The sequence below is a fragment of the Syngnathoides biaculeatus genome, chromosome 2 (genome assembly GCF_019802595.1).
Source record: "Syngnathoides biaculeatus isolate LvHL_M chromosome 2, ASM1980259v1, whole genome shotgun sequence".
Taxonomy (NCBI): Eukaryota; Metazoa; Chordata; class Actinopteri; order Syngnathiformes; family Syngnathidae; genus Syngnathoides; species Syngnathoides biaculeatus.
This window is the reverse complement of record NC_084641.1, coordinates 42,903,350-42,964,297: the sequence shown is the minus strand read 5'-3', so window position 1 is coordinate 42,964,297 and position 60,948 is coordinate 42,903,350. Positions and strand designations below refer to the sequence as shown.

The window sequence follows — 60,948 nt, the reverse complement described above, 5'->3', positions numbered from 1 at the left end:
ATTACGTTCCGTTTGAGGTCATTCTCAAGCTTCTACCACAAGTGGCGGAGAATTCTTACCTCTGCATCCTTAAACAGTTGTCACTCAATTTCCTGTTCAAATGAGGTAGCCAACCTCCACTCACACTTTTACACATGCACACGTTTCATAGCGCTCACGTACAGCACACACCTTGCCCTTTTCTCAGTTTTATAGACTAGTCTACTCGATAGTGACTAGTATTCTCGAGGTTTGGTTCTGCCGCAGTCACCCAGACGCGCATTCACTCATTCCTCATGAGTGTGGTACTTTCCTACTCACCAGAGATGTCTTCACTTTCTTCAGCTTCTCATCAACCCTCAGCCTCCAGACGCAAAGTCGAGGCCCAGTCCCGGAAAGGGTCTCAAGTGCAGTGGCCACGGTCTTTGCCTGGACGTCGACTCGGCCCCTGGAAACCTCAGGTATCTTGAGATCCGGCACGAAGGACCAAGTAAATGTCAGGTTCACCAATCAGACATTCATTAAACAGGATAAAAAAGGAAACAAAGACACCAGTTCAAGTCTCGCAAGGAGAGAGGAAAGGAACTGTCTCGTACAATTCCCCACTGCACTCTCTGATTATACTCTCCTCAGCACCTCTATTTATTTAGTTTTGAGACACGCCTTATTTACATGGATGTTACAAAAAGGAGATGACAAGCAAAACAGTTTGAAACAAGGCGTACGTTTGTTCATGTGCGTGAGATTGCTGAATACATGTGTGGTCATTTCTTTAACACGCAGCAGTTCTGATGATTAGATGTTTTTGTTCTTGCTATCTCCTGCTAGGAGGCTGCCACGGTATCGAGAGCAGAGCAAAGCATTTCTTTATTGGAAGCAAATGTATGATAATTATGATCACAATTATTCCTACATGAAATTATAGGAGACCTGAGGTAAAGGTTCAGGTGATGTACGGGATTTGCAGAGGGCATGAGAAAACACATGATGAGGCCATGCGATAAGGATGCAGGTGCGAATAGACTGCAAACACAGAAATAGAGAAAAGATACTGCACAAGGTCATGATAAATAAAAATCGATTGTACTCATATAGTAAAGAAAGAATCATTGATTAAGTTACAGATCACATTAGGTTAGGTGTTGATCATTAAAAACTTGTCCCAGGACAGAGAGTCGATTCCTGAAAGGTTGAATGTGACATGACAGTGGGGGTTCTATCTTCCCCTTATCTACTTTCAGAGCAATGCTCGCTGATTTGTCATTAAACGGAGAACCTTCCCATAGGATACCATTTTGTTTAGTGGACTGTGAAAGACCAAGCAGAATATCACTGAGGTCCTGCTGCTCGCGGCCGTGGTTGCTGCAACAGTAGAGCGCCGCAGGATCCAGCGGGTGGGCCTCTGTGTTGAAAATGTAGCCCCCTGAGCTCAGAATGCAGTGGCCGTCCTCCCCGCCTTCAACCCATGTTTCTGTCCCACTGTTGTGTAAGAAGTGGGTTGGGTCAAAGAGTAAGTACAGATACTTGATGGTCTCAGCAAGGAAGAAAGACTCCATTCTGTTTTCAAGCTGGTGGTCTCGCAGGTCTTTCACCTGAAAGCACAACGCTAACAGCTTGCACCAACGCCTATGCGCCAATACTGCAAGTGAGGCACTCACACTGGCATAGCCGCATGGCGTCTTGGCGATCCGCTCAAAGAACTCAACAGCATCCAGGCCAAGCTGCAGGTATGTATGATCGTCCGTCGCCCTGAACAGGTACATGGCGCTTTCTATCAACTCTGCACCACACGAGACAAGCATAAACAAAGATGAGGTCTTTAGAGATAAGGATATATGAGGAGGAGACAAGAAACAATAGTGAGTAAATACCGCACTGTTCAAAATAATAGTCCAATGTGACTAACCGCATTCATCCATTTTTTTACTGTATTTTTTACCAGTAGGTGCAGTAGCTTCTCAGAAAACCAACAAGACCCAGCATTCATGATATACATACTTTTAAGGCAGTACAATGGATAGATCCACGCAGAGTGCCTAAGCCACGGCTACTTACTGATCAAAATGGCGGACGCGGTGCATCCAAAGCATGTTATGTGTCATCAGCGCAAATTCCCGATAGGATTTCTGTTTCCTTTCTGCCGATGGTATCAGAAATATTGACAGAGTGAACAGAAAGGTCTGAGTTACTTTCAACAGGGATATATTCATGATGTCAAGGTTTCCCAAACAGGAATACCAGTTAAGGTTTCTGCATAGTGTTGGCCGTCCATGCGAAAGAATCAACCACCTCATAAACCAATGTTGGAGATCAAATGCGATTTCTGATGCCTATTGTTCACGCAAAGCAGGGTAAGTTTGCATTTTTATACTCTATAAATATGTTGATTCGAAATGTCTATGTTCATAGTGGATAATTAATTTACATAAATTATGGCAGTGTGTGTGTCCTCTATCGGTCTGAACATACGGACTGTACACGTAAATGTAAGACCAAAATATTTTTATTCACGTGATGTGTTTAATCATGGAAAAAACGCTTGAACCCTCCCAGTAATCTCTCTGGAAAGCATTCGTCTCCATTACACGTTCCCGAGCCACATTGAAGCACCATATTTCTGAATCGGTTATAAGCGGGACTATACACTCGCAATTCATGTTAAAGTAAACACGCACTCTGTTTGTGGGTAAGAGATTGCGGCTGTGTACAGCATGGGCGGAGAAAATGATGCTCACTGATTATTCAAAAGGGAGCAGTCAATTATTCTCACGGATCCATCCATTGGGCAATTTGTTGAAAGACGTGTTAGCATTCAATCATGAGGTGATCAATTTTGTAAAAACCATGTGTTAATCAGGTGACCCTGATTTCGGGATGCACCCAGCATCTATTGAACATGCATTTCTCCTTCGAAGCCTGAAGAAAATGTGTCATTCAACACATTGTTCAGAAGAACAGCGTACAGTGGTACCACTACATATGAAATTATTCTGTTCCGGAAGTAGTTTCATAACGTGAATTATTTGTAAGTAGACGTGCATTTTATAGCATAATCCATTCAAGGCCCCCCTCCTCGCCAAAAATAAGCAAAGTACATCATCTAAAGAATTAATAAAATGTGTTCATTTACCTTTGGCGTTGAGCAAATATATGAAGAGAATAAATAAATATATATAATCATGAAAATATTGATCAAATGTACCTGAATGTTGTGACAGCCGATAGAAAAATACGTACGAACGTACGCACACAACCTAACGTCACTCAGGTTTCTTGGGGCTCATGGTGAAGAAAGATGAATAAACTTGCCAAAAAAAATGAAAAAGTTGGACTTATCCCATGTCTGTTACAGGGATGAGAATGGAGAGAAGGTCACTTTTACAAAAACAATAAAACGGACATGTGACAGTAGTCCGGAGCACCTTTTTGAAGATTTTGAAGCAGAAATAAAAACTAAAATGTCCAAGCACCTCTGAAACACCCATCACCAACACACGTCACTCCAGTCCTTGCACAGATTACTGAATGAAGAAACTATTATCATCGACGAGGTAGAAAACTGGCAGTGCAAATATGCAAAGGAGGTCCAGCAAGTCCAGTTTGGAGCATCCCACAGACAGACAACACTGCACAATGCTGTTGTGTACAGCAATCATGGCACAATAACATTCTGTCATATTGCATGAAACATGATCCGCCTATCATTTAGCCACAGCTTGAACCAGTTCTTGAGTTTATTAAGGAGAACTATTAGAGGGTCAAGAAACTTTTGACCAGTGATCGTCTGACCGTGAATAATACAAAGGAAAGAACTACTACATTTTCAAATCAGCCCCATAGTGTTCACTGCAAGAATTGTTAAAAAAATACATCACCTGAAGGGTGGTAGGTATGTGGATAGTTCGGTCATCATTTCAGTATGTGAATAACTACATTATCAGGGATGAGAGTGACCAATTTGGAAAAAGACACAAAATGTCTGTCGATGGGGGGCTGTTGGGGGTTGAGTTTCCTCCTGGATATTTTTTGCTCTTATTGGAACACAGAGTGCACAGCACTTTGCCGGGAATGTCCACTTTCTGTATGTGTTCGGTTAGACATGTTGATACCATTTTCGGTCCTATCTGCATGGTTACACTTTTTTCAAGCCACGCCCGTCTGAAACAGTTTTTGATTCCAGCATCCTTATCAATTGCCCTCGCTCGATCGTCATCTTTTTTTTTTTCTAACACTTTCACCATCGTAAAACTTTGAACACACCGTCGTTCAGTTCGCGCTAAGTCCCACGCGCCATTACTTGGCTAACTAACAAGTTACACTGCGATTTCTGAGAACCGAGAACACATGTACATGGCAATGGTGAAACTCGATTAACCACTAACACGATTGGATCATTATACTGTATAACTCTGTTGTCCAATCGAGTAATCTGCCGCAAACAAGTTTTAATGTTTATGTTGCAAAATGGAAATATTTACACTACCGAGCAAGTTAGAATGGCATATGATAGTCGTGCTTGTGCTAGCACTAAGCTGAACTTGCAGCTCGGAGCCCACCACCGAGAGGCAGGGGCACGTTACCCTACCCCCGAAATTTTCTCAACGGATTTGCGCTTATCTCGAGAATGGTCATTTTGGTCTGAAAAAGTCGTAAATCTGCCGATTGGCGGAAAATTCTCATCCCTGCTGTTAGCTCGTGACAAGGCTAGCGTGATTCGGTCCCTGAGTGTGCAAAGGAATCAAAAAGCATCATGGGAAAAGAGTGACGTCCCTCGTAGCCAATGGGATGTCAGGAAAATGCTAAGGCGAAAGCCAATGGGAGAGCAGCTCTATCGCCCCACACAAACCAAGATACAGATGTGCATCATGTGTAAAGATTAAGGTCTCTCCTAGCCAATGTGATGCCAGGAAGATGCTATGGCGACAGCCAATGTGAGAGCAGCTCTATCGCATTACACAAACCAAGATACAGGATTGTTGACGTTCGGCGGAATTTGGGGAATCCAATGCATATTTTTCCCTTTCGTATGCTGAATTTTCCTTCATAACTAGAGAATATTTTTCTGAGGAGGCGTTTCGTAACCTGAATTTTTCGTCACTAGAGATGTTCATAAGTAGAGGTAGCACTATACTTTGATTAAGTTTGAATAGCGAGGAAACCTTAGAAAGATGTGCAAAAAAAAAAAAAAAAAATCAAAGGCTAAAGATTAAAATCATCTATTTCCTTAAAATTGAGACCAAATCCAGAGACACGTGGCAGAAAATGGAAGACAAACATCAGAATGGATAACAGAATAACTAGAATGGCAAAGGCTCAGCCAATAACCGGCTCCAAGATGATCAAAGACAGTCTGGTGTTACCTTTAAGTACTGTGACTGTCTGAAACTAATCCACAAGAATAATCCCGCAAAGTCCCTCTGTTAAAAAAAAAAGGCATGTGCAGAAGAGGCTACAATTTGCCAAATAACACATCAACTGGCCTACAGAGATACAGAGGAACATTTTTTTTGACCGATGAGAGTAAAATTGTTCTTTTTGAGTGCAGGGGCCGGAGACAGTTTGTGAGACGACCACCAAACTCTGAATTCAAGTCAAAGTACACAGTGAAAAGAGTGTAGCATGGGTGATCCAAGCATCATCGTATGGGCATGTTTCTCTTCTCTAGATGGTTTTGAGCCTATTTATCACATGCCAGGGATCATGAATTGGTTTGCATATGTCAAAATACTTGAAGAGATCATGTTGCCTTACGCTGAAGAGGACATGCCCTTGACGTGGGTGTTTCAACAAGAGAGTGTCCCAAAAACACACCAGGAAATATGCAAAATCTTGGTTACAGACCGACCAAGTTAACGTTAAGGAGTGGCCACCCCTAACCTCAGACCATAATCTCAAGAATTTGTGGGGTGACACAAAAAAATGCTGTTTCTGAAGCAAAGCCAAGAAATGTAAATGGATTGTGGAATGCTGTTAAGGAATCTTGGTCATACAACAAAATAGTAGTGATTCAAATGATTGTTAAATCCTAGAAACAAAAAAGTTTATACAAAATAGTTTTGAGTTTGTAAAATCAATGGCACACTGATATTTTCTTGAACGCATCACAACAAATTTATTTCTTTGACTTGTATAACAGAATGAGTAAAAAATATACAGAAAACGTGGATTAATCTGGTTAGTCACATTGGATTGCTATTAATTTGAACACTACTGTATGAGATCACAGTAACAATGATCAGGACACATGAGACCATGGTACATGAAATGATATAGATGATGAGAAGACAAGAACAGAAACCCAGAGATGAGGACTTTGGAAAAATGAGATGAGACAAGATGAGGATAAGGATACAAGTAAGCACAGAGTTGGATAATTCTGTCCCCTGTCTCCATTGTAGTCTGACTGGACTTACTCTCACAGGGTGCCTTCTAAATCACACATTTGTCCCACATACTTACATGAGTCCCTGGAGGTGAGGGTCAAAGGCAGCGCCTGGTGGCCGGGCCTGCACCCATGGGGCTCAGCTGTGTATAGCCCGAAAGGGTAACGTGGGTCCCCCTTCCCGTGGGCTCACCACCTGTGAGAGGGGCCATAGGGGTCGAGTGCAATGTGAGCTGGGCGTTGGCCAAAGGTGGGGACATTGGTGATCCGATCCCCGGCTACAGAAACTAACTCTAGGGACATGGAAGGTCACCTCTTGGGCAGGGAAGGAGCCCGAGTTGGGGCGTGAGGTTGAGAAGTTACGACTAGATATAGTCGGAGTCGCCTCGACACACCACTTGTGCTCTGGCACCACTCCTCTTGAGAGGGGTTGGACTCTGTTCCACTCTGGAGTTGCCCACGGGGAGAGACGCAGAGCAGGTGTGGGTATACTTATTGCCCCCCCGGCTCGGGGCCTGTACGTTGGGGTTTACCCCAGTGGATGAGAGGGTAGACTCGCTCTGCCTGCAGGTAGGGGGACGGGTCCTGACAGTTGTTCGTGCTTATGCACCAAACAGCAGAGCAGCGTACCCACCCTTTTTGGAGTCCTTAGAGGGAGTGCTGGAGAGCGCCCCCTCTGGCGACTCCATCATTTTGCTGGGGGACTTCAATGTCCACGTGGCCAATGACAGTGAGACCTAGAAGGGTGCGATTGGGAAGAACAACCCCCCCAATCAGAACACGAGTAGTGTTCTGGTACTGGACTTCTATGCTCATCACTGATTACATAAGGGTGTTCACATATGCACTTGTCACCAGGACACCCTACGGCGCAGTTCGATCGACTTTGTGGTTGTGTCATCGGACTTGCGATCGCATGTCTTGGACACTCGGGTGAAGAGAGGGGCGGAGTTGTCAACTGATCACCACCTGGTGGTGAGTTGGCTCTGATGGTGGGGCAAGATGCCAGTACGACGTGGCAGGCCCAAATGTATTGTTAGGGTCTGCTGGGAACGGCTGGCAAATTCCCCTGTCAGAAGGAATTTCAACTCCCACTTCCGAAAGAACTTTGCTCACGTCACAGAGGAGGCGGGGGACATTGAATCCGAGTGGATGATGTTCCGCGCCTCCATTGCTGAGGCAGCCGACTGGAGATGTGGCCGTAAGGTGGTCGGCGCCTGTCGTGGCGGAAACCCACGAACACGTTGGTGGACACCAACAGTGAGGGATGCTGTCAAGCTGAAGAAGGAGTCCTATCGGGCATTTCTGGCCTGTGGGACTCCCGAGGGAGCTGATAGGTATCGGCTGGCCAGGCAGAATGCAGCTTCGGTGATCACTGAGGCAAAAACCCGGGCCTGGGAGGTGTTCAGTGAGGCCATGGAGAACGACTTCAGGATGGCTTAAAGGGAATTCTGGTCCACCGTCCGGCGTCTTAGGAGGAGGAAGTGCACCTTCAACACTGTGAATAGTGGGGATGGGACGCTGCGGACCTCAACTTGGGATGTTGTGAATCGGTGGGGAGAATACTTTGAAGACCTCCTCAATTCCACCAACACGCCTTCCCACGAGGAAGCTGAGTCTGGGTGCTCTGAGGCAGGCTCTTCTATCTCTGGGGTTGAGGTCACCGAGGTGGTTAAAAAGCTCCTTGGTGGCAGGGCCCCGGGAGTGGATGAGATTCGCCCAGAGTTCCTACAGGCTCTGGATGTTGTGGGACTGTCCTGGTTGACACGCCTCTGAAACATCGCGTGGACATCGGGGAGGGGACAGTGTCTCTGGATTGGCAGACTGGGGTGGTGGCCCCCCTTTTTAAGAAGGGTGACCGGAGAGTGTGTTCCAACTATAGAAGGATCACACTCCTCAGCCTCCCTGGTGAGGTCTACTCGGGGGTACTGGAGAGGAGGGTCCGTAGGGAAGTCAAGTCTCTGATTCAGGAGGAGTAATGTGGTTTTCATCCTGGCTGTGGAACAGTGGGACCAGCTCTACACCCTCGGCAGGATTCCTCGAGGGTGTATGGGAATTTGCCCAACCAGTCTCCACGTGTTTCGTGGACTTGGAGAAGGCATTTGACCATGTCCCTCTGAGAATCCTGTTGGGGGGTTCTTCGGGAGTATGGGGTACCGAATCCCCAGATACGAGCTGTTCTGTCCCTGTACGACCACTGTCAGAGTTTGGTCTGCATTGCCGGCAATAAGTCGGACTCGTTTCCGGTGAGAGTTGGACTCCGCCAAGACTGCCCTTTGTCACAGATTTTGTTCATAACTTTTATGAAGAGAATTTCTAGGCGCAGCCAAGCCGTCACGGTATCCGGTTTGCTGGCCTCAGCATCGCATCTATGCTATTTGTGGATGATGTGGTTCTGTTGGCTGCATCAAGCAGTGATCTCCAGCTCTTACTGGAGCGATTCGCAGCCAAGTGTGAAGCGGCTGAGATGAGAATCAGCACCTCCAAATCCAAGACTATGGTCCTCAGTCGGAAAAGGGTGGCGTGCCCACTCCAGGTTGGGGATGAGATCCTGCCCCAAGTGGAGGAGTTCAAGTATCTTGGGGTCTTGTTCACTACTGAGGGAAGAATGGAGCGGGAGATTGACAGACGGTGCAGGATCTGCAGTGATGCGGACTTTGTATCGGTCCGTTGTGGTGAAGAGGGAGCTAAGTCGAAAGGCGAAGCTCTCAATTCAATCTATGTTCCTGCCCTCACCTATGGGCATGAGCTGTGGGTTGTGACGAAAAGAACAAGATCCCGAATACAAGCGGCCGAAATGAGCTTCCTCCGCAGGGTGTCTGGGCTCTCTTCGAGATAGGGTGAGAAGCTTGGTCATCCGGGAGGGGGGCAGTGTCCTCCTCCACATTGAGAGGACCCAGATGAGGTGGCTGGGGCATCTGATTCGGATGCCTCCTGGACGCCTCCCTGGTGAGTTGGTCCGGGCATGTCCCACTGGAAAGAGACCCCGAGGATGACCCAGGACACGCTGGAGAGACTATGTCTCTCGGCTGCCTTGAGAACACATCGGGATCCCTCCAGAAGAGCTGGAAGAACTGGCTGGGGAAAGAGACATCTGGGTATTCCTGCTGAAGCTACTTCCCCCGCAACCCGACCCGGAAAAGTGGTAGCCAATGGATGGATGGACTTACATGAGTCACTTTGTCAACTTTATTACTTCTCATTGAGAGAGTGTGACATCAACTAGGTGCTAATCACGTGTTTTTGAGTCAGACTGCTTGTTAGTTACCTGAATTTATGAGATGGATGAGTAAAATGAGGGGAGAAAGATGAAGGCTTGGGCAACACTTGGAATAACTATCGCCTGCACTATCCAAATGGAAGGACAGGAGGGAATTATTTCACTGTACAAAGAAAGATTGTGAAAACCAAAGGTTTGAATACAGACATAAAGAGACCCTTTATTTTGTGCTGTATTGACATGAAATGAGTCTACAGCTTTGACAACTACGCAAAACAGGCACCAAATTCCTGACACAAATCTAGCATGGCTTTTGTCTCAAATCAAGCACATTAACACAAAACTAAGGACCGTAATAGATTTCACCTCAGGAAAAAGCATGTAAAAATTCAAATGACTAATAAATTGAGGTAATAAAATAGGTATTACATTTGAATAGTGCAAATGAAAATATATGAATGAATTTAAGAATTGCTACCAGTCTTCATTTTTGCATGGGACAAGTGTCTAAATTAGACACTTGGATCTGCTTCTCAGACACAACCAGATCTGGTCTGGGTGGAAAAAGGTGAAATGCTCTCTCAGGGTTGCCTCCAGTGTTGCTCTAAGTCATCTTTCCGGCTTTGTTCTAGAGTATCCTGACTCACAGAAATACAGTATGTAGCTGTGAATGGGAGCAGTTGCTTCAATGCCCTTGGTGCCAGACATGGGTAATCCTTTCAGACAGCATCCCAGAAGGAGCCCAGGTCCACTTTGCTCCAATGCAATTTTAAATGTTTTCAAAGGGAACCCTGAGGAGCTGGGGTACCACAGGGATGATGGCAAAGTAACATTTTCCAAAGAATCAACAGAAAATGGGTACCCATTTTACGTGTACTTCTTTGGTATCTTCATGAAAATATTGACCAAACGTCTCTGCAAGTTGTGACAGAAATTCAGAGACTAACATTCACTAGTGGGTAGTTTCCAAAATGTCTGACAAGTCGAAACATGTCCAACCTCTCTTCTTGGGGCCTCTTACTGTAGTTCACAGAGCAAATTTTCTCCTGAAAGCTTCAAGTTTGTGGGAATCCCTTGGAAACATTTTGCTGTTTCAGCAGTGAGAAAATGTCAGGTAGCCACGTTGAGCTGGGAACTTTCTGTTGATAAAATGATGTGCAAGACAATTTTTTTTTTTTTTTTTTTGCTCAGTACATAATGAGAAGATTTATCTTTTGCATATATACATACATACAAAAATTAGTCCTACTAGTTCTACCTTCAACTTTTACAAGTTTGGTCCTGTTGTGGCATCTGGTTCTCCTGGTCAGGCTGTACCTCATGTGATGTTGTTCTTTCTGGCTCCAAGTGTATACGGGCGGACAGAGATAACTTTTTTTTTATACTTACTCTGTCTCTCTCACTTTAATATAATGAAAGGACTTTTAGTCCGATCTTTAGTAAGGGGTGACAACGTGTACGAGTTGTACTTTTTTGTCGTAAAACTCCACAACAAGATTGCATCCTGGCTTCAGGTGTCAGAAAAGGATTTTGCCAAAACTGTGTCAGAATTGGGATTACAGGTTTGATTGCCGATCCAGAGGCGCTCTGGACCAGTGACTGATCATCGAGTGCACTAGTCCTGCTCTTACACAAGAATCCAGATGGGGGACTGCCCAGCTACCTCCCTGGATTGGCCATCGCCTCAGGATTCCAAAGGAAGCACAACAAAGAACTACGGGAAAGAATTTTATCATTTATTTCTCGATTTATGGTGGGAGCAATCTTGTCTTTGTATTAAAGGAATACACTCTCCAAAATTCACATGTCCAATAAACCCTCCAATGTGAAGTAATATTACATATATTTTGTACATTAATTGAAAAAATAATTTAAAATAAAGGACATATTTGAAATCCAAGCAAAATCTGGATATGTGCCAGCTTTCACAGCCAAACCCTTAAGAAACATCCTTGACCACTCCTGACGTCGCTGGTGCTTAGCATTACAGACCACTCGATCTAGGTAAGCCAAGATGCTGACATGTTGTGCACCAAACTGCAACAAAACTGAGAAAACGCATCCAAATGTGTCCTTCTTAAACCTCCCGTGGAATAAACCTCAAAGGACCAAGCTGTGGCTGTCACAGTTGAGGAACAACAGGGAAATTTGCGCACATCTGCAGCGATCACTTCGAAGGACGGTTTCTGCAACATGAGCCTAAATTTTACATCGGACTACATCTTTACACCAAACAGAAGAAAACACTAACAGCGGATGCCTATCCTACTATTTATGAACATAAAAAACAGTGTGTCACGAGAGAACTATTGTTAAACAGACAGAAGAAAAAGAAAACAGGTAAGTTGTTTAGTGCACCACTTTTGTGGGAGACAATAGTAGCAAACATCACCATTACTGCTTTGCTAAAGCCTCTTGTGCCGGTATTGTATAAGCAACAAGATACATTGTGAGGCGGTATGGTGGCGCAAACTGAAGAAAACACTAACAGTGGAAACCTATCCTAATCAGTCAGCCACGAGAGAACTATTATTAACAGACAAAATAAACGCCAAAGAGGTACGTTTTGTGCGCGTTATGTGTGGGACAACAGAAGCTAACACCACCATTATTGGTTATTAGCCGTTTAGCTATAGCCTTTCGTCCCGATACTGTATAAGCAACAAGATACATTATGAGGGCACGGTGGCGCATACAGCCCCGAGAGAACTATCGATCGATAAACGGACAAAAGAAACACCGTAGAAAATAGGTACATTGTTTTTGTGCGCGCGTTATGTGGGAGACAATAGAAGCTAACACCACCATTATTGGTTATTACCCATTTAGCTATAGGCTTTCGTGCGGGTACTGTATAAGCAACAAGATACATTATGAGGCGGCACGGTGGCATAATCAATCAGTCAGCAGCGAGAGAACTATCGATCGATAAACAGACAAAAGAAATGCCAAAGAAAATAGGTACATTACTTTTGTGCACGTGTTATGTGGGGGACAATAGAAGCTAACACAGCCATTACTGGTTATTAGCCGACTAGCCAAAGGCCCACGTGCCGGTATAAGCAACAAGATACTTTATGATGGGTGTTGTCAAAACAACACTGTTGTTTCTGTCTGCCTTCCAAATAAATTCTTACACTTGGATGATTACTCTTTATAATACAAATGATCTCCCAAATAATTAGAATCCCAAAAGAATGGATTAAATTTACTTGTCAAGACAGTAAGACAATGGTCAGTTTGGGGTGATAATTTTTTAATATTGTAAGTAATTTTATTATTTGTATTATTTTATTATCAGTAATTTAATTGTATGATAGACCCCCAATGTTAAGAGTTAATTAACTCAATGTCCTGGCCCAATGCATCTTGCTACTTTTCATGATTTTCTTCAAGTCTTTTGCCTATTGTCTCGTGATACAAATTTTTTTGAATGTTTATTTTAAATCGGAAATATTGCTTCTGTTTTTTTTTTTTTTACACGTTACTGACCGAATATTGATGAATTGATGTTATTTTGTTATTTTCTTAGTTTATTGATTAATCCATGAAACAGACCTGCGCATGCATTCTCAACATGCCCAAGTGATGAAGAGACAACCTTTGAGTCACCATCCATATCACAATATTCTGGTGAAGGATGCATCCATTGATAAATTTAAGAATTATACATAACATATTCTTGTCCAAGAATTTTGTCTCGACACAATGTTACCAATTACAGTTCATATATATCAGTTGCAATAAATTTTTCAGAATACATCAGCGCTGTCGCTGTATGTGTAAACAGTGCAGTCGCCCAACAACCTGTTCAGTGGCAAAACAAACAGATCGTGTAGTCACTTTTGTCAAGTCATCACAGTGTCGTGTGGCAATTTACCATAAGTGTAAGCAAGTTATCATGTTTTTATACATGTTTAAAATTCCTTCAGGCTTTGTCAGAGATTGTTTTTATTATTCTTCAATCAATTTGGGAAAATTTATGATCAGTGAAGTGAACTTTTCACTTGGTTCTGGAAAAATTGTAGCGTAAATATCAAGACAAATATATGTTATCAATCACACGCGGCGGGAGGAGGGGTACACCATGAACTGGTTGCCACCCAATTGAAAGGCACATCGAGACAAAATGCCGCACTCACAATCATGCCTTAGGGCAATTTATATGTGTTTACAGCGAAGAAAATAAGTATTTGAACACTCTGCTATATTGCAAATTCTCCCAGTTAGAAATTATGGAGCGGTCTGAAATTTTCATCGTAGGTGCATGTCTACTTTGTGTCTAAAAGGAAAAATCCAGAAATCCCAATGCATGATTTTTTTTAATGATTTGTGTGATACAGCTGCAAATAAGTATTTGAACACCTGAGAAAACCAATGTTAATATTTGGTACAGTAGCCTTTGTTTGCAATTACAAAGGTCAAACACTTCCTGTAGTTGTTCACAAGGTTTACACACACTGCAAGAGGGATTTTGACCCAATCCTCCAGACAGATCTACTCTAGATCAGACAGGTTTCCGGGCTGTCGCTGAGAAAGAGTTTCAGATCCCCCCAAAGAATTTCTATTGGGTTTAGGTCTGGAGACCGAACCTTGATATGCTTCTTACGGAGCCACTCCTTGGTTTTCCTGGCTGTGTGCTTCGGGGCATTGTCATGTTGAAAGACCCAGCCACGACCCATCTTCAATGCTCTGACTCAGGGAAAGACGTTGCTCCCCAAAATCTCACAGGTTTCCGGGCTGTCGCTGAGAAAGAGTTTCAGATCCCCCCAAAGAATTTCTATTGGGTTTAGGTCTGGAGACCGAACCTTGATATGCTTCTTACGGAGCCACTCCTTGGTTTTCCTGGCTGTGTGCTTCGGGGCATTGTCATGTTGAAAGACCCAGCCACGACCCATCTTCAATGCTCTGACTCAGGGAAAGACGTTGCTCCCCAAAATCTCACAATACATGGCAGCGATCCTCCTCTCCTTATGAAGGAATAATTGTGACTAAAATGATCATACATCTGCTTCCAGTAAAGAAATGCTTTGCTCTGCTCTAGATAACGTGACAGCTGACTAGCAGGAGATAGCAAGAAAAAAAACATCAGAACTGTTAGAACTGCTCCCTGTTAAAGAAATGACCACACATGTACTCCGCAATCTTCCACACACATGCACACACACATGAACAAACAAGTACATTATGTTTCAAACTATGTTTTGCTTGTCATCTCCATTAAACTTGATAAACCTGACACCTTAATACAGTGCAGTCATCCTGTCCCATGTGCAGAAAAACACCCCCCCAAAGCATGATGCTACCACCCCCATGCTTCAGAGTAGGGATGGTGTTCTTGGGATGGAACTCATTCGTCTTCCTCCTAACACGGTTAGTGGAATTATGACCAAAACGTTCCATTTTGGTCTCATTTGACCACAAAAGCTTCACCCATGACTCCTCTGCATCATCCAAATGGTCAATGGCAAACTTAAGACAGGTGTTGATGTTCTGGTTTAAGCAGGAGAATCTTCCGTGCCTTGCATGATTTCAAACCATGACAACAGTCACCTTGGAAACAGTGGTTCCAGCTCTTTTCAGGTCATTGACTAAGTCCTGTCGTGTAGTCCTGGGTTGATTCCTCACCTTTCTAAGGATCATTGAGACCCCACGAGGTGATATCTTCCATGGGGCTCCACTCCGATTGAGATTGACCGCCATGTTTAGCTCCTATTTTCTAATGATTGCTCCAAAAGTAGACCTTTTTTCACCACGCTGCTTGGCAATTTCTCCGTAGCCCTTTCCAGTCGGGTGGATTTGTAAAATTTTGTCTCTTGTGTCTTTGGACAGCTCTTTGGTCTTGGCCATGCTACAAGTTTGAGTCTTACTGATTGTATGGGGTGGACAAGTGTCTTTATGCAGCTAACGACCGCACAGAGGTGCATCTGATTCAGGATAATATGTGGAGTGGAGGTGGACTTTTAACAGTGGACTAAAAGGTCTTTGAGGGTCAGAATTCTAGCTGATAGGTGTTCAAATGCTTATTTGCAGCTGTATCACAAATCATTAAAAAAAAAAAAAAAATCATACATTGTGATTTCTGGATTTTTCTTTTCTCTCTCACGGTGGACATGCACGTCGGATGAAAATTTTAGACCCCTCTATGATTTCTAAGTAGGAGAAGAACTAGCAATATAGCAGGGTGTTCAAATAGTTATTTTCTTCACTGTATCTCCTTATCCACTTTTCTGAGGTCAGGCCACAGGAGCAGTAACTTGAACTGGGAAGGCCAGAACAACAGAGTAGGAACATAAATCAATCAGTAAATACAGGGATTTATCTTTTGCCTGAGCCATTCTTCACCTCGTGATGAAAGTGGACTTTTGTGAAAATTCATTTGAAAAATGTACACGTGTGGTCAGTCATGCTTGCAGATAAAGTTGCAGGGGGGATTAGGGATGGCCTTGAAATAATTTACAGGATTAATATAACATAACTGTAAATTAAAAAGAAAATGAGCAAATATATAACAAATAGAAAACTAAAATTTCAATCTCAGAAATGATAATTTCCAGTTTCAACTGATATTAGTAGAACATGATAAAAAACGGTATTTCAAATTTTTCATCAATTAAAATTGTGACAAACTAAAGAAAAGTTAAATGCACTGGTTTGTCAAGGAATAAACACGGTCTATCCACGCAATGTTTTGAAAAAAAGATGAAAGTTTAGTTCAACATAATCAGCGTTCGTGGCAACAAGCTCGCGATACATTGTAAACAAACATTCCTGTCGGCAATTGTGACGTATCGTTGTGGGGATCGGGGGCGCACCACGACACTGCTGTAAATAGGAGGCCGGCTTGCTAGAACGCGCCTTTATGTGCATGCGCTCGAGGTATTGGCGACACCTGAATCTGGCGACGAGGTGGATGATAGTCTAATCTTTGTTTGTTTTGTTTTTTTACGCAGTCACACTGCCTCGCGATCGACGCAATGAGCACCCCTGGTGTAACTGAATTTCCTTTGACATGGCTCATGATGTTGATGACTTTCGACGTAAATGCACTCGCATTACGTGAAGCAGTTCTGAACATGCGCTTTCGTACATACTCAATACGGTTAACTTACATTTCCTGTTTCCGAATGAACACCGGTTCGAGCAGGCTCGTTTGGTTAACAACGTTTATGAAATAAATACGTAAATTAATGTCAAGACCACACAAAATAAGCGACATCTTGGGAGAATGCAAGGGGAGGGGCGTTACTCTTACTAGTGTTAGTGCCTCAACATGGCTACGCTTGTGAAAGCAAAACAACAAACTCAACCGCATGTTCGTCCAATGTTGTCAACTAATATCCGGATTAATTTTAGGCTATTTTTCCTCAATTTTTCGGAGCTATTTTCATGAAAATTTAAAAATCCGGAATCCCGGGAAAATCCGGAGGACTTTCATCACTGTTCACCACAATGGGCGCGCACAGGCAGAACCCGAGGGCAATGCGCTTCCATATATTCGTCACCCGTGACGTATTAATCACAATTACATTACTGTGTGTGGATGTTAATAGTTGCCAGCTTATGAATGAGGTCAACAGCCACCCGGAGTGAGACCATGAGACCCCCACACTCCCTCGGAAAGACACGCTGCATCTATATGATTCATGTAAATGGACTATTTGGAGTTCAAAACTGAATTTTGCCAAAAGGCGACTGGTTTGCATGAATTATTATTTTAGGTTTTTAAGTGGCACTGTTTTAGCTGCAATTATTGTTAAATCATTGATTTGGTTGGGCTATTCCTTAATTGCTATACCCAAACCTGATTTTCTTCGACCATACACTTGTGGCACTGGCTGGCTTACTACCCGTTCTAATGTGACCTTATCTTGCTATTTGTTGCATACCTTTTTCAAAGGCTGTAGTACTACTTTACCATTCCACAGGTAGAACCCACCTTCTGTAAAATTGTAGTTGTAAGTAATCCATTTTAAAGTGGTTCTGTCTTGGTACATGTTTTTGTGTTTGTACCATCTGCTTTTCTCAGTTCATCCCCTTTCACACTAATAATCACAATATAAAGAACCTAAGAGGGAGTAATGTATATCAAACTCCCATTCCACAGAAAACCTGTTCCAGTATAAAAAGGTATACCAATCCTCCATTTTTTTTTTTTTTTAATGACCAAGCAGTTGGACATGACTGGTTAAAATAAAACAAAAAAGGACAAGGCACGAAAGATTAGGACATCTGATATGAATCACAAATGAAAGAAAGAAAGAAAGCAAGAATGTTTTAATAAGCAGACCAGGTCTGAGTGGGTATCCCTCCCTCTTATCCACAGGGTAGCCCTGAGAGATGCTGTAGAACTCAGGCAGCCCTCCAAATTGCCTCCACACTGAGTAATAATTCTGGAAGGTTCTGACTGCACCATCTAGGTTACCAAGCAGAGTCTGCAAAAAAGACAATGTGCTTAAAGCATTGCCCGCTTCTCAAGGAGCAGCAGCATGGAGGGCGGCAAGGCTACCTGCAGGCCAGGCCAGAAGGCCTCAAGAGACTGGAAGATGGGCATGGACACGGTACCTTTGTGCATCTGTACCCACAAGTACCAGTCATCAAACCGCGTGTAGTTTTCAAGGGCCTGGTCGTAGGCTGTCGAACCAGTGACTTCTCATTACACATTGCACCAAACTCTGGAAGTGCTGATCAGCTGTGACTTACCGTCAAACATGTCCAGCAGCTCCTCATCTTGCAGCAAGATGGCACCCTTGACCAGATATTCAAAGTAAGAGTCCACGCCCGCACCAATGCCCGCATCCTGCGCCACCCACTTTTTGGAGACCACATCAATGTGGTTGCCCACCTGGAAGTCCACAGAACAATTAATACATCTTTCAAATAAATGAGAGCTCAGTCAGCGAACATATGCGGATTAACTCTGTGTAATTTGCTTTCCCTTAGATGTTTTAGTCTGACACTTCTCAAAGAAGGAACAGCCCCGACAAGGGCTGTTAAGAGAATATGTTATGAATATGTGACATCACATTCAATACCATACAATACATACAATACCACATTCATACCGGATCGGTCGTGGCCCGGGTTAACAACGCCCGCCCCCGGCACTGCTAACCTGCAGGGCGTCGGTGGAAATTCAGCTACTGTGGGTCGAAGACAAAGAAGAGGAGGAAACCGGATCCAGCGTCAGAAGAAAAAGAGGAATGCACAGAGCCTACAACTGAGTGTAGGGACTTTGAATGTTGGGACTATGACAGGAAAAGCACAGGAGTTGGTTGACATGATGATTAGGAGAAAGGTTGATATTCTGTGCATCGAAGAGAGCAGGTGGAAAGGTAGTAAGGCTAGAAGTTTGGGAGCAGGGTTTAAATTATTCTACCACGGAGTAGATGGGAAGAGAAATGGAGTAGGGGTTATTTTAAAGGAAGAGCTGGCTAAGAATGTCTTGGAGGTGAAAAGAGTATCAGATCGAGTGATGAGACTAAAATTTGAAATTGAGGGTGTTATGTATAATGTGGTTAGCGGCTATGCACCACAGGTAGGATGTGACCTAGAGTTGAAAGAGAAATTCTGGAAGGAACTAGATGAAGTAGTTCTGAGCATCCCAGACAGCGAGAGAGTTGTGATTGGTGCAGATTGTAATGGACATATTGGTAAAGGAAACAGGGGCGATGAAGAAGTGATGGGTAAGTACGGCATCCAGGAAAGGAACTTTGAAGGGCAGATGGTGGTGGACTTTGCAAAAAGGATGGAGATGGCTGTAGTGAACACTTATTTCCAGAAGAGGGAGGAACATATAGTGACCTACAAGAGCGGAGGTAGAACCACGCAGGTGGATTATATTTTGTGCAGACGATGTAATCTGAAGGAGGTTACTGACTGTAAAGTAGTGGTAGGGGAGAGTGTAGCTCGACAGCATAGGATGGTAGTATGTAGGATGATTCTGGTGGTGGGTAGGAAGATTAAGAAGACAAAGGTAGAGCAGAGAACCATGTGGTGGAAGCTGAAAAAGGAAGAATGTTGTGCAGCCTTCCGGAAAGAGGTGAGACAGGCTCTCGATGGACAACCGAAGCTCCCGGAAGACTGGACGACGACAGCCAAGGTGATCAGAGAGACAGGCAGGAGAGTACTTGGTGTGTCATCTGGTAGGAAAGGGGAGAAGGAGACTTGGTGGTGGAACCCCAAAATACAGGGAGTCATACAAGGAAAGAGATTAGCGAAGAAGAAGTGGGATACTGAGAGGACTGAGGAGAGGCGAAAGGAGTACATCGAGATGCGACGTAGGGCAAAGGTAGAGGTGGCAAAGGCTAAACAAGAGGCATATGAAGACATGTACACCAGGTTGGACACGAAAGAAGGAGAAAAGGATCTCTACAGGTTGGCCAGACAGAGGGATAGAGATGGGAAGGATGTGCAGCAGGTCAGGGTGATTAAGGACAGAGATGGAAATGTGTTGACTGGGGCCGGTAGTGCGCTAAATAGATGGAAAGAATACTTTGAGAAGTTGATGAATGAAGAAAATGAAAGAGAAGGAAGAGTTGAAGAGGCAAGAGTGAAGGACCAGGAAGTGGAAATGATTACTAAGGGGGAAGTCAGAAAGGCACTACAAAGGATGAAAACTGGAAAGGCAGTTGGTCCTGATGACATACCGGTAGAGGTATGGAAGCAATTTGGAGAGATGGCTGTGGAGTTTTTGACCAACTTATTCAACAGAATACTAGCGGGCGAAAAGATGTCTGAAGAATGGAGGAAAAGTGTTCTAGTTCCCATTTTTAAGAACAAAGGGGATGTTCAGAGCTGTGGGAACTAGAGAGGAATAAAGTTGATGAGCCACACAATGAAGTTATGGGAAAGAGTAGTGGAGGCTAGACTCAGGACAGAAGTAAGTATCTGCGAGCAACAGTATGGTTTCATGCCTAGAAAGAGTACCACAGATGCATTATTTGCCTTGAGGATGCTCGTGGAAAAGTACAGAGAAGGTCAGAAGGAGCTACATTGCGTCTTTGTGGATCTAGAGAAAGCCTATGACAGAGTACCAAGAGAGGAACTGTGGTACTGCATGCGTAAGTCTGGTGTGGCAGAGAAGTATGTTAAAATAGTACAGGACATGTATGATGGCAGCAGAACAATGGTGAGGTGTGCCTTAGGTGTGACAGAGGAATTTAAGGTGGAGGTGGGACTGCATCAGGGATCAGCTCTGAGCCCCTTCCTGTTTGCAGTGGTAATGGATAGGCTGACAGATGAGGTTAGACTGGAATCCCCTTGGACCATGATGTTCGCAGATGATATTGTCATATGCAGTGAAAGCAGGGAGCATGCAGAGGAACAATTGGAAAGATGGAGACATGCACTGGAAAGGAGAGGAATGAAGATTAGCCGAAGTAAAACAGAATATATGTGCGTGAATGAGAAAAGTGGAGGGGGAAGAGTGAGGCTACAGGGAGACGAGATAGCGAGGGTGGACGACTTCAAATACTTGGGGTCAACAATACAGAGCAATGGAGAGTGTGGTCAGGAAGTGAAGAAACGGGTCCAAGCAGGTTGGAACAGCTGGCGAAAGGTGTCTGGTGTGTTATGTGACAGAAGAGTCTCTGCTAGGATGAAGGGCAAAGTTTACAAAACAGTGGTGAGGCCGGCCATGATGTACGGATTAGAGACGGTGGCACTGAAGAAACAACAGGAATCTGAACTGGAGGTGGCAGAAATGAAGATGTTGAGGTTCTCGCTCGGAGTGACCAGGTTGGATAGGATTAGAAATGAGCTCATTAGAGGGACAGCCAAAGCTGGATGTTTTGGAGACAAGATTCGAGAGAGCAGACTTCGATGGTTTGGACATGTTCAGAGGCGAGAGAGTGAGTATATTGGTAGAAGGATGCTGAGGATGGAGCTCCCAGGCAAAAGAGCGAGAGGAAGACCAAAGAGAAGGTTTATGGATGTGGTGAGGGAAGACATGAGCGCAGTTGGGGTTCGAGAGGAAGATGCAGGAGATAGGCTAAGATGGCAAAAGATGACACGCTGTGGCGACCCCTAACGGGACAAGCCGAAAGGAAAAGAAGAAGAAGATGTGACATCACATTCAAATTAGTGTGTGTGTGATATACAGTGAAAAAAACAAGTATTTGAACACCGTGCTATATTGCAAGTTCTCCCTCTTAGAAATCTTCGAGGGATCTGAAATTTTCATCGTAGGTGCATGTCCACTGTGAGAGAGATAATCCATAAATCCCACTGTATGATTTTATTAATGATTTATTTGTGTAAAACAGCTGGAAAGAAGTATTTGAACACCTGTCTATCAGCTAGAATTCTGACCCTCAAAGACCTGTTAGTCCGCCTTTAAAAGTCCATCTCCACTCCATGTAGTATCGTGAATCTGATGCACCTGTGTGCAGTTAACTGAATATAGACACCTACATACCCCATACAATCGGTAAAACTCAAACTTGTAACATGGTCAAGATCAAAGAGCTGTCCAATGACACCAGAGAGAAAATTGTACAACACCACACGGCTGGAAAGGGCTATGGAGAAATTGTCAAGCAGGTTGGTGAAAAAAGGTCCACTGTTGAACAATCATGATACAATGGGAAAAGCTAAACATGACAGTCAATCTCAATCAGAGTGGAGCCCCATCCAATGCACATGCACCTATGATGAAAATTTCAGACCCCTACAAGATTTCGAAGTGGGAGAACTTGCAATATAGCGAGGTCTTCAAATACTTCTTTTCTTCACTGTGTGTGTGTGTGTATATATTATATATATATATATATATATATATATATATATATATATATATATATATATATATATATCTGTATATTTAATCGTTACCTTTTACCTTTAACTCATTCACTCCCATACACGCTGAATTTGTGAGCAGTCGCCAAATAAGTTTGGTAATTGGTGTGTTAAAGACTCACCCAACTTGGGTGAAATTCAAACTTGTACATAACTAATGATGAACATATGCCAGTAAATGACAGCATTGCATCACTTTAGGATCAAAGCACCTTACACTCAGAATATGTATTTGTATGATACAGAGTACTTATGGTAGTAGAAAGTTTGTCACAATCACACTACATGATACACGAAGTATGGAATGGCAAACGAACACACCAGTGACATTCACCTTGAGTCAGTGTTCCTCATGGCGTGTTTCTTTTTTCTGTTCTTGCTATTTATAAAGTATTATTTGGCCATTAAAAGACCATTCTGCGTCTGTTGTTTTATAGTTTGACGCTTATAGAAAATAAACATTTGAATCATAGTCACTGTTTTGCTTGATAGTTTTACAAAAAGCTCATTTTCATCCTTTGGAGTCAGAACTGGCATTTTTACTGAAACCGACCCATGCTCTTCTCCTTATTACTAAACAATGGAAAAAAAGGCAAATAAAACATTTTTGGGTGAAAGTCTATTTTCTTGTATAAAGTTTGCTTTTATTGTTACAGAAAAAATATTCCATGGGGCTTGAAAGATCAGTCAAAATGTGGTAAAATGACTAACAAGATAAATGTGCTAAAATGACTAACAAGATAAATGTGCTAAAATGACTAACAAGATGAGAAATTCTACTTTGAAAATGAATAGCAGTTTAGTTGACAGTAGTTAAGTTATTTTTAATCCCTGAAAGATGGTGTTCAGCTGTTTGGTTAAATTCACGACAGACATTTCGTTCCCTCCCCAAAAGTTTTGAGGCGTAACCTAATAACAGATGGAAAACTCATATTTTGGTAGCAAGCACAGTGTTGGTGGGATTGTGCTGGTAGGAGTGGAACTAGAACAAATACAGTAAAGTGGAATGACTTGTTGACAGACTCGGGCTGGGTGATATGGCTGAAGAATCGACTACAATCTAAGTACATATAAAATTTGAGTCAATATTTATTGATATGTATTTTTTAACCTATTAAAAATAAGGACATTTACCAGTCCAATGTCCGACCTTGTCTTCCACAGAGCCTTGAGTGCCCGACGTGCAGTGTCTTCAAACGTTGTGTCACCGGTAAGTCGACTCAGTGTTGAGAATTCGAGAATGAAGGTTCCCACGCCTGCAGTGCAGGTGACTGATGTCTCAGTGGGACTGACACCCCGAAGCAGATTGACTGTGCCGTACGGCATCCCGGTGGGAGTCTCGAAAGCTGGATGATGCCAAAACACAATGTGATTTTAAAGAAGACAATGTGGTCATGTTTGTAGGTTTTATGATTTCCTTTAGGCTTCCAAATATTGCTGTTAAACTAAGCCACGGGTGGCCGATCCGCGGCTCTAGACCCACATGTGGCTCTTTGCCTTCTTTCGTGCGGCTCTCGTGAAGGCACGAAAGCATGTCAAAGTCCTATGAGCGTGGACACCCGCTTTGCATGAGTTCATTGCGGTACAGTTGTGCGAGCGACCGTTGTTTGTATTTATTTCGTTATTTGTGTGCGTACTTTGCTTGAGTTTATTACAGTTGCTATGGGTATTATGACAAGCTCAGTTTGTGTATACGTTATGCGTCACCGTGTGAGTGAAGGGGGACTGCTTGGCAGGAGGGTAAAGAGTAACTTGACCGTTACTGCCACCAAGCTCATGTGTGCAACGAGAGAAGGAAGATTTAAACCCATGCAGGACGACCTCGTCACGAAGAATACGCTTCTTCTGCGTCTCCTGCCCACGGTAACTTGACCGCAGCAGGAAAGGTTAGTACGCTATTTTCACAAAACTGGCTAACAGATTGAATGAACATAGCTCGACGTTTTCCAGTCAGATGGTGATCTTTGGAGAAAATGTCTCAATTTTGCATTCACGAGGCCAGTGAAAAATGCACAGTTAAACGAAAATATGTGGATGAACACAGGACGTTTTTACCAGAGTGCGAGAGCTCATTTTTTTGGTTGAGTGTCACACTCTGACTTTTGTGTCAGACGTCTATTGCATTTCACAGCTTCAAATCTTCACTTCAGGTCACTCCACACTAACATCAACTTCGAATTTCCAAAAGGGACTAAACTTCCCAGTCACAACTTAGTCACTTTGAAAAATCATACAGAAAAGCAGATTCAGTTTTTAAAAAAAAATAATGAAACATCCAGAGACGAATTCTTGCATCCTACTTGGAACTAGCTTGGAACACAAAGGGCAAAAAAGCTCTACATTAGAGAGTAATTTATTTAAAAAAAATGCATCAGTGATGTTGCAAAAAGCTTGTCTTGAAAACAAAAACCTTTAATGGTATCAGACCTTCAACTGTCCCACCACACTGTTGAACAGATTATATCGGACAGTAGCATGGCGACTGATACACAGTTGCACTCAGACCTCCAATCATGGGAGTATTTTAGTGATGCATTAGATGAGAATTGTGCCTTAAAAGACAAGACTTAGTTTAACTAGCAGTTTGTCTGTTTGAGAGAGCATACAGTTAAAAAAAGAAAAATTACTGGCGTGTGGTCTTGGTACTCTGTAGGAATCGATTTTTCTTATGTTGGTGTGTGACATTTACAATATATCTGACTGAGCAAAGGTATCTGTGTTAGGAGGAAATGATAATGTGTATGATTTGGCTCATTCGTGTGTATGTGGCGGCTCTTTGCCGAAACACAGTAAAAAAAAAAAAATGTAGCTCTTCATCCCTGTATCTTGAAACGACTGTGTGTGCATGTGTGTGTGCGTGCGTTTAGTACCAGGCAGAAGTTTCCTGGCGACATCCTCAGCCATCCTCAAGAGTGGTCCTGAACATGGCCACCCGGGCTCCAACTGCACGCCAGCCCGGCCTGAGAGCAGGTGGGCAGACAGTAGACCCCCGACCACTACACCGAGAAAAACATGTTAATGTCCTCTGACAACCCTGGTGGATTTGATCATACTTTGACATGATGCAGTAATACAAAAAAAGTGTACAATTTGCCACAATCGTGAAAGTGAAGATATAAAAATGTAATTAATCACACACAGATAGATAGATAAGCTTAAAATGCTGAATGACCATGCCCACAGTCTAATGTTCAATCCTACCAAAATAAATTTTGATGCCAAGCTCAGCCCATTACAAGTCGTAGGCAAGAAAGTGTAGCGGAGATGCTCTTTGCAAGCAGGTGACACAGACACCCCACAGATCATAAACTGCATTCTTCGAAGCTGCCCTGCTGCCACTTGGGGAATTCAGAGATGTCATCAAACGGACTTAACCTAATTAGCAGCTACACGTTCTGCTATTGATCAATAAATCACTATATATACTGAATACATAAATCAGATCAGAAATCATCAAATTTAATGGCCAAGTATGTAACAACACACAAGTAATTTGTTTCTGGCAGTCAGTGCCGCCTTGGTACGATATTCATGTAGAGAAAAACAGATTTTCAACTAATTGGAACTATTCGCTATAAGAGTCACAGTTTTGCAAGATCAGAATCAGAATTGTGCAAAGCAAGCAGTTTATAGTGACGAATCGTGCGATAGTCTACAGCAGTGGTCCCTTAACTTCGGCCCGCGGCCCGGGTCGCGCCCACCTCCACATTTGGTCTGGCCTCCCTGAACAATACCAGAGTTTGATTTATTTTTCATCTATGTGTACTTGTATTTAATAATAAAGTCGGGCTTTCGCAATAAAATGTTCCTTGGTTCTGAAGTATTTTCATTAACTATTAGTAACTATTTCATAAACAACTGGACATTTGTTCCACCCTTCTGCGGTCTGTGCCTTTATTTGGCAAGCCCCAGAAAAAAATCCAAAACCCGCCCCTCTCAAAGAGAACTGAATCATGGCGAAAAAGGACTTTTTCCAGAATGCAGGTTATTTAACCCAAAGTGGACAAAGGATTATAATTTGTTCAATGCAAATAAAATGCTGTCTGTCTCATCTGTCAAGAGGTGGTGGCGGTATTCAAAGAATACAATCAGCGGAGACACTATGAATCCCGTCACAAAGACAAGTACGATAGCTTGCATGGCCAAATGCGAGGAGACAAACGGTCAAAGCTAAAACATGAAATGTTAGCTCAGCAAAATACAATTGTATGCCAAGCTCAGCTGAACCAGTCATCTGTTTGGGGTAGCTTTCAGGTTGCTCAAATGATAGCAAGCAGCGCACTGCGCACTGGAAATCGTGCGAACTGACATCACTTGGGATTGTTTTTTGTTATCATTAAACAAAACTTTTTTCAACTTGCGCTGTCTAAGCTCCCTCGTCATTACATTCTTGTTATTCTAAAGAATTATTCCTGTATTTATATCCACTTCATTGTCCACTCACAACAAAGCTATCATCTGTTCCACATTAACCTGCATTTTTCTTCATGGCCTTTTATTCTTCACCTCTTTTTAAACATTTTTTTCATTTCCCCTGCTGAGATACAACTGGATAAAATCGTGCCTTGATAACTTGAAACAACTTCGGTTCCTCTTTCTTTAAATAATACGTGACGTTTTTGATACAATCAATGAAGTTTGAAATGAAATCTCTTTGTTGAAAAGCTCACAAAAGCCCTCAAGCCCCAAATCAGATTGCTCCTGAACTCATAACAAACACCTGATACATTCAATGAGTTTGCCTGTTATTTAATCTTTTTGTAATACAATCCATCAGGTAAAATATGAGCCTTCAAATACTTGGGGTCAACAATCCAGAGCAATGGTGAGTGTGGTAAGGAAGTAAAGAAACAGGTCCAAGCAGGTTGGAACAGCTGGCGGAAGGTGTCTGGTGTTATGTGACAGAAGAGTCTCGGCTAGGATGACTGGGTAAGTTTAGAAAACAGTGGTGAGGCCAGCCATGATGTAGGGAAGTAGAGCTGGAGGCGGCAGAAATGACGATGTTGTGGTTCTTTCTAGGAATAAGTAGGTTGGATATGATTAGAAATGACCTCAAAGAGAGCCAAAGTTGGATGTTTTGGAGACAAGGTTTGAGGGAGCAAACTTCAATGTTTGGACATGTCCAGAGGTGAGAGAGTGAGTATTTTGGTAAAAGGATGCTGCCAGGCAAAAGAGTGAGAGGAAGACCAAAAAGAAGGTTGATGGATGTTGTGAGGGGAGACATGAGGGCAGCGGTGTTAGAGAGGAAGATGCAAGAGATAGGTGCACATAAAAAAGATGACGTGCTGTGGCGACCCCTAACAGGATAATCTGAAACGAAAAGAAGAATGAACATCACGGGAGACTAAAATGCTGCGAACTTCAATGTCTGATGTTGAATCTGGTTAACTGTGCCAACAAAGCAATTGAGAGAAACACACATTGCAAAGAGTGAGATAATCGCAACAATCTATAGCCATTTATCACATGAACATTTGACCCTGGGACAAGTAAACGGTCGAGGAAAATTGCTCTAATCTGAAACCCAATTGATATTTTATAAAAATCCACTGTTTTAAACCAAGCTAATCCCAAAATAAAAACTAAGCGGCATGGTCTAGCCTCCAGTTCGAGGATGAGTGACACCTATTTGTCCCTACTCCAGGGTTAGAAAAGGCCAACATCACGCTTGGCTCGTTCTCTCTCACACCACACTCAGGTTCTTTCTCGGCCACTTGACGCACTCTTCTTAACCGGTGCGGTGTGTTTTCGGGTTTACTCACACCTTCCCGATCAAACTGCCAACTCTCACACTCACCGAGGTATTTTTTGCTCCTATCGGAACACAGCGTGCAGAGCACTATGCCGGGAACATCCACTTTTTGTATGTGTTCGGTTAGACAGGACAATGATCCAAACCATAAAGCCAAATCTACAATGGAATGGTTCACAAATAAACGTATCCAGGTGTTATAATGGCCAAGTCAAACTCCAGACCTGAATCCAATCGACAATCTGTGGGTAGAGCTGAAGACTGCTGTTCACAAACGCTATCCATTGGGCAAGAATTTCAGTCTCTCGATGTGCACCCCCAAAGCATGATGCACCACCCTACGGAGCCACTCCTTAAGTGTTCCTGGCTGTGTGCTTTGGGTCCTTGCCATGTTGAAAGACCCAACCACGACCTATCTTCGATGCTCTGACCGAGGGAAAGAAGTTGTTCCCCCAAATCTCACAATACATGTCCGCAATCATCCTCTCCTTAATACAGTGCATTTGTCCTGTCCCATGTGCAGAAAACCAACCCCAAAGCATGATGCTACCACGCCCATGCTTCACATTAGGGATTGTATTCTTGGGATGGAACTCATCATTCGTCTTCCTCCAAACACAGTTTGTAGAATTATGACCAAAAAGTTCCATTTTGGTCTCATATGCCCACAAAACCTTTTCCCATGACTCCTCTGTATTGTCCAAATGCTCATTGGCAAACTTCAGACGGGCGTTAACATGTGCTGGTTTAAGCAGGGGAACCTTCCGTGCCATGCATGATTTCAAACCATGACATCTTAGTGTATTACCAACAGTCACCTTGGAAACGGTGGTCCCAGCTCTTTTCAGGTCATTGACCAAGTCCTGTCGTGTGGTCCTGGGCTGATTCCTCACCTTTCTAAGGATCATTGAGACCCCACGAGGTGATATCTTGCATGGGGCTCCACTCCGATTGACCGCCATGTTTAGCTTCTTCTATTTTCTAATGATTGCTCCAAAAGTGGACCTTTTTTCACCACGCTGCTTGGCAATTTCTCCATGGCCCTTTCCAGTCGGGTGGAGTTGTACAATTTTGTCTATGGTGTCTTTGGACAGCTCTTTGGTCTTGGCCAAGTTACAAGTTTGAGTCTTACTGATTGTATGGGATGGACAGGTGTCTTTATGCAGCTCACGACCTCACACAGGTGCATCTGATTCAGGATAATACATGGAGTGGAGGTGGACTTTTAAAGGTGGACTAAAAGGTCTTTAAGGGTCAGAATTCCAGCTGATAGACAGGTGTTGAAATACTTATTTGCAGCTGTATCACACAAATAAATAAAAAAAAAAAAATTCATACATTGTGATTTGTGGATTTTTCTTTTTAGATTATCTCTCTCGCAGTGGACATGCACCTACGATGAAAATTTCGGACCCCTCCATCATTTCTAAGTGGGAGAACTTGGAATATAGCAGGGTGTTCAAAAACATATTTTCTTTACTGTATATGTGGTTGAGATGGATAGATAGATGGACAGATAGATAAATTAACTCCAATTTACAACTGACTGTTCAAAGCTCTTTGTGGTGTGTGTGGTCTCATCTGACCACAAAACTTTCTCCCATGACTTCTCTGTATCATCCAAATGGTCAATGACAAACTTAAGACGGGCCTTGACATGTCATGTCATCATTGACACCCCACGAGGTGATATCTTGTATGGGTCTCCACTCCGATTGAGATTGAACGTCATGTTTAGCTTCTTCCATTTTCTAATAATTGCTCCAACAGTGCCCTTTTTTCCATCAAACTGCTTGGCAATTTCTCCGTAGCCCTTTCCAGCCGTGTGGAGTTGTAGAATTTTGTCTCCTGGGGTCTTTGGACAGCTCCTTGGTTTTGGCCATGTTACAAGTTTGAGTCTTACTGATTAAATGGGGTGGACAGATGTCTTTATGCAGCTAACGACCTCAAACAGGTGCATCTGATTCAGGATAATACATGGAGTGGAGGTTGACTTAACGGTGGACTAACAGGTCTTTGAGGGTCAGAATTCTAGCTGATATGTGTTCAAATGCTTATTTGCAACTGTAACACACAAATCGTTAAAAAAAAAAATAATAATAATCATACATTGTGATTTCTGGATTTTTTTTTTAGATTATCTCTCTCACAGTGGACATGCACCTACGATGAAAATTAATGAAAGTGGGACAACATGCAATATAGCAGGGTGTTCAAATACTCATTTTCTTTACTGTATATCACAGTTATAATACTTTTGAAAAGTTGAAATACCCTACATTTTCAACCAGTTACCTTAATTGTCACCAAGTACATTTCTAAAGTAATCTATACAACACCGGTTACAGACTTGCTGCAAATTCAGGGTGCTCCAGGATCAAAATCATGATTAGTTGGGGTAGGCTTCAGCATGCCCGTTGACACTAGTGAGATTAAGTGGTACAGCAAATGGATGAATTTAAATTAATTGCTCATCCCAAGTATTAGTACAATTCAATTTCTGTATTTAATCACCCAAATGTGTTCGACTGACAGCAGTCCAACTCGCGCCACGTATGTCAAAACTGTTAGCAATCGTTGGCCTAAGCCCCAACTATTCCAGTTAGGAAGTCAAGTTGGTGATATTTCATTTGAACGTTTCCGCTGGAATCCTTCCTGAATTTGTGCATCTTTATACATATGCACGATGTGTATCCACTGCCAAAACTGGTGTTAAGGGCTTTTATTTTTTTTTTTTTTACCCAATTTTCCATGAGGCAATGTTGAGTGAGTTTTGGGGACCAGTGAAATACATACACTTCTCAAGATAGGTGATTATCCAGGGTTTTTGCAAAAAGCTAGTGAAAGCTGGATTGAAGGGTCACTTTGACAAACCTCTGATGTTGGTCTCAAAGACTGAGGCATTGATGTCGATGTTGAAGTCAACTGTGTCTTGGAGAAGAGATGCAACACGCTGAAACTCTGTTTGGTTTCCCAGGACCTTCATGCACGCACACGGACGCACACACACACGCACGAGCACACCTGTATCAAGTGTCAGTGGACACAGGAACAGGTTTCAGGGAAACCAGAAACTCATTTCCAATCTCACCAGCAAAGTATCAAGAGCGTCGATGAGCGTCAGAGAGAAACTGAAGTAGAGGAAAAAGGAGAGGGCAATGACAATGATACGTAAAACAAATAATACTTGGAAGGCAACCTTTGGCCTAACCTGCCCCAAGTGTCCTGACCGTCACAGGTGAGAGGGCGGAGCTCATCATAGGGGAAGGCGTTGTCCAGATAAGCGTTGTAGGCATGGTAGAACATCCCTTTGATTCGCTGCCTGAAAGGATTTGAAGAGCATGTTCATGTTACAACTCTTACCTCATTTACATCATATTTAATGTTCTACACCACAAAAATATAGCATACAATTGATGAAGTCTACATAGCAGAGACAATCAGTCACAAAATGACAAAAACTGACCTATTATGAACCACTGGATTACATAAAGTAACTTTACAAATGACATTGTAGTACAATTAAATTAATCAAATTAGAAAATCCTAAAACAAAACAAAACGAATAAAGTATAAACTTCAACATAACCACAGCCTATCAGCATATTCACAGATTTTGCCCTCCCCCCACCAAAATTCGAATCTGAAGTGAGTTATGAAGGAAACATTTGTAGTTTTTGATTATCAGCAAAAATTTATCGCACATTGCTAAATTCACCGGAAATACCTAAACATGCAGCGTAAAATCCCGAAGAGGGACGTAACGTCGGAACGAGACACACAAACATAGCTACCCTTCGACACCAATGGGAGAATGACAATGAGCTTTCCGATAAATCGAGTGATGAACATGATTCTGAAGGGTCAAATGTAGACTCAATAATACGAGCTCTATGAAGGCGTTAATTTGTGCCAGTTAGACTGACCAAGCAGGTTGGAACAGCTGGCGAAAGGTGTCTGGTGTGTTATGTGACAGAAGAGTGTCTGCTAGGATGAAGGGCAAAGTTTACAAAACAGTGGTGAGGCCGGCCATGATGTACGGATTAGAGACAGTGGCACTGAAGAAACAACAGGAATCTGAACTGGAGGTGGCAGAAATGAAGATGTTGAGGTTCTCGCTCGGAGTGACCAGGTTGGATAGGATTAGAAATGAGCTCATTAGAGGGACAGCCAAAGCTGGATGTTTTGGAGACAAGATTCGAGAGAGCAGACATCGATGGTTTGGACATGTTCAGAGGCGAGAGAGTGAGTATATTGGTAGAAGGATGCTGAGGATGGAGCTCCCAGGCAAAAGAGCGAGAGGAAGACCAAAGAGAAGGTTTATGGATGTGGTGAGGGAAGACATGAGGGCAGTTGGGGTTAGAGAGGAAGATGCAGGAGATAGGCTAAGATGGCAAAAGATGACACGCTGTGGCGACCCCTAACGGGACAAGCCGAAAGGAAAAGAAGAAGAAGACTGAGCACGCATTCAAATGCAGACTAAGTGAAGGTGCCGAGCCACCAGTCAGACCCAGGGCAAGGACATGGTTTGTGTTGGACATTTATCCAATCAATGCTAGTTCAAACAACGTCCCATTCTGGAAAATTGTCATATGAGTATGTTTTCTTATTTTCAGGTCTACACTGCTTATAGACAGCTGGTGAGATGGTTTTGGGGGGTTGTAGGCAGAAATAACCGCGTGTCCCTTCCATCCTGCCGGGTGTCTAAGATTTGTGACAGATGGCCAAGAGTACACAGGATCTACATCCTGATTTTTTTTGTTTTTTGTGTAAATGTTGATGTATATGTTTGTATATGAAGTATACATACACCACAGAACTAAAATAATGGAATTTTTACTGAACTGTATGCTTACATCATGTATAAATGTTTCCCTCGTAAAACTTTCACTGAATGTTTATTTGGTCTTTCAATCTGAGCATCTTGAGGCCACCTTAGGTTGTAATATGTAATACGTTGCAGTATCCTGTCTGCTGTCGGAAAGATGTGTGTTCCTTCCTCATGAACAGGCACTTCATCAGTCTGGCAACTTTACCAAAGATGGAGATTCACCATGTGCTAGTTCGATGTCAAGCTCTTGTGCACAGGATGATTCCTGCAACATCTGTAATTAATGTAGAAAAGGTTCAAAGTTTATAAAATAATGTATAGATAAAGCACAGGTTTATTTCAATCAATTTTGTGGCGCACAAATTATTTTTGATAAGGTGAAAACAGGTCTCCTGGAGAGCACAATTCATTTCAATCAGCCCTTGCTTTGTACATTGGATGAGGTTTTAAAGCAGCATATAAAATAAACTAAGTAAAATAAGAATATAAAATAAAATCTCCATATGACAATGTGTTACAAGGGAAAGTTGAATTCACTGATCTAATTCAAAGTATTACATATACCATTTTGTCTCACATAAATCCAAACGATGTTGGTAACCGTCGCAGTTTTTGCTTACTCAACCAAGTTTCCCAAGGAAGTATACAATCAAATTTGCGAGTAAGAGAATTCACATTAGTTAGCAGTTATAAACGATTGTGTGAGTGACTAGTATAGTATAGTAGTAATACTGCTTGTTTTAATGGTGCGTAGTATTTTATTAAAATTAAAAACCCTGCACACAACAATACATAAGCTTACCTGCACTTGTATAGCCAGATATACAGTACTTCCTTGTGATACTGTTTGCGGTGGAGTCATGCCATTGTTTGTTTACATTTTGCATTACTCATTAAATTGTTAAATAATTAAAGGTTTAGATACAATATTTTCCTGTTTTTCTAGTTTAGAAAAACCATTTGCTGTAACAAAACATTTTTTGCCAAGAACGATGTATATTGCTTTCATTCAACGATGTCAACAGTGTTCAAAGTTTTCAGGAAATAAAAGATGGTCCACATACCTCCACAACTTGTCTTTTAACAAAAGCTCTTTGCAGTTTTGGTACTTTCTGTGAGGTGGGGGGGCTTCTGAGCTTGCCGAACCATATCCAGGTTCAGCGGCTGATCCAAGTTCGCGTTCAGTCCTTTAGCAACACTGATCTGTTCAGGTGTCGGAAATGGCTGTATGGTAGGTACTGATCAAGGTTATAACATTTTTTTACATTTAAAACCTATCTCAGACATGAGTCCAGTCAAAGAGTCCGGGGTGAAATGTTCACTACATATGACAGACTCCTGACTGGGTTTGGAAAAATTAGCTCGCTTCCTTTGGCTGAACCCATCTTCTGAGGTTTGGGTCTTTGGGAAAATAATGTACACTGTTACTAGAATAATTTGAATTGGAACAAAACCTAACCACATACTTCTTCACCATTGTTACAGATTGATTTTAGCTTAAAACTACTGAGGAATTCTCCAAACGTATGGCTTTTTCCTTTCTCGTCAACAAGCAGTGTGCAAGTGAAAAAGTGTTATACAACAGGTCGCCTAGTTGTGACATCAGAAGTAAGCCATCACAAAAGGGGGCGTTTGTCAGGTACGGGAAACTAAGTCAAAGATTGCTGACTTTAATTCATAAATACTTACAGTTTTTGGTAAAAACAAACAAGATATGCATTTTATTGTACAGCTGAACATATTTTTTTTTTCCAGATAAGATAACTTGCGCTCAAAAATTGATGTTACATCCAATTTACAGGGAGTCCTCTGGTTAAGACGGTCTCCACTTTATAACGCCCGTCCCCCATCCACCATTTTGTCTGGCTAATGTTCGTGCGCCGGGAGTATCTTCGCATTTTCCACCCTCCTTTGTAGACATTATCGCCCCAAAGAAGAAAGCTGTGACTTTAAGCAATGCTTCCGCATCCAAAGGAAAGTCTATTACCATGGAAACGAAGCTCAAGATCATAAAAGGTTTGGAGAAAGGAGAGATACCAAAACCACCAAAGTTTCAGCCGGTCGACTGTAGTGACAATTATTAAAGACAAAGCCTGTATTTTAGCGCATGTGAAGGCTTCCGTTCCTATGTCGGATACAATGATCACAAAACAAGGTTCTTTGATACTTGTCGAGGTGGAGAGGATTGAGGACCGGGTTCCTTTGCAATAGTTAAGCACAGCCTCTCCTTCCTCCTCTCTATCCACCTCTCAGCAGTAATACCAAGCACATCATCCTATTTCAATGTATTTGTTTTTTTTATACAAAGTATTGTTATCTAAATGCTGATTTTAATGGTCGAATCCGATTTCAGTTGAAATTTGAATTAAGTCGCTATTGTAGGAACGGATCTCAGTTGTAAACTGAGGACTCCCTGTAATTGTTTCTTTGTGCCCTGCGATTGGCTGGCAACCAGTTCAGGGTGTACCCCGCCTCCTGCCCGATGATAGCTGTGATAGGCTACAGCACTCCAGCAACCCTTGTTAGCATAAGCGCCAAAGAAAACGAATGGATAAAATGTTAAACACCAAAGAACCTTTCCAGAATGTTCTCAAATATGGGGCTTTAAAAAGACTAAAATTGCAGAAAGACATGTTGGTAGAAAGGCACGTGATTGGTTCCTAGTGCGACATCGACCAATGAGAGCACGAGTGGCTTTCATCCTGTGAGTTGATTAGTTCCGCATCATCAAAGTCTTACCCAGCAACTTCCCTTGTCCCACCGATTTCCTTGTTTTTGCCTGTTGTCTCATTTTTTTTAAGCAATAACTTTTCATTATTTAATTACAATACCACTTCAGTGTTGTGTCTCACTGAAAGTTTCCTCCATGGCACCCAAGAAGTGGTAACTCCACAGATACTTTTGTCCTTTCAGGAATGGGCTCCTATTTGGGTGCACTTTTATCCTTTTTGGGATCCAGCAAGAGGAATCAACCACTTTGTGCAGGAAATGGTAAGGGCATTGTGGTACCTACTTTGATGTCCTCAGGTGCTCCGGACAGGACACTTTTCTCCTTGTTGGACCCTGCATGGTGATTCGTCCCCTTGAGGACAAGGCTTTTTGGCCAGCAAAGGCTTGCCGGAAAATAAAAAAAAAAAAAAAAAAAGATACGGCTTCAGAAACGTGCCTCTGTATGGTGCTGCTCGTTGTTACGTGGAGAAAGAGTTTCCTAACCTCATTAGTGAGGGATAGCGTACGTAAGTTTTTAACATGGATGAAACAGGCCTTTTTTGGAAGAGGACGCCTGCGGGTCCTTCAAGGATCATGTTTACGATCATCGTGGCAATGCTGCAGGTGAGTGAACTCAAAGCCTCTATGCGCCTCTACTCCGCCATCAACACAAGCAAGCCTCTGTGCTTCTCTCAGGAGAAGGGAAAAAAAAAAAAAAAAAAAAAACATCACACTGAGAACAGGCGTCCAGAAACTATGGCTCCGGAGCCATATCTGTTCCTTTTGATGGTTGCATATGGTTCGCAGAGCTCTTATAATGACATACTGTACATTTCCGTCACGTAGGCAATGCAATTGAGCGAGAGACACTTTGTGCTAGTGGGGTTGCCGTAGTCTGCTGTCTACTACGGAACTCGATGTGGGCAGGCGCAGAAGGGTCAAATGCAGATCAGGTAGAAATTAATTGTGGAAATGCTTTTGACAAATATGGGGAAAAGACAGAGATGAGTACCAACGCAGTTTTCAGGCACCATAGACAGAGGAATTCAACTTTGTAGAGAAAGAAGACTCCTTTGTGTCTAATGCTATGAAAAAATTGCAACAATGAAATGATCAAAATATAAAATTGCCACTTCAACACACGCCACACTGCGTGTACGTCAAAATGTCCTGCGGGGGACAGCAGGAAGAAAGCATGTCAAAAGCTACTGTCCAGAGTCAAAGCTACTCAGCAGCAACTATGTGTTTGTACACAACAAGGTGACTAAAATCCAAATAGCTTTGCTGGTGCTTTGGCAATTGTGAGAAACGGAAAGCCATTTAAAGATTGGGAGTTTGCGAAAACGGTCATGCTTGATGTTGCCAATGAACCTTTTGACAACTTTTCATATAAAGAAAAGGTAAATGAATAAAAGATGCCTTTGTCAGCAAGCACTGTTGGTGAGCCAACATAAGTGGGGAGAAATGACAAAAATTAAACCAGTCGACCAGCTGATTTTAAAAACTTGGAACGCACTTCTGGTAACATACCACGCGCTACGGCGTGTGAGTATTGCTGTACTGACAATGTTAGATTCTACCAATGCATGTGAGAAGTCTTTCTCACACTTAAGAAAACATTAAGATGAACCTATGTTCTCACTGGGGCCTCTGCTCCCCAAGAGGGGTTGCGTCAGGAAGGGCATCCAGCGTAAAAACTGTGTCAAACAAATATGAGATGTCACGCTGTGGCGACCCCTGACGGGAAAAGCCGAAAGAAACCTACTTTGTTCACGAATAAAGAATGTAGTCTCAATGCCTGCATGAAGTTTAATCTAATGATGTATGAATTCAGAGAGTTAATGTACTCTAAAAGTGTTGGTCTTACATCAAATTCGCAAATACACTTTTTCCATTAAAAATATTTTTGGAATTACATTTTAAAATATTTGACATGTATGGCTCTCTCAGCCTAAAAGCTTCCCGACCCCTGCAATAATAGATCAAGCAATTTTGGAGCACCCTTTCAAGAATAGCGTTAACTTCCACACATGAAGGCTCACAAATGGACAGGGTTACATTGACAAAACTAGAAAAATTATAATTCAGTCTCATACAGTAACATCAGTTTGCCCGCCACAATTTGGGGAAAAAGTGAGTATAATATCTATCTATCTATCTGTACTCCAAACCTTGTGACCAGTGGGGACAGGCTGGATCGTGTTCCTTAAACAGGGTTTCTCTGTCTTACAGATGTCTGCTATGCCGTTATTGTTATTTATTTAAAAGGCACCCTGATCACTATGCCAATGTGGCTGTGGATGTTAACTCCTGACCACTGTCAGATGAGAGCTCATCACTGATGTTGTGAATGTGCGCCTGAGGCTGGATATGATGCCTTTGGCTCCCCCGTGCACTCTTTCCACGGGATCATAATGCGGTCAATGTATAGAGCCACACCATCAAAACTGGCCAGTTTGTCTCTGTCTTGGTAAAAGGGGCCTGAGTTCTGTTGGCAGTTTGTCCTTTGCCCCAGTGAATCGATTTTCAATTAGGTCAATCAATTTGACCATTCAATCGTCACTGTTGGTGGCCACACGATTATCGTTCCAGGTGATGGATATAACCCCTTCTAGAGAATCCTCTTCACTAGGATGCAGTGTAGGGGTATCTACTTGGGCTCTGATGGGCATGAGAAAGCCATGAGGCATAGTCGGGAGGTTGTTGTCAGTGGAGACTGGAGTTGCATCATCGGACAGGCGAAGGTGATCGGTAGTGACATGACGGATCCCTGGAATGTGAGTGATATGGAATCTGTCCTTCAGTGTTTTTTCTTTCAGGTTCCTCAGTCGTGGGTTGGTGGTTGTATCAAAGATTCTATCACCGAACATGTGAATTACCAGCCTAGGCGGCAGCAGAATGGCTTGCTTCGTGTGCACGCACAAAGTAAGTAGTCAGAAGCTGATGCCGTTCTGCTGTTCCAAGGCATGTTGGCTTTCCTTTGTCGAATATTTCCATATTTCTAGGTATTTCCTCGATTATGATGGTCTTGGTTTCTTCCAAGCGCTTCTCCATATGTTGAGTCCAGTTGAAAGGTGTTGGGTTATAGCAGGGTCCGAAAGGGTTGCATTCTCTCTGCTGATGGAAAAGCATATGCTACTTGGTTTACAAGTCCAAACCAGCTTCATATGTCAGTGGTGGTGCGAGTTTTGAGGATTCCTTCATCGCCTACAGAACCTGTGGGCATGGACAGACAGTTGTGGGGGTGAGTTCAAAGCATGCGAAATTAACTTGAATTTTGATAGGTTGAAGGATGATACCATTTCAGCCACGTGTCCAACCAATTTGCCGCTTGGAAGAAGCTGTCCTCAATGGAGGGCGACCACATCATTGTGTAGTCATTGCCCTTTGTTTTGTCGTCATTGTCACTAACGATTTCATCAAAACACCTGGTGTATGCATCCCTAGATGCTATGTATCCCTGAGGGCCCACCCGATACCTGTACTGGCCCCAGGGTGTGAAGAAGGTTGTCAGGTGCCTGTCCGCAGGATCGAGTGCGATGCTACAGTAGTCGTTCCAGGGATCAAATGATCTTTTCCTTGTGTTACCGCGGGACCATGCAGGCTTGGTGGAACAGCGATTGGGTGCGATTCAAAGCTTGGAAGTCAACAGTCCGCTGAGGTTTACCAGATTTCTTTGCTCAGACAACCATTCAATGGCACCATGAAACTGGTGCTCCGATTGGGACAGGCTCTATGACACCGAGCTGAACATCCCAGCCTTCACCTGTTTTTGCCAGTGGACAGGTACTGGGATTGGTGTGTGGAATGCTACAAGTGTTGCATCAGTGTCTACAATAAGTTTCATGGGGGGTCCTGACATCATGGGCAGCTTTTAAATGTTCACAGACATTGAATGTGCTAATTTTCTCGTAGTCTAACATCCATTGCTCTAGTTTTTCCTCTGTTTTTTTCAGTGGCTGGAAGCGGGAGGGATGTTGGGAGATGGGGTGGGGGTTTGGCGGAGAGGACACTTACAACAGTCTTCATCAGGGCTTTTGTCAGTGCCGCTGTGCGGGGCAAAAGAGTCTGTTATGACTGACTCAATGGAGGGAAATGAGTGGGGTACAATGCCTGGATCCCTCCAATGGATAGGAAGAATTTGTCTTTTGATCTGGAAATGTACACAATCTGGCGTGTTCTTTTTGGCTGCACGGATTGTGTAAAACCGGTGATGTGTAGGATTACGGTGCCCACTATTGAAATTGGGTCCTGGTTTGCGGCCCTCATCTTCATTGAGGTGGGGGTGAGGTGGGTGGTGTTCAAACCTAGCTGACGCAGGAAGGAAGTGCCAGCAAGACACGATTTGGCAGCCTGTGTCAGGGACTGCCAGCATGGTAGCAGTTCCAGTGGCTGCGTAGAGTGGATTCAATTCCCAAGTCCTTGGCGTCTGATGGGAGGGCCTGAATCTTGACGTTGATAGTCGGTTGAGGTGCGGATGCACAGTTTTCCCACGTGTTACACAGCGGATGGTGGTCTCGTATGATTGTGTTGGCCAGATGTTCAATTGAGCAGAGGGTCTCGAAGACCGCCGTTGCAGAGTTATTTTGATTGGTGTGCAGCCTGTCTTGGTTTACACTTTCGTAGTGGTGTGGGATACTGCAACTGGTGCAAGTATGGTTGAAGGCAGAGCAACGATTCCCACGTCTTGCTTCCTGCCGCTGTGTCTTTCTTTGCCACAGTTGCCGCATGGTTGTGTTTGAGTTCTCGTTTTCTGTCTGGAGGTCGGCCATGAAGTCATTTTCTCTCCATCTGCCTGCATGAGCGCTGCTTGCCCCATCTACTGCCACAGCCACAGCTGTGGGATTGGGATTGATTCATCTGGCCGCTTTCTTTGCTACTGGAGTTTCTAAAGATTCCACATATACAGTATGACAAATGGTGATGGCAGTGATACAGGATCTTCTTGTGATTGTCTCCTACATGACTGAGGAACGGGATTATTTTTAAACATTTCTTAAAGTGTATGGAAGGTCCTAAGACACCTTTTTGCTAAAATTATAGTTTTTTTTAATGCAGAATTCAAATCTGAAAAAAGTTATGAAGGAAACATTTTTATTTTGTATTAGCAAAAAATCATCGCACATTGGATTGGATTCGCAGAAAAAAAAGACAAAAACGAAGTGGAAACAGCAGAGTAGGAAGGGGACATCATAGCCGGTGTCAACAATGGCGACTATTGGAAAACATTGTAGCAACATCGATGAATTTTCCGATATTTCGAGCAATGAACACTATTCTGTGTTAGAAAAAGACTGGTAAGCATTTGTGAAGTTCTTGTTTGGATGGATGCCGGCAAAGGTTAACGTGTGGCAAAACGTTTCTGCGTTCACGAGTTAACAACCTGTATTTTTTTTCCCCCCAATCATAATTAATGAATGCGAGTTTGTGTAAAACCAAGGGTCATTTATTTAAATTTTAGTATTTGTATTCAATACTAACTGAAAAGATCGATGGATTCCAGCAAAAGTTAACGTGGGGCCAAATGCTTCAGTGTTCACGAGCAGTCAACCCGTGACTATGTGGGATTTCTTCCTGATTGAGAACAGATCCAACAAAGAAGTATATGTCTGCGTCCAGACTTTTATACACTTTCAAACTTTTCTATGTAAATCAACGACTTACTCATAGGGGGAGGCTATAAATGCCTTTTTGGAGGAAAAACACCCAGGAATGAGTTTAAATAAACCTTTATTGTACATAGAGAAGATATCTAAATGTTATTTCTCTCTGTGATTTTGCTTCTTGCGGCTACTTTCATTTTATGAAATACATGACTATATCCTTAAAATCCTTATTTTGCAGAAATATTCAGTATGCATCCTTGTATGTCTGACACATGTCAGGCTATTCACATTCAGCTACAGTGTCAGGGAAGTTGCTCCATGGCCAAACAAAATTCTGACAGTGTAACTGCGGATCTGTCCTTGGTCTTGCCTGACAGAACCTTAAGATTGTCACCAAACTGTTCAGGAGTCAGCAACTTCCGCTTTCGACCTTCAGTGTTGAACATCCTGAAGACCTGAATACTCACCAGATACATGTGTATATCCAGGTTTCAGAGACAAGCGGTGGAAGAGAATTAACAGTACAATTTCTTATTGGCGAAAACATCGACTTCGGCATTAAATATGGGTCCTCTATGCCAAGTTTATCTAATTTTTCCACATAACTTCGTTTATTTTCACCTTCTAAATGTCCAACAGTATTGGACAAGATTCTGGGCATTGTGCTACAAGACATTTTTATGTCGTCTCTAACCGACTTAGCCTTGAAGAATGCTTTGTTAGACTGGCAATATGGCGAGGTAAACAAAAGTCACGTGATTTTTATGATGTCGGTGCACGAGCTCTATAGTAAAGGCTTCGATATCCTGAATGTATAAAAGAAATTTTTGGTCTTATTCATTGTGCAGCGCAATGGATCTGCCTGTGTTGATATGAGAAACTATCGATGTGTGTCACTAATTTGCCTGTACAAGGCTCATTTATTATCGCACCAAAACAGACTACGATAACGTAGTCCACAGTCTAAGTTGGTATATATTCACAAATAAGGATTTTAATGAACAAAATCAGTTTAAAATGTTGCCACGTTAATTTGAGAGCAATAGCTGGGGATATCTTGCCTCACCATAAATATAATTTCACGTGTAAACTGATGCCATAACCAGACAGGACCAAGACCAGTCATGAGCAAAACCGCAACACTTTATACTGAAAGCTGTAAACCGGTATTTTGTGGTTTTGTTTTGCGCTAAATGCTTAAAATAGAAATGTAAGTGGAGTGCATGGTTCTGTATACTGGACTGATATGGGTGTTTTAGCAGTAGAAGTTTGGGAATGTGCACAGATTTTTATCTATTAAATCAACAGGTGTGCATGTAAATGCTGCATTCCTATGCAAACAACAGAAGACGGATTTTGTTGCCATGAGAGTCAACATATTAACCAGAAAATGGAAGCTTATCAAGACCAACTACAGTACATGACGGAGCACCGAGGATTTATTGCCAGCTGTCTGATCCCGTGGGTACTGGAGGTTGCCAATTTACAAATCAGGCAACAGTATCGGAGGCAACTGGATTTTCCACAACACGAGTAAGAGCTCTTTTTTAAAAAATATTAATAAGACATGTACACCAGATTGGATACAAAAGAGAGAGAAAAGGGTCTCGACAGGTTGGCCAGTCAGAGGAATAGATATAGGAAGGATGTGCAGCAAGTAAAGGTGAATAAGGATACAGGGATGAGAATGACCAATTTGGAAAAACACTGAAAATGTCTGATGGGGGGGGGGGGGGGTGAGCTCCTATCGGAACACAGAGTGCTCAGCACTTTTCCGGGAATGTCCACTTTTGTATGTGTTCGGTTAGACATGTTCATACTGTTTTCGGTCCTATCTGCATGGTTAAACTTTTTTCAAGCCATGCCCGTCTGAAACAGTTTTTGATTCCAGCATCCTTGTCAATTGCCCTCGCTCGATCTTCATCCTTTTTTCTAACACTTTCGCCATCGTAAAACTTTAAACACAAGGTCACTCAGTTCGCGCTATCACTTGGCTAACTAACAAGTTACACTGCAATTTCTGAGAACCGAGGACACATGTACATGGCAATGGTGAAACTCGATTAACCACTAACACGATTGGATCGTTATACTGTATAACTTTGTTGTCCAATCGAGTAATCAGCCGCAAACGAGTTTTAATGTTTATGTCGCAAAATGCAAATATTCACACTACCGAGCAAGTTGGAACAGCATATGATAGTTGTGCTTGTGCTAGCACTAAGCTGAGTTTGCAGCTTGGAGCCCACCACCGAGAGGCAGGCGCACGATACCCTACCACTACCCCCCCCCCCCAATATTTTTTTCAACGGATTTGCGCTTATATCGAGAATGGTCATTTTGGTTTGAAAAAGTCAGAAATCCGCCGATCGGCGGAAAATTCTCATCCCTGAGGATAGCGATGGAAATGTTTACTGGTGCCAGTAGTGTGCTAAGTAGATGGAAAGAGTACTTTTAGAAGTTAATGAATGAAGAGAATAGGAGAGAAGGTAGAGTCGACGAGGCGAGCATGAATGACCAGGAAGTGGCAAAGATTAGTAAGGGGAAGTTAGAAAGGCACTGAACAGACTGAAAAATGGAAAGACAGTTGGTCCTGATGACATATCAGTGGAGATATGGAAGCAATTTGGAGAGGTTGCTGTGGAGTTTTTGACCAACTTATTCAATAGTACTATTAGGAGAGAAGATGCCAGAAGAATGGCGGAAACATGTGCTAGTCCACGTTCTTAAGAACAAAGGTGATGTTCAGAGCTGTGGAAACTAGAGAGGAATAAAGATTAAGAGCCACACAATTAAGTAATGGGAAAGAGTAGTGGAGGCTAGACTCAGGACAAAAGTTAACATCTGCGAGCAACAGTATGGTTTCATACCAAGAAAGAGTACCACAGATGCATTATTTGCCTTGAGGATGCTCGTGGAAAACCACAGAGAAGGCCAGAAGGAGCTACATTGTGTCTTTGACTTTCTAGAGAAAGCCTATGACAGAGTACCAAGAGAGGAACTGTGGTACTGCATGCGCAAGTCTGGTGTGGCGGAGAAATATGTTAGAATAGTACAGGACATGTATGATGGCAGCAGAACAATGGTGAGGTGTGCCTTAGGTGTGACAGAGGAATTTAAGGTGGAGGTGGGACTGCTTCAGGGATCAGCTCTGAGCCCCTTCCTGTTTGCAGTGGTAATGGATAGGCTGACAGATGAGGTTAGACTGGAATCCCCTTGGACTATGATGCTCGCAGATGATATTTTGATCTGCAGTGAAAGCAGGGAGCAGGCTGAGGAATAATTAGAAAGATGGAGGCAAACACTGGAAAAGAGAGGAATGAAGATTAGCCGAAGTAAAACAGAATATGTGCATGAATGTGAGGGGCACAGGAGGAGTGAAGCTCCAGGGAGAAGAGACAGCAAGGGTGGATGTCACAGTCATGAAATGCATTATTTTTTGTGTTATTAATGAACCCATGCCTTTTTTCACAACAAAACATGACGTATTTTGACGTATACACCTTTTTGAAACTCCCGCCATGAAAATTCCCTCGAGGGATTTGTTTTCGAGAAGAAGCAGGAAGTGACGTACATGGCAGGACCGCCCTCAAGTGGACTCGCTTGTTTCTATGAGTTTTAAATACTGGAAGGTAGCTCGCTGTGCCTTCGTGTTAGCCAAAATGCCGGCTCGTTGCATTGCTGGACATTGCTTGAACACTCGGGAGGATGGATTTACCCTTCATAAGTTTGGAAGAGACCCGGTTCGTCAAGAAAAATAGATTGCACGGGTGCAAAGGACGAGAGCTTTGTGGGTTCCAAATGACAGGTAGGTGTGTATACAGCTACTAAAGAAAATTATAGTTTGGGGCGGACCACATAATCAGTCTCTCATAATGTAACAAAAGATCTGTGTAAGTATGACAGGGGTGAGAAACGTGTCGATGTGCGCATCGTACGGCTTCCACGTCGAGCTAGCCCACGAAGGCTTCCGTATCAGCTCGCCCGTGAAGGCTGCTTTGACGCCTCTCCAGCGAAGGCTACTGCATCGTGCCTTGCGGACGACCACGGCTTCGGCCAGGCTGGCTCATACATACTCTCTGGGAGTTAGTCGCCAACGCACCAGTATGTATGAGCCAGCCTGGCTGAAGTTGTGCGCGTCCGCCGGTCACGGCTTCGGTGCCGGGTCCGCCGGTCACGGCTTCGGTGCCGCGTCCGCCGGTCACGGCTTCGGCTGGGGTGGCTCATCTTCGCTTATCACAGTGCCGAGCCGGGCTGCTTTACGGTGTTGTCATTGCACGTGGCTGAGTGCCCCATTGACGGCAGGGTTGTTCATGGCCGCCGTCGTCTGTGATGAACAACACCACCGATGGCGGCAGCGACAAACAATTGTTTATGGCGCACTCAGCCGCGAGCGACGACAACGCCGCGATGAGCCACCTCATTGCCTCCCCGGCCGAATCCGTAAATCGGCTCGTCGCACCCGGGCAGCGGCGTTGTGTTCGCTCGCGTCTGAGTAGCTACATACTGTCGGGGAGTCTGTTGTTAGTTAGAAGTGATCTACATAGAATCTAAATATGGCTCAAAACGATAGGATAATATTGCCCCGGACACTTGACTCAATTGTGAGATGTTCTCTTCTTTGAAAAGAGCTTCCAGGTCTGAAGGGGCGTGTCCCTCAGAAGGGGCCACAGCGTGTTTTCAATGGCGAATGTCTGGGATGACGTCATGGCCAGTAAATGCAGCCAATATGGTGACACTTGGAATGAGACTTCGCAACTTTGCACATGGATGACGTGCTCTCGGCTCATAATTATTTTTTTGAGTAGACATTGAAGCAAATAAAGTTACATGCATTTTTCATTTCAGTCTATTTTAGAATGTTTATAGGGATGACACTTGGACCTTTAACGCGCTGGAAGGGGGCGTGACGCTGACGACGAACCATAACAAAAGCCGAAAAACATCGACCTCGGAGATCTTCCAGACAGGCTAATTTTGAAAGACTGGTGTTTGTGTTCTCTTTGTGACCTAATGCCAACTGCGGCGGAATGCTAGTATTGTTGAGTTTCAAAAGGTTGAACAAAGAATGGAGTGTATAGGAATGAACTTGGATCATGATCAACATGTCTGCATTACATAGATACTAGATAAAAGATACAAAGTTGTTTACTTGGATGAAGACGTGTTACATATCAATTTACATATGATCCATGACAGTTTAATGAAAGGACCACTTGTACATCCAGTGGAAAATCGGTGAGAATACATTTTTAATGGTCTTGGAAACCTATGTGAATGCTATGTGAGCTACTGTATATGAATGTTGTGGGCTATGTCCAAAGTTTATCAAAAATGCGATCTTATTTTCTCAGTACGGCATAGGACTGTCTAATGGTTTATTTATATCTGGAATATAAAATGAAAAAAAAAGGAGGACTTCCCTAAAGTGATTGGACGTATATATCCATCCATCCATCCATCCGCTTCGCTGAACGAGGGTCGCAGGAGTGCTTGGAGCCTACCCCACGTGTAAACAGGCAGGAGGCAGGTTACACACACAGACACGGGAGAACATGCAAACTCCACACATGGAGGTCCGTGATAGAACCCAGGTCCTCATAACTGTGAGGCTAACGCTTTACTGCTGCGCCACCGCCTCATTAAGTATGTTGTTGCTTATACAGTACTGGCACGAGAAGCTATAGCTAAGCTGCTAATAAACAGTAACGGTTAGATGCGTGCAAATTTCCCTATTTCCCTGGCTGATGAACCAGCCTCAGTTGTGACAGCCACAGCTTCATCCTGTCATATTGAGCCCATGGGAGGTTAAAGAAGGACAAATTTGGGTGAGTTTCTCAGGTTTGTTCCAGTTTGGTGCACAATACGTCGGCATCTTGGCCAAGCTAGAATGAAATGTCTGTAATGCGAAGCACCGGCAACGTCAGGGGCGGGGTCTTTCTGGTCTGGTTGTGAAAAAAAGATGGCATACGTCCAGATTTTGCTTGGATTTAAAAACAAAATCTTTATTTTCATTTTTTTCCCAGTTAATGTCCAAAATATATGTAATATTACTTCACGTTGAAGAGTTTATTGTACATATGAATTTTGGGGAGAGTCTTCCTTCAAGGTGATTCAAATTAACATTGGTGGTTGGACTGAAGTCGATCTCATTGGAGATTTTTATTTTGATGGTGGCTCGACGCTTGTTGGCGACTTCTTTCAGTAATGCCTTGTATTAACAAAATATGTGGCTGCTGGTTTGACTGCTACTTTCCGAGAGGAGGTTGGCGTGACCGCAGAAATAAAATCTGGCATACTGTTGTACAAATTGCAAATAAGAAATTTAAGAGATAAGACTAGATAAATTTGTTTTCAGACTATGATATTTCTCGAGTACGGATTGCGGCGGTAAGCCTCAAAGTTAGAAATTCCACATTTGTTGGGTAGGCTTCAGTGTTTACCTGATATCGTGCATCATTTCCTCGGTAAACTGATGATAACCCGCCGTGCTCACGCAGACACACGCGAGGAGAACGACGAACGCGGGAACACGCATAGCTCTTTGATTCTTAGAAAGCAACTAATAGTAGTCCTTGCTTAGGACCTGAATCATCATCATCATCTTCTTCTTCTTCTTCTTCTTCTTCTTCTTCTTCTTCTTCTTCTTCTTCTTCTTCTTCGTCTTCTCCTTTCTTCCTGTTCGTTGGCAGGTGGCGTCAAACGCTCAAGATGCATTAGCGCCCATCTACCGTGCTGAATTGGGGTCAGCTTTCAACTTTTTGTTTTGAAAGAAAAATATAATATAAATCTAAGTTAAATTAAGGTAGGCAGGAAATCATTCAACCAACGAATTAAACAGGGTTTTGTCATGGAATATTTACATTTTATTCCCTAACAACAACACATTCACAACAAAATCGAAATAGTTGTCTTTGACAAACACACCAAACTTAATGGAGTAAATTTAATGACAATTTAATATTTTTAGAGTGAAGCCAACTATTCGGCTAAAGGATCTGTACTGCTTCACAACTAAGAAAAAAAAAACATTTTAGTCTTAAAAATTCCTTAGTGTGCTAAATCTCATTTAGAATTTTGAAATGAGCTTCTTTAATATTGGGGGTTGAATGGAAATGAAAGGGGCATGGTAGAGCAGCTGTAGAGCGTCTGCCTCACAGTTCTGAGGAGCAGGGTTCAAATCCCGGCCCACCTGTGTGGGGTTTGCACGTTTTCCCTGTGCCTGGGTGTCTTTTCTTCAGGTACTCCAGTTTCCTCCTGTAGATTATTGGTTGTCACTATGCCCAGTAGGGGTCTCACCTCTCCGAGGTCTTCTGGGTTGGGTCCTCAGTGTGGTCAATGACCCCCGAGACCGTCGTTCTGTGATATGACCCCTCCACTGGGCTGCTTAAGATGGACAACGTAAGATGAGTCAGAATAGACAGTGACAGATTGTCCGACCACCAGCAGATTTTAGTACGGATAGGGTTAGGGTTAGGTCAGAGATCAGCACGTGGACGAAGAGAATCAGTCACAGCCGTTTCACAGCAATGTGGGTCTACATGCAATTCGTCAGTCATGTTAATGCCGGTGTGTACATATTTGATGTTTGGTGGTGTGAGAATTTTCAACAGGCGTGTTTGCCTAAGAGAAGATAGTGTGAATGGTGATAAGGCAACGTAGGCTGTCACCGAGTGGTCAGTAAGGACCACAAGGCGATATGACATTACCATGTGTGCGGTTTTCTGAATAACTTTGGCAAGTTCAGCTGCAAACCTAGCGCATTCAGGGCTTTTGGCTTCGAGTGGATCAAGTGGAATGCTACAATACATCAAGAATTTACATCCATCTAGGAGTTCTAGATCTTGCAGCAATGATTTCAAACATTGATTAAAAATTCCAGGTGAATTTCTGAAGCCTTGTGGCAACCTAGTGTACTGCAAATTGTGTCCCTGATATCTGAATGCAAACAAGTGTCTACACTCAGGTGCGAGTGGGACAAAGAAGAATGCATTTGTCAAATTAGTTGCTGTGAAATATTTCAAATCAAGTGTGATGGTAGACAACATTCTGTGGGGGTCTGGTACAGATAACAATGGTGTGGTCGTTACATCATTAACGGCTATCAAATAATCTGCCATACGATAAGTGTTACCATCTGCTTTTAAAACTAGCCTGAGTGGTGTACACCACTGTCACGAAACGGGGCTCAAGGGTGGACCCAAATGCACGACTCCAGAGACAGCAGACAGTACAGAGGAAACCTTTATTCGGTCCGAGGTCTGAGATCCGGTAGACAGTCCAAACAATCCGAAGTACTAGTACGGATGGGCTTACGAGGGTGGTCAGTGGACAGGCGTGGGTCGGTGCACGGAGCGCAGAAGTCAGGAAAACAGGAGTGCGGGAAGGAGCCATCAAGAACAACGATCTAGCGGAGTATTTGTCGTCCCCCGGGTCCTATATGTACTGGGTCTAATCAGTGGTCATGAGGCGCAGGTGTGCGCCTTCTGATTAGCTGGCCACGCCCAGCCCGGGCTGAAATCCAGGAGCATGACAGTACCCCCCCCCCCTCAACGGCCGGCTCTGGACGGCCCAGGAGCATCAGGGTGAGCCGCGTGAAAGTCCCTGATGAGGGAGCGGTCCACGACGAAGCGGGAGGGGATCCAGGAGCGCTCCTCCGGGCCATATCCCTCCCAGTCCACCAGGTACTGGACCCCCCTTCCTCTGCGGCGGGAACACAGCAACCGGCGCACAGTATACACCAACCCACCGTCGACCATGCGGGGGGGACTTGAGCGGAGGAGCCAGCGACGACGTGCGATTCGGGCGAAGTCTGCTGACGTGGAACGTCGGGTGCACCCTCATCGACCTGGGCAGTTTCAGCGAGACAGCGACCGGGTTAATAACCTTGGCAATCGGAAACGGGCCAACGAACCTGGGAGCCAGTTTGCAGGATTCCGTCTGCAGCGGGAAATCTTTGGTGGAGAGCCACATTCGCTGTCCCACTCTGAACTCTGGCGCTGGCCTCCTCTTGCGATCCGCTGCGGCCTTGTAGGCGCTGCTCATGCGCAGCAATGTCCTCCGCGCTGCTTCCCAGGTCCATTTGCAGCGTCGCACCACGGCCAGGGCCGACGGGACCCCGGAGTCTGTGGCCAGTGGAGGAAACAGGGACGGAGCATAACCGTGCACGACATTGAGTGGAGCCATACCTGTTGAGGCGGAGGGTAGAGAATTGTGGGCATACTCCACCCACTTGATGTGCTGGCTCCACGTGCTCTGGTCCCTGGAGGCCAGGCATCAAAGACCGGTCTCCAGCTCCTGATTTATCCTCTCAGTCTGGCCATTCGACTCCGGGTGATGACCCGATGTCAGACTAGCTGACGCGCCGATGAGGGTGCAGAACTCTTTCCAGAAGCGACCGCTGAATTGCTGACCCCTGTCCGAAACGATGTCCCGGGGTAGCCCGTGATAACGGACGACCTCGTCTAACACCAGCTGGCTGCTTGGCCGACGGGATCCTTGGAAGCGGCACGAAATGGACCATCTTGGAGAAACGGTCCACTACAGACAGGACCACTGTGTTCCCTTGGGAGGGCGGCAGGCCGGTGACGAAGTCCAGCGCGATGTGTGACCACGGACGAAAGGGAGTGGACAGGGGTCGCAACTCACCAACGGGCCGTTGGCGGGAAGTCTTATTGGCCGCACAGGCGTTGACGAACTCCCTTACGTCCTTGCTGAGGTTGGGCCACCAGAACCTTTGTTCCACCACTGAACGTGTCTTTGGCATACCCGGGTGACAGACCGTCTTGTTGGTATGGGCCCAGGCGACGACGTCTCCCCGCAGAGATGGGATGACGAAAAGGCGGCCCGGCGGACACTCCGCGGGCGGGGGTGTCTCTCCCAGTGCCTCCTTCACCCGTGACTCGACCGCCCAGGTGAAGCCGGACACGAAGCACGCCTCTGGCAGAATAGGAGCGGCCTCTGATTCCGTGCACTCCCCCTCGTGGATCCGCAAGAGTGCATCCGGCTTGCCGTTCTTGGAGCCTGGGCGGAAGGACAGAGTAAAGTGGAAGCGAGTGAAGAATAGGGCCCGCCTGGCCTGACGGGCGTTCAACCGCTTCGCGGTCTTCAGGTACTCCAAGTTCTTGTGGTCCGTGAAGACAACGAACAGGACTTGCGAGCCCTCCAGCCAGTGCCGCCACTCCTCCAACCCGCTCTTGACCGCCAGCAGTTCCCAATCTCCCACGTCGTAGTTGCTCTCTGCCGGGGTCAGCTTCCGAGACAGGAACGCACACGGGTGGATCCGACCGTCTCTGGGACTCCTCTGAGACAGGACTGCTCCGATTCCTGAATTAGATGCATCCACCTCCACCAGAAACTGGTTATCTGGGTCTGGAACAATTAGAACGGGCGCAGCAGTGAAACTTGCCTTTAATCTGCTGAAGGCCTCCTGGCAGATCCCGGACCACGAGAAGGTGGTGTGTGGAGAGGTGAGCGCATGCAGATGAGCGGCCACGGAACTGAAGTTCCTTATGAACTTCCTATAAAAATTAGCAAATCCCAAAAACCTCTGTACGTCCTTCCTGTTGGCGGGGGTGGGCCAACGCCGCACCGCGTCGACCTTCCCGGGGTCCATGCGTATCTCTCCCTCGGCCAGGACGAAGCCCAGGAAGGACACTGATGCCCGATGGAACTCACACTTGTCCACATTAACGTACAATTGGTGCTGCAGCAGACGCTGGAGCACTTCTCTGACCTGTCGAATGTGAGAGGTTAGATCTGCCGAGAAGATGAGAATGTCATCCAGGTATACAAAGACTGATTTATTGAAAAACTCCCGAAGCACGTCATTAATGAAGTTTTGAAAAACAGCCGGGGCGTTGGTCAGTCCGAAGGGCATCACCAGATACTCGTAATGCCCCGTGGGAGTGTTGAAAGCAGTCTTCCATTCGTCACCCTCCCGGATCCGCACCAGATGATACGCGCTGCGCAAGTCCAACTTGGTGAAGATCCCGACTCCTTGAAGGAGTTCGAAGGCTGTAGCTATCAGGGGCAAGGGATACCTGTTCTTGACCGTGATGTCATTCAATCCCCTGTAGTCGATGCAGGGTTGCAAGGTGGAATCCTTCTTCTTAATGAAAAAGAACCCCGCGCCGGCTGGTGAGGATGACGGTCAAATAAGTCCTGTTGCCAGGGACTTCTCGATGTACTCCCTCATTGCCTGGTGCTCCGGTCCTGTCAACGAGAACAGTTTCCCTCTGGGGGGTGAGGTACCCGGGAGGAGTTCGATGGCACAGTCGTAAGGCCGATGCGGCGGCAGAGCTCGTGCTCTAGACTCCGAAAAAACCTCCCTCAAATCATGGTAGCAAGAGGGTACTGTGACTAATTAGGCCGCGGTGCTAAGCTCGGCAACTTGGATCCCTCTGTCCTCCCCGGCGACGCCACACTGCTTGCGACAGTCCTCACTCCATGCCCTAATCCGACCCGTGACCCAATCAATGTGCGGATTGTGTCTCTTGAGCCACGGGCTCCCCAAGATTATGTCACTGTTACAAGAATTGAAAATGTGGAAACTTATACGCTCTGTGTGCCCCTCAGGAAAGTCCATACGTATAGTTTGCGTGCGGTGTGTTACACGGCAGAGGAACTTGCCGTTGGCGGTGTACGCAACCCGAGGACGCTGCGTGGGGAAGGTTGCCACCCGCAACGCTTCGACAATCCGGGTATGTATGAGGTTCGCCTCCGAACTAGAGTCAACGAACACGGTCACCTCGCAGGAATGAGCCTCTGTCCCGACTGTGAGGTGCAACAGTGATCGCTCCGTCTTAGCGCCAGTATACCGCACACTCACCGGCGTCGAGATCCCACGGTCGGGGCGCTTCGGCAGGGTCGGACAGCGGGCGATTATGTGTCCCAAACGACCACAGTAGAAACAGCGCCCCTCTCGTTGCCGACGTAAGCGCTCCTCCGCTGAGCCGCCAAGCCCCTCCACTTGCATGGATTCCGATGAAGCCGACAACACGGGTGGCCGGGAAGCAACCGGGCTGAGACTCTCCCTCTCCTCCTCCCTCAGGCCTTCCATCTGCCTCTGCACGGTGAGGGGCTGGTCCACCTTGAGGGCCAATGCAATGAGGGAGTTTAGCGAAGGCGGAAGATCCATGGCAACGAGGTGGCCACGGATCTGTGGGGACAGTCCCTGGTAAAACGCGTCATGGAGGGCCTCCTCATTCCAACGGCTCTCGGCAGCCCGGATCCGGAACTCAATGGCGTAGTCGGACACGCGGCGACATCCCTGGCGAATTGTCATGAGCGAGGACGCCGCCTGGCGTTCCGGAGCCGCGTACTCGAAAACCTGGGTGAGCGCGCAGACGAAGCTCGCCCATGAGCGGCAGATCTCCGAGTTACGACTCTACTCGGCGGTGGCCCACGCCTCCGCCCTCCCCGTCATGTGGGAAATGACAAAGGCGATCCGGGAGCAGTCCGTGGGAAACGCGGACACTTGCAGCTCAAAGTGGAGATCGCACTGCGCCAGGAAGGGCTTGACGTTACCGGAGTCGCCTGAGAACTGCTCTGGTCGAGAGAGCGGAGTGATGCTTGAGAAGCTAGCCACGGTTCCAGCTGGGCGCAGAGCTCCTGGATCCGTTGATTCATACCCTGGAGAGCAGCCTCTTGCTCGCCCAGGCGTTTGCCCTGCACTTGCAGCGCACGGCGGATGGCTTCGGAGTCGGCTGGGTCCATGTTCTGGCTAGATCGTTCTGTCACGAAACGGGGCTCAAGGGTGGACCCAAATGCATGACTCCAGAGACAGCAGACAGTACAGAGGAAACCTTTATTCGGTACGAGGTCTGAGATCCGGTAGACAGTCCAAACAATCCGAAGTACTAGTACGGATGGGCTTACGAGGGTGGTCAGTGGACAGGCGTGGGTCGGTGCACGGAGAGCAGAAGTCAGGAAAACAGTAGTGCGGGAAGGAGGCATCAAGAACAACGATCTAGCGGAGTATTTGTCGTCCCCCGGGTCCTATATGTACTGGGTCTAATCAGTGGTCATGAGGGGCAGGTGTGCGCCTTCTGATTAGCTGGCCACGCCCAGCCTGGGCTGGAGTCCAGGAGCATGACAACCACGAGGAGGTGGATGTTTCCAGGACTCCAGAATTCCATAGGCCAGTGAGAGTGTCTTCCATCCCCTGGTTAGCAGCCGCAGACCGAGGATATTGAGGTCTGTTAAAATGAGATCCTGGAAAAACAGTAATTTTAATGTCTGGTTCCTTAGTACAATATCCAACATCAAAGGGTCGAAAGGACCAAACTGATTTAGGCAGTTCGTTTAACATTGACTCAGCGTCGTTATGGTCAGAGTAGTCACGTCCGTGTTCTCTCGTTAGGTTCTCGTGTTGTCATATGGTCATATTAGTTGTCAGAGGTGCGTCAGGAACAATGATGCAGTATGCATCTGCAGATTTGGAGATCTGTACATGAGGGAGTGGTGTGTCCTCCCAGTCAGTCATTTGAGTCAGTCGTTGCACCATAGGTCCCAGCTGTCGGGTCTCGTGTCCTGGAGACAGAGCGAGTGACTCTTCCTGCATTTTGAATCATGTCATTTGATCTGGTGTGAGAGAGCAGGATGCCGCTAAACCCTCTCTTGCTGCGTACATATGTGTGGATGTAATATCCCAAGCATCACCTTGTATGCATGCAAAGTTTCCCATGTATACTAAATCGTGGTTGCGGTCGTAATATAGTGTGAAATCGTATGGATCTAGTGGAGGTAGGTAAGCCCTAAGAGTGTTTAACCAGGGATTCCACAACAGAAATTGATGTCTGAGACCAGGTTTGAGCGGTGTTTATGGTTCAAGTCTGCCCTAATAGTTGTCCACAGTTGGAGTTGGTTCACTCACAGGTGTCATAAGCCATTGTCCAGAGTGGCAGACGGTGTCAGCTGCCGGCATTATAATCAAATGGTGGAAGGTCTGTCCAGCCAAGCTTGTCGGTAGGGGTTGAGTCCATTGCAGGGCCAGTTGAGTCCCTGAGAAGCCCATCAATTGCACAGTGTGTTGTTACAATAAGGTGTCCGGGAGCCAGATGTTGAGTGAGGAGTGTGTTGCCCCTGTGTCAACGAGAGTGTTCAATTTTCGCCCCCCAACAGGGATGGGAATCATGGCACCTGCATCGCCGGACCCCGGGCTTCCCGGGCACCCCTAGTGGTACTGTCCAACCTGCTGGTGTCCATCCTGCTGCCAAGGTGGGCTGCCATTTCCGCCTCTGCCTTGGCCCCTCGGTTGTTGGACCAGCCACCACGCCCTCGCATTGGAGCTCGAGGTGGAGGAGCTGTAGGACAGTCTTTAATCCAGTGATCAGAGAAACCATAACCAAAACATCCTTGATCACGTTGATGTTGTTGCACTCTCCCCCAGGCCCTTCCACCCCTTCCTGCGTATCCACCCCTATTACCCCACCTGCCTGTCTAGGTGGTTGTGCCTGCAAAAAAATTATGTCTGGTGTGGTTTTGGACCTTTGTGTCTTGCCTGTGGTACTTGTAATTTAAGAAATTGTTTTTGGAGTTTAGTAATTTCATTATCCTCACCCTGTTGTTGTCTTAAATAAATTTTGAGGTGATGCACTAAGTGTCTAGGCTCATCTCTGGATAGGAGATCAGGGTCAGCTTTAAGAGTGGTCTGTACTGGTTCAGAGAGACCTGCCAGGATCGCAGTCCTGAACATAGCCTCCTCCTAACCAGACTGTCCATGGTGATGTCTAGTTGATTCAGTCCAAAGTTTTGGTACAGTTAGTCCAGTGCTCAAGTGGGTCGTTTAACATAGGGGAAAGAAGTGGGTGCAACTGTAAAAGGAGTGGGGAACCTCTCTCCGACAGCTGCGGGCAGACACTCGAAGTGTGCTCTCAATATGGCTCCATTGGATACGTTAAGCGTACCTGCAGTTGTCTCGATTTCTCGTTGTTCAATACTAGTGCATGAGCTAGACCAGCAGTCGGCAACCCGCGGCTCCAGAGCCTCATGCGGCTCTTTCATCCTTATAATGCGGCTCTGATTGGCTTGGGAAAATAAATTACTAAAAATTTTTTTTTGTATTTAATTGAAGTGCGTTTTATTTGTGTTAGTTTTTTATATTATTTTAGTTCTAAATTTGAAGATTGTGATCTTGAAATATTAAAATATTTAAATTATTTGATATTATTTTTTCGTCGCTCAAAATAGACGTCACATTGCGGAAGCGGGTATACCCGCTGAAACGCCGTCTATATTGAGCGACTTTCAAGCCCGGCAAAGCCAATGGAGAAACATGCTGCGGTAAAGTAGTAGAAGTTTTTTTTTTTTTTTCATTTTAGATGTGCGGCTACCAGTGTTTTCTTTTCCGTGGAAACCGGGTTCAAATGGCTCTTTCGGTGTCAAAGGTTGCCGACCGCTGAGCTAGACGCTGCTTGTCTCCAGTCTCCCAAGCCGAGTGTATGCTCCTGTAAAGTTTCCACAAAACTCGACAGCCATGCATTACCACTAGAAGAGAGACGAGGCAAGCGAGCAAGACATTCAACATCTTTAAGATCAAATATCTTGTAAATTGGACCGGCTGAAACCCGTATCATTGGCATCTTTGTAAAGCAAAGGAAATTTATTTGTATAGCGCATTTCATACACGAGGTAACTCAATGTGCTTTACATGATTAAAGGCAAAGAGATAAAACATTTAAAATGGAATAAAAACAATAAAAATGTCAACGCAATATTAAAAAAAGACAATTAAAACCGCATACAGAGCAAGTAATATGATCAAAAAGTGGATATATTCTAAAAAGCATGAGGGGAAAAAAAGAAGTTTTCAACCTTGTTGTGTTTTGTTTGCTTGTTATATAATATAATGATATAATCTAATAGCCATTCATTTTCTTTACCACTTATCCTCACGAGGGTCGCGGAGAGTGCTGGAGCCAATCGCAGCTGTCAACAGGCAGGAAGTGAGGTCCTCCCTGAACTGGTTGCCAGCCAATCGCAGGGCACATAGAAAAAAACAACAGCCACACTCACAGTCACACCTAGGGGCAACCTTGAGTGTCTAACTAATGTTGAGTGTTTTGGGGATGTGGGAGGAATCACACGCAGGCACAGGGAGAACATGCAAACTCCACACATGCGGGTCCGGGATTGAACCCGGACCTCAGAACTGTGAGGCCAACGCCTTACCAGCTGGGCCACCATGCTGCCATAATATAATATATTGTGTTTACATAATTCACCTGCGGGACTTCGAGTTGGGTTGTGAGGTTCCGCACGGATTGTTTTTGTTGCCGCAATTCCGGGGTTAGTGAGTTCCCGCCGTAATGTGGTTAGTCTGTTAATGTCTACCATTAAAACAAGGTTTGTTCCTGTGTTCGACACTCTGCCTCTGACTTCTTTTCTTTGGCGCTCCAATATAATAATAATAATAATAATGTAATGGTCATTATGGTATTTACACCTGCGAGAGGACGCTTCGAGTCAAATCAACAAGAGCGTTTTCACCAACCCCCCCCCCTTCAGTGCCTTTCGCTTCCTCTGTGTCTGTGTGTGTGTGTGTGTAGTGTACTTACGAGTGATTCAGGGTGCGTGTGTGTGTGTTTGATATGCCTCCTTTCTCAATTTTGCAGTCCTTCACTCGCGTCCACATATCAAATACACCTTTTCTCAGCCCCATCTTCTTTACCTCATGGGCTCCTTGATGGCCTGAACGTCACATGCCACCTTACCAGCATCGGGTAGTTTCCTGGTCCCGTTCCAACTTTCGTCACCGTCATTAAATGCGCAGTGCGCCTTTCTCTGTTCAACTCTTTAAGTTCCATGAGCGCTTGTCTAATCGGTCCCTTACGTCTTTCGTAGTCCTTTACATTTATATTTATATTATATTTACATAGTCTTTGTCAATTTCCTATAGCTTCATCGTTAGTTTTTCCCAATCACGAATTTTCCCCAAATTGTGCTTTTGTCATCATTTTAATGCGCGCTTCCTTTCTCTATCCTGTTTCTTTTTGTCAACATATATATTTCTCGGCCACCTTGGACATGGCGAAAGTGAGGGGTTTATGGTCCACATATGCCGTGAACTCACGGCCTTCCAATAGGGAGCGGAAGTGGCGGATCGCCAGCCAGAGGCCGAGGAGCTCTCTATCGAACGTGCTGTATTTGCGCTCCCTGGCGACCAGCTGACGGCTGAAAAAGGCAAGCGGTTGCCAGGCGCCGCCGACCCACTGTTCGAATACGGCTCCAACACCGTAGTCCGATGCATCGGTAGTCAGAGCGACAGGGGCCCCGTGGGTCGGGTGGGCCAGCATTGCGGCACGACTCAGTCCGGCCTTCGTAGCCTCGAAGGCTTCCATCCTCTCGGCCGTCCATTCAACGTCCCGGTTGGGGGCCTTGTCTTTAAGAGCCTCATAGAGCGGGCGCATGATGTGGGGCGCCCGGCGGATGAACCGGTGGTAGAAAGTCACCATCCCCAGGAACTCCCGGAGGCCCCGAGCCGAGCGAGGTCGGGGAAAAGCGGAGACGGCCTCCACCTTTGGCGGAAGGGGGGCGGCGCCGTTCTTGTCTATGAGGTGCCCGAGGAACTGGATAGAGGGCACCCCGAAAACACACTTCGCCGGGTTGATGATCAGGCCATGCTGCTCAAGTCTTCCAAAGAGGTCGCGGAGGTGCATCAGATGTTCATCCTCCGAAGAGCTGGTGACGAGGATGTCATCCAAATAGACGAACACAAATGGCAAGTCCCTGAGCACAGAATCCATTAAACGCTGGAAAGATTGTGCCGCGTTTTTAAGACCAAACGGCATCCTCAGAAACTCGAACAGAACAAACGGAGTGATTACAGCTGTCTTGGGAACGTCTGAGGGGTGCACAGGAACCTGGTGATACCCGCGCACCAGGTCGACCTTGGAGAACAAGATTTTGCCTGCCAGGTGGGCTGAGAAATCCTGAATGTGTGGAACAGGGTAGCGGTCGGGCGTAGTGGCGTCGTTAAGGCGGCGGTAGTCACCACACGGTCGCCACCCACCACTCGGTTTAGGGACGATGTGTAGTGGCGAGGCCCACGGGCTATCCGAGCGGCGGACGATGCCCAGACGCTCCATGTTGGCAAACTCGGACTTAGCGACTGCTGGCTTCTCGGGATCAAGCCGTCGGGCCCTCGCGTGAATCAGGGGGCCCTTGGTCTCAATGTGGTGCTTGACCCCATGTTTAGTCATGGCAGAGGAGAAAGTGGGCCGTGTCAAGCCAGGGAACTCACCAAGGAGGAGTTGGTACTTGGTGCCGTCCGATAGCGAACTGGAGAGACCACCATAAGTCGCCTCATTGCGGACGCAGGCGACCGTGGAAAAAGTCAGTGCATCCACCAGACAGCCCCACTTAACATCCACCAGCAGCCCGTGGGCACAAAAAAAATCAGCGCCGAGGAGAGGGAATGAGACATCCGCAGTGACAAAGTCCCATGTGAAGCGCTGACTCCCGAAACACAAGTCCACAGTCCTCATGCCATAAGAGCGGATAGGGGAGCCATTAGCGGACAGTCGGGGTGGCCCATGAGTCCCGCCAGCGGCGTCCTCCGCAGTGGCTGTCAGGACGCTCCTCTGGGCGCCGGTGTCGCAAAGGAATTTGCGCCCGGAAAGGTTGTCCTTGACGAACAGCAGCCGGCTCTTCACGCTCACGGCCGCTGCGAAGCGTGGGCTTTGGCGTTTCCTGACGCGTCGTAGTTGCAAGGGGCGCGGCACCTCTTCCCTTTCGCACCGAAACGGGCATGGAAGTAGCACAAGCCTGTGCCAGCACGGCCGTCGGTGCCGAACGGGCCCATGCTAGATGCCACCCCCGCGCCCGAACGTGAGTCACTGCGCGTCGCGGCCAGCGTCTCAGGGGAGAAGCGCTGGGTTGCCAGTAAGAAACGGTCGGCCTCCTCGGCCAGGGCCCGGGGCTCAGTGACAGTACTGTTCGCGAGCGCCGTCTGAACATGCGGTGGCATATGCCTGAGAAAAAGTTCCATGAAAATGAAATTGGGCTCTTCCGTGCCCAGCAGGTTTAGCATCATTTCCATGAGTTCGGAAGGTTTGCTGTCCCCCAGTCCATTAATAGCCAACAGACGTCGGGCACGTTCCGGCCGTGAAAGCTCAAAAACCTTGAGAAGGTGAGCCTTGATCCCAGCATACTTATCTCGGGCCGGGGGAGAGGTGATGAAGTTCACTGCTCTGGCTGCCGTTGATCTCCCGAGTGCTGAGACAACGTGGTAGTAACGCGTGGAATCATCTGAGATCCCGCGGAGGGCGAACTGAGCCTCCGTCTGTGCGAACCACGCTGCCGCGGACGTCTCCCAAAACTCCGGCAATTTGAGGATGGCGGTTGCCATGTTTGTTTCAGTCTCGAAAACGCCGGGACTGACGTCGGGGTCACCAGTGTAGCGTCGGACACAGGAACAGAACTTGCTTTATTGTTCGACATCAAACACTACTCGCATAACGGCGGGAACTCTCTTAACCTATTCTCCGGAAGCGCAACAACAAAAACAGTCCGTGCAGAACCCCGCACCCCAAGTCGAGGTCTCGCGGGTGAAACACCACAAGATCAGCTTTTTGGACTATGTGGACACATCAATCATCCTTGTTCCCCCTCCTTGTATTATTTTATTTTTATATTATTTTATTCGTTTACCTTCATGAACCCACC

General features: G+C 45.0%; 2 protein-coding genes across 12 annotated transcripts in view; one reads left to right on the top strand and one right to left on the bottom strand.

Annotated features, from left to right (window-relative positions):
* Nucleotides 1–540: 540 nt before the first annotated feature.
* On the bottom strand, nucleotides 541–52,278 carry edem2 (ER degradation enhancer, mannosidase alpha-like 2). Of its 11 annotated transcripts, none has more exons than XM_061806703.1 (15): nucleotides 38,974–42,960; nucleotides 36,179–38,890; nucleotides 35,975–36,078; nucleotides 34,030–34,168; nucleotides 33,171–33,239; nucleotides 31,346–31,456; nucleotides 31,226–31,265; nucleotides 31,009–31,114; nucleotides 25,253–25,378; nucleotides 23,517–23,728; nucleotides 18,285–18,426; nucleotides 18,091–18,215; nucleotides 17,872–18,016; nucleotides 1,638–1,759; nucleotides 541–1,571 (listed from the first exon to the last, which is right to left on the bottom strand). In XM_061806703.1, the coding sequence occupies exons 5-15, from the start codon at nucleotides 33,188–33,190 to the stop codon at nucleotides 1,110–1,112; spliced, it is 1,611 nt and encodes a 536-aa protein (XP_061662687.1). In that variant the 5' UTR covers nucleotides 33,191–33,239; nucleotides 34,030–34,168; nucleotides 35,975–36,078; nucleotides 36,179–38,890; nucleotides 38,974–42,960; the 3' UTR covers nucleotides 541–1,109. The 11 variants fall into 11 exon arrangements, 10 of the variants coding, with proteins under 10 accessions (XP_061662687.1, XP_061662683.1, XP_061662674.1 ...); XM_061806699.1 differs by having other exon boundaries at nucleotides 35,979–36,078; XM_061806690.1 differs by having other exon boundaries at nucleotides 35,979–38,890.
* Nucleotides 52,279–56,496: 4,218 nt separating this feature from the next.
* The window catches only part of rps21 (ribosomal protein S21), a 13,984-nt gene continuing 9,532 nt past the window's right edge, over nucleotides 56,497–60,948 (top strand). Inside the window, exon 1 of the mRNA XM_061806633.1 lies at nucleotides 56,497–56,565. Coding sequence (XP_061662617.1) covers nucleotides 56,558–56,565 — 8 coding nt within the window. The 5' untranslated portion in view covers nucleotides 56,497–56,557. The remainder of the gene's footprint in view (nucleotides 56,566–60,948) is intronic.

Bases quoted from the DNA above. Each gene is read 5' to 3' on its own strand.
- edem2 (XM_061806661.1), bottom strand. From the start codon at position 47,818: ATGCGTGTTCCCGCGTTCGTCGTTCTCCTCGCGTGTGTCTGCGTGAGC. The intron at 31,115-31,225 runs GTGAGATTGGAA...GCGTGCATGAAG, and splicing joins ACGCTCTTGATACTTTGCTG to GTCCTGGGAAACCAAACAGA. The intron at 1,572-1,637 runs GTGAGTGCCTCA...TTGTGCTTTCAG, and splicing joins CGCCATGCGGCTATGCCAGT to GTGAAAGACCTGCGAGACCA.